Source organism: Zingiber officinale, chromosome 7B (genome assembly GCF_018446385.1).
Source record: "Zingiber officinale cultivar Zhangliang chromosome 7B, Zo_v1.1, whole genome shotgun sequence".
NCBI classification, from domain to species: domain Eukaryota; kingdom Viridiplantae; phylum Streptophyta; class Magnoliopsida; order Zingiberales; family Zingiberaceae; genus Zingiber; species Zingiber officinale.
Window position 1 is genome coordinate 105172099 of NC_055999.1, and position 69706 is coordinate 105241804.

A 69706-nucleotide genomic window follows, 5' to 3' on the forward strand; every position below is an offset into this window, starting at 1 on the left:
TTAACATATGTAAATAGTTCAATGAACTACCTGAGCAATCAGGCAAAAAATGTCTATGTAAATATCGGATCCCTTCTCTTGATTACCAGACCACGATGTAGACATAAAATGGAATGGAGGTGTTGGATAGCTTTGAGAAAAATCATTTTTCAACTTAGAAGATGGATGGTTCTGCCTTTCAAAGTTCATGCACCTTCTTTTGTTGAGACAACTCTTCTAACGGCCGCAACGAGATCGGTAACATGGGGGTCCTCACATCCTACACAAATTGAATAGATAAATATTGTTTATGACCCAGAAAACAAAAAACAAAGACATATGATGGAACACACCAATTTGTTTTAGTGACTCCTCAAGATGGAAAAGATAGTCCGTGTTGGGTCCCGAAGGGCCTTCGGCCACAGCAATTTGTCTGAACATTTACACATTTAACAAGTTAGTCGAGCACATTATAGACACGACTGGCACAGAAATTCAAATGGAATGAAAACGCACACCTGGCCATTTCATCAAGTGATGCTGGTCCCAAATAATTTGGATTGGTTTTCTTGTCTTCTGAACCTATGTAACTGATTGCAAATGCTGCAGATTATGTTTAATCACAGAAGCTAAATTATAAAAGTTGCCTTCCACTTACACCATAACACCATTGATGGCAGGAATAGAAGAGGCTTCATCCTGAATAAATATATTAAGGTGAGTTTTCTTAGACAACAGTATTCAAAATCAAGCAAAGCAAGGAACATGCACTACTTACTGTGTAGAAATCAAGGTAAACTTTCAAGTCGTACTGTTTTTCCCTTATTTCTAAAGACTGCAAAATATGTAGATGATAAAAATGAGGAGAAAAAAAAACAGTTGACATCTACCAAAATAGATGTAGTAATAACCAATTCATATTAAAATTTCAAGTAACTTCTATTTTTTCTGAAAAAATAAAAAACAGAAACTATTTAGTTCGCTGAATCAAGACATTCAGAAATCATTCTCATGTTTCCGTTCATGTATGTAATTTAAACTCTAAAAAGTGATACTGGCTTTGATAAAGTTGCCGGCTATCAAATATTCATGTAATGTAGTAGATGGACTATTATAATTATAGCCTCAAATATTCTTCTGATGTAGTAGGTGGGTTAACTGTAATTTTTTATAAATTGTAAAGAGATCTTGTACATCATCTATGCAAATCGTCTAAGCAGATAATGGTTAACATATGAAAAAACTTTTGAGCTTTGTTTCACGGCATATTTTTTACAAGTTTTGAGTACTGTTTCCAGTCCATTGTATCCCCCCATTTAAAAGGAAAAGGAACAACTCTTGTCTAGCTATTCAAATATTCAATTCCAAATTTATGGTTTTCAGTGACAATGGAAAATATGAAGCTTCCAGTACTAGAAATTGTAAAAAAAATAAAAAGATTAAATTCTGAGTAAAGAAATAGAAATGGGAATAATTCATCCTAATAATTTATACTTTACAGGTACAGGTTCCAATAGTCAGTAACACGAGTAACAATGATATTGTGATGAAAAAAGTGGAGGTTGTAGGCTTGTAGCTATGCAATTAAGGCAGAAACAAACTTTTGTATATAAAAACACAGTTTGTTCTATTATAAAGTCAGTTTTTCTTTTGGGTTCTCGTTGATGTTAAATTTTGTTGCTTTTCTAACAAGCAAGGTGCTAATAGAAGATAATGAGAGAAACTTGACACATTAAAGAGGTAGAATCAGTTAAAGGTTAATTAAATAGCTTCAACTTGTAAGTCAGCATCATACAAGAGTAGATTTGTCTATGTTAAGGGGGTAGCTAAATTCAAGCATCAAAATGGAATCTCTATATGGATACCCACAAGAAGAAGAATAACTAAATATAAAAGTAACTGTTAAGAAACCCTTAATTCATCAAACTATACAATGAAACATTGTTCTTAAGAAGTGCGAAAATTATATTTGAAGAAGCTTGGACAATATTGCAAAGAAGTTAACTGTAACTACTTTCAGATTTCACTAACTATGAAATTAGTTCAATGTTTAAGAATGTTACTTGAGTCAGTCAATTGATAAATAGAAAAGAAAGGTTTTCGGGGGCAAATGCATATGAGACGTTCATTTAAAAGGAAAATAATATGAAAGTAATGCCAATGAATAAATAGAAGATTTTTTAAAACTCTTTGAAGCATACGTGTTTTAACATCTATGTTATTTTGCAATATTGATTAAGAAGAAAGTTTGTTTCATAGAGTTTGAAAGCAGCACAAGATCATACAGATGACTCCAAATACCTAGGACACACAACTTCAAGCTTTGTTTCAAATGCAAATTAATAAAGTTAGAGGAATGATGACTGTTACATATGGCACTACTTAATGGCTTAAGTTGTTGATACACCTTTTTAAAAGCAGGATTTCATGGGGGGTTCAGAGGAAGTGATGGATCATGCAATTAGTGGCTGATGTTAAATGCTGGTGGGTATTCAGGCAGCAATTGTTGGTCCGTTATATGTTAATTAGTGGGGGTGTTCAGAACAAGTGATGGATCATGCAATTAGTGGGTGATGTTAAATGCTGGTATGTATTCAGGCAGTAAAATAGTTGGTCCATTATATGTTAATTATTTCCTGTAGGTGTCCAACTAAAGCTAAGTTTAAAACAGAAAGTGATATTGGTTTTATTCTTAAATTTATTCTAGTTGAAGCTTGTGGCTCGTGTTGTCAGCTCAGAAACCTTGTTCTATAATCTCTCTTGGGTTCCACTTAAGTGAGACATGGAACTGGAGGTGAAGAAACATGTTTGTTCTGGAGGTAGTAGTGCAGGGGATCTTCTTGAGGAGCTCATTAGAACATTCCGCCTACAGGTTGATGTTCTGGAGAAGAAAGGAGATAGTGATGAGCAAAGTAGAGTACATTTAGTGTCTATTATATGGAAGGTATCCATTTTGTCTATTTACATGAGTCAATGATGAAAAGATTCCCTTTACAGTTCAACTTGTTGGACGTTTATAGAAATTAATGGTTGTATGCTTCAGGATGGACTATGAGACATACATGAACTCCAGTAGCCTGTGAAATAATGGCATCCAACACCATCCATGATAACTACTAACTTGTTGGAAGTACATAATAGTTCATGGTAAGACAACCAAAATTGGTGCTGACTTCTCTAAAGAGTATCCTACCAAGAACGGAACCTAATATATTAAAAAAAAAACGTGTATAAGAAGATTAAATTGAAATAGTCCCACCTCTAGTGCAATCTTCTTTTCTTCTTCTGGTATCCTGTATGCAACTCCCCACTGCAACCATACAAAATTTAAGTTCAATCCAGCAAGGATCTCATAATTCAAATATGACAGAAAACACAATGTTTGATGTGACTGGAATATAAAAATTAATAATTCTTTATGGATCATGTTTCTCATCATCCAATAGGTCTCTACTATGATTGTAACATGACATCCCCCAAAATGCAACTAACCAGTGTTTAAATATTCACAAGGTGTCATGATAAATTTCATCACCAAGTTGCATGGTTTGATTTTGGAAGAAAAAAAAGGAAAAAGCAAAGTCACAAACTTCAAACTGATGAAAACAAGTAAATTGTTAAAAAAAAAAAAGTCATTTTGTGTTGTAACCATAAATGTCTGGTTCCCCAATAAGATAAAATGTTGCAGGTAAACACAATTAGATTTAGGACTGCAATTGTGTTAGATTCGTGAGAATTTTCAGTTTTCATAAAGAAAAAAAAATTAGAAACTGAAAAAAAAAAATCATTGAATTTTCCATGGATTTTTGACCTCTTCTATATTATTACTTTTCACAAAGAAAATGATATAAGGAAAAATATTTTTTTAAAAAAAATTACTGTAAAAATATTAGACAATGAAGATATAAAATTTTTTATGGAGGATGATATAGGTGAGAATAATTTTGTAATAAACACTAGATGATATTAAGTAGCACTAAGAAAAACAGAAAATGTGATTCATCTTCTATGTTTATTTCTTCATTTTACTTGATGGTCTGATGAAATTGCAAAATTTATTTGCCAAGTGTGGTTACGTAGTTCCTATAGGATTTTTGTATACAAACTTTGCTACTACTACAATATTCACTTGCATGTTTCGGGAATCAAGCATAATGGGCATATGATTTGGGACATATTCACTCCCATTATTCAAGAATGATGCATCCTGAACTAGTAGTAGTATTTGCTGGCAATGAAAGGATAGTGTCACCATGGCCTAGTAATCTCTTAGGACATAATCAGTCCAGCATGCATCATACCTGAATATCAATGAATTATATTCTGCATTAGAAATTTACTATCCATCTCTCAGACTGTTTGATACCTTTGGTGAGCCAATGGAACCCTAGAGGTTTTCTTTCCATAAGATTCTAAGGACAGTGGGATAATGAAACTTGTTATGTGAACTCTGATTAGGTTCTACCCTCATGCAGCCACTAGTTGGTTCCCTCCACTAACATGTGCATATGTTCCAGGGATGCCTGATGGTGTATTATTGTACCAAAAACTGAGGGCATGTTCCATGTGATGTGAGCTTTATCCACAAAACAAAGGGTGCAGTGCACATTGGAGTCAAGCAATCCCTAGATTCATTAGCTAGGTCTACTGACTTTTGCCTCATTCTGAAGGTGCAGGCAATGAGGTGTTGTTGCTCTTTTGAGCATAATGTTATGGTTCTCATTATAATTGAGGATGTTGCTTGAAATTGGCTTAGATATATCTTGATTGAATAGATTCAACTACGGTAAGGACCACTAAAACTAATAATGATAAGTCAAAACGTAGATCTATGCGGCCATTTCCAATTTCCTTGCTCCCTCTCTATTTATACCTAAGACCTTTACTTTGATCACATTTTGCTATCCAACACAGTACTAGTGTGGTGAGAGTGGTTCTTAAGGTTACAATTGTATCTAGGACCATGATTCTACTTTATTTTTAGCGATCCAACACAATACTATTGGCACATCATTACTTGATAACTTGGGTACACCATGCTTCCTACCTAGTGGGCAATTCAATGCCTAGTTCTTTGGTTTTATTGAATCTTTGAGAAATGTATCTTTATAGATCAAGAATCAAGTTAAAGTGCATGCAAACTGTGACCAGACCTAGACTGATGTTGTCCTTTGAGCCACTTGCCCATTGAAGGGCGTGATTATCCTCCTATTAGCATCACAAAATGAATGGGCCAAATAGATGGTGGGGTGGAATGAATCCTTCCAAGGGATATATCTTGGAAAGCTAGATTGAGTAGATAGCGCCAAGCGAGGAGATTTATCCTCATAGATATTTTTGCTCACAGTAAAGGAAGAGATTGCCGTGCACGCGTGTAGTAGCATGAGAAAAGGTGCAAGAAAAGGCCCTTTTTGTGAGTGTCTTCATCTTCCCTCGTGCAGGCATGTGGGTTTGAATATTTAATTATTTATAGGGCGCTAAAGAATGTCACTCGAACAAATGAAATAGAAATAAGTTTCCAAGCTATCTATCTTCTAGTAAATATAAGACGGGAATGACATCTAATGCATTCCCGGATCAGACAGGATTAGGAAATCTGTATCGGAGCCATTTGGCTGGCACGCAGCAGGGTGGAGCTGACCTATAGATAGTTAATGCATTCCCGAATTGGTAGTTAATGGTCGAGGTTTCTGCAGCTCTACCATGACACAAAATTTTCTTTGAGAAAAAGAATTCAGGCAACAAACAAAATTTCCACCATTCTTATACTATGAAAGTAATCAGATCTCGAATCCAGGCACGAGAAGATGAAAATGTAAATCTTTTTTTCAGGTTTCAACAATTAAAAATCGCACATTTCCCTGTCTACACTGATTCACGTAGTAATAGCGTCCCATAATACTAGAAAGCAGCATCAAGCAACAAGGAAGTTGAAAGCGAGAAAAAAAAATGTACGCAGGTTGCTTCGGTGAGGGGTTCCAAAGTGACTGTTCTTCCGGGAAAGTCAGGCGTCCCTCTGTGATCCGTGCTGCCTGTTCGATCTTACCCAATCAATTAGTGGAAGAAAGAAAAAACCTGGCTTATTGATCGGTAAAAAGAAGAAGAATAAGAAAAAAAAAAAAAGGATGAATCGATTGCCTTGGTAGAAGACTCTGCGAAATCCTCGGACGAAACCGACCCGCCTCTCATCGTAGTGGAAACCCGCCTTCCATATGAGAGAGCCATACCCAAACACCCAAGTCGCCGCCATCTCCAGTTGCCCGCGCCCTGTGTCTCCCTCTCCCTCTCTCTCTTGGCCTCTCCCTCTCCCTCTCCCTCTCCCTCCAGATAATCGACAAGGAGAAATGCCGAATTTGGAGGTCGCCTTTAAATATACCTTTTTTTTAAGTAATAAAAAAAACAATGGAGTTTGTATAAGGTCCATCGTTTAATAAAACCCAAAAACACTATAAAAAAATATTTTATGAAGAATAATTATTTTTTAAAAAATTAGTTTTTATTGATGATTGCGATATTTGAAAAATATTAATTAGTTTCCTCGTAAAGTACATCAAGGGAACCTTTGAATTGTCATATACAAAAATTATTAACAATTTACCACATTTGTTACATAAAAAATTAAATAAAATTACAACTTATAATAAAGGTTTTAAAATTTTAATGTAGTGGTGATGCATAATTGCATATCACTAATATAATAAATGTTGGACAAAGATCAAGAAGTGTCCATCATTTATATTTTGGGCACCCAATTTAATTTGGTAAGTCCAAAATATTCTTATATTATTTATCATTATAAGGGTAACTGCAATGCTACGTTTACAAAACTTAAGAAGATAGATTTAGTGAACCCAAAAGCATTACAAAGTTAGTGGATTTTTAAAATCCAACAACCCAACATCCAAATTTGGATTATTGGTTCAGTATAGTTTTTTTTTTAAAAAAAAAAATATTTAGTAATAAAAAAAATGTAAATTTGTATCAAAATCAAATGTGTCAAACATTTTTTTAAAAAATGATTTTTTTTTAAAATGTGCAAAACAGCTAAAAATAGCTATTATTTATTAAAAATTATTAAATAAAACTAATATATATTATTAATAAATTAATTAATATGTATATTATAAATATATATTTATGATAGTATATAAATAAATATTATAAATAAAGATAGTAAATGAAAAATATAGATAATGATGTGTGAATTAGTAGGACCCAATATACAGTTACTTTTTTAGATTATGATTATGGGGAGAGTTTTTTTATTTTTCATGTAGCAGTGATATGGTACAATAAGTCCCATAATAAAGTTGGATTTATAAGTTCAAGATTATAGTTACCCTAAGTGTAGAAGTTGGTTGCAAATTTCTACATGGTGTAGAAGCTGTTGGTACAATATCCCTTGAATCAAGGTTGATCTGGTTGACTAAGCTTGAGAAGGCTCAAGCTTGAGTCTTGATGTTTGAGTTTCGATGTTTGACAATACATGGATACTGACAATACATGGAGATTGCAGGTGCAATCGTTCATTTGAGAATATTGTTAGTACAATTCTCCTCTGATCAAGGTTGACCAATTAGATGTGAAAAAGAGTCAGGTAGGTCAAATTTGACCGGATACTTGACTGGGAAGTCCTGGTGAGTGAAGCCAGGCAGTTGGAAAATCCTGGTGATTGAAGTCAGGTGAAAGACATAGTGAGTGAAGATAGGCAGAAGGAAAATCCTTGTGAGTGAAGTCAGGTGAAAGATCTAATGAGTGAAGCTAGGCAGAGGAGAAGTCTTGGTGAATGAAGCCAGACAGTTGGGAAATCCTAGTGAGTGGAACCAGGTGAAAGACCTAGTGAGTGAAGCTAGGCAGTATGAAAATCCTAGTGAGTGAAGCTAGATGAAAGACCTGGTGAGTGAAGTCAGGCACGTGAAAATCCAGGTGGGTTAAGGTTGACCGGACACCTGGTATTGAGAAGTCCAAGTAGGTCAAAGGGTTGACCGGATACTTGGCACGAGGAGAAAAGTCTAAGTGGGTCAAAGGGATTGATCAGACACTTGGTAAGGAAGTCCTAGCAGGTCGAGGGTGACCGGATGCTAGGTATGATGTCCCAACAGGTCATGGTTGACCGGATGTTAGTTTTGTTGGTGTAATATTCCCTAGGTCAACCTGGTTGACTGAGCTTGAATTGAGTCAAGCTCGAGTCTTGATGTTTGGATTTCGATGTTTGACAATACATATAGACAACACATGAAGATTGCAGGTGCAATTGTTCATGTGGGAAGATTGTGAAGGAAAGTCAAGTAGGTCAAGGTTGACTGGATACTTGACTGAAAAATCCTGGTGAGTGAAGCCAGGTGAAAGACCTAGTGAGTGAAGCTAGGCAGATGAAAATCTTGGTGAGTAAAGCCAGGAGAAAGTCCTAGTGAATGAAGCTAGGCAGAAGAAAATCCTGGTGAGTGAAGCCAGGTAAAAGACCTGGTGAGTGAAGCTAGGCAGTTGGAAGTCCTGGTGAGTGAAGCCAGGCAATTGGGAAAGTCCTGGTGAGTGAAGCCAGGCACGAGAAAATCCAGATGGATCAAGGCTGATCGGACATCTGGTGTTGGAAAGTCTAAGTAGATCAAAGGGATTGACCGGATACTTGGCACGAGTTGGAAAGACCAGGTAGGTCAAAGGGATTGACTGGATACTTGGCATGAGGAGGAAAAGTTCAAGTGGGTCAAAGAGATTGACCGGACACTTGGTGAGCGAGTACTAGCAGGTCAAGGGTGATCGGATGCTAGGCATGATGGACCAACAGGTCATGGTTGACCAGATGTTGTTTTAGGGGACTTTGGACTTGTTTTGGGGCAAAAACAAGGAGCTGGATCGATCAGCCGATCGATTGGCACATGCCCAATTGATCGACCGATCGATTGGGTGAGTCCCCACGACAAGCCTTCTCCCAATCGATCAGTGGATCGATTGGGGAGAAGCATCGCGCGAACAGAACAGCTCTGGATCGATCAACCGATCGATCCAGAGCCCCCAATCGATCAGGCGATCGATTGGGAGCTGCGACTTCGCACGATAAGCCCTGGATCGATCGGCCGATCGATCCAGGCATTTCCCGAGAGCACAAAGGCGCTATGGATCGATCAACCGATAGATCCAAAGCCTCCCCAATCGATTGGGAGCAATCCGATCGATTGGAATTCGACTGTTGGCGTCGATTAAAGTCGTTGTCGAGCTCTTTCTCTACCAACGCTCGCACTGTTCAGCTCCGATCTTCACAGCAGCTTCCCCACAACGTTTTCCACTCTCACCACCAGATCTTGAAGGATCTTGGAGAGACATCCAAGTCAAGAGGCGTGACTACAACAAGAGGAAGAAGCTAGGGTTAGGGTTTTCACTGCATATCTTGTAAGATATTTCTTGTATTTGTCTTCCCTTGCTTTCTTGTTGTATTGAGAGTATTGTAGGGCTTCTCCGCCTTCGGTAGTTACCGTAAAGGAGTGTCTTATTAATGGAGGGTGCGTGAGTGTGTGGATCCTTGGATTAGTTACCTCTTCTTGAGGTGGATACTAAGTAAATCTACGAGTTAGCGTTGTGTGGTTGTTTCTTTGTATTTTCCGCTGCATTTCATCCCAAGAAGCAATCAACGACGAGCACGGGATCGCGCCGAGCTATTCATCCCCCCTCTAGCTACATATTTGGTCCCAACAAGTTTTAGGGACTTTGGACTTGATTTGGCAAGTCACAAGTGAGTCAAATCGATCAACCGATCGATTGACTCATGCCCAATCGATCGGTTGATCGATTGGGGGAGTCCCACGACAACACTTCCTCCCAATCAATCAGTGGATCGATTGGGAGGGAGTGACGTCGTTGCACAGAAGCCCTCCCAATCGATCAGGTGATCGATTGGGAGGCTGGAAAATCGTGAGAAGCCTTGAATTAATCGGGCAATCGATTCAGGCGATTTCCAGAGAGCACAGAGACGCTCTAGATAGATCAACCGATCGATCCAAAGCCTCCCCGATCGATTGAGAGTCATTCAATCGATTGGGATCCAACTGTTAGCGCTGGATAAAGCCGTTGCGAGCGTCTTCTTTAGCACTTCTTCGCCCGATACTTCTCTGATATTCACAGCGAGTTCTCTAAGTTCTCATCGCCAGTTCTTGAAGGTTCTTGGAGGCAAGTGCTAGTGCACGTCCAAGTCAAGTGGCGATCTACAACAACAAGAAGAAGTTATGGTTAGGGTTTTCAGTGTAAATCTTGTAAAATTTCAATTGTATTTGCTTCCCTTTCTTTCTTCTTGTACTGAGAGTGTTGTAGGGTTTCTCTGCATTCGGTAGTTACCGTAAAAGAGTGTTTTCATAGTGGAGAGTGCTCGTGTGTGTGGATCCTTGGATTAGTCACCTCTTCTTGAGGTGGATACCAAGTAAATCCTTGTGTTAGCGTTGTATTTTTGTTTCTTGTACATTCCATTGCATATCATCATCAAGAAGCAAGCTACGACGAGCGCGACTAGCTATTCACCCCCTCAAGTGTAAAGAAATGTCAAGTTAGGATTTTGGCATTTTATTGAAAAATTAAAGGCAAATCTATGCCTTAATTTAATTGTTTACTCTTTGGAAGAGTAAAACGTACCAAAATTTGAGGAAATATGCTTAATTTTAATTGACACAAATTTAAATTAAGAGTTAAAGAAATGCCAAGTTGGGTTTTGACAACTTCTTGGGAAATCATGGGCAATCTAGGATTTAAAATTTTAAGTTAGCTAAGGTTTAAAGATACTTAGATAGGTAATCTAGGTATATTTTATTTATGTTAACTTGCCATGACTATTTGCCCTTCATATGCCATGACATCATATGTTGTATTCATGTTTTATTATAAAAAATACAAAAATATCATGTCATGTCGTTCATACATTATATAATTCTAGCGAATTTTATTTTGAAAATTATTTATTTTGATATATGTCATAGCATATCATGCATTATTTTTAATTCCTTGCAATTAAGGATAATGACATTTACTAACAAGTAGCATCCTAGGTGAATGTTTATAATCTCAAAATGCCTAGATAGATATGCATGATCTCTAGTTTAGGGCAAAACCAAACTTTACATCTCACAAAGAAATATAAGGTGACTTGTATGTGTTTTAATACACATTAAATACAAGTGAGATGTTAGGATGATGAATAAAACTCAAGATGTTGATTTAGTGCATCTAGTCGAGTTTTAGTTGTAGGATCGTTAGATTCGATAGAGGGGGGGTGAATATCGATTCGAAAATATCGAGTATAAGCGCAGCGGAAAAGTAAAGTAGACACAGGGTTTTTTACTTCGTTCGGAGCCTGTGACGACTTCTACTCGAAGGCCCGTACTCCTTGAGTACTTTCGTTGGGCAATTCACTAGCAATTCGGATAATTACAATTTAAGTACAAAAAGATGCTAATGACAAGAAAAACAAAGCTGTACCGACAGACAAGGAATTTAAAAGAGCGGGAACGTGTCGTCGGAGCTTTGTGAGCGTCGTTGGAGCGCAGAGTAGCAGAGCGAGTAATCTCAGAGTTCTCAGATGTGAAAAGTTGATCTTGAAGCTCCTGCCTGGGGCTTCTTTTATATGTTGCTCCGGGCGCCTGGATTCCTTCCGGGCGCCTGGAATGTGACGTAGCTGCTCAAATCGAGATGCTCCACGTGGCGACGACTTGGCCTGGATATAATTTGCTTTCCGGGCGCCCGGATCCCCTCCTGGCGCCCGGACCACCTTGTTCCAGAAAACTCTCTTTTCCTGCAAAACAAAGTTAGTCCGAGGCAATATATATCCTGCAAAATAGATTGTTAGCATATTTTATAATAGTATGAATTAGCACAAATAGTATGACTTAGATTCCGTCTTTCCGAGACCGGAATCTAGTCACGATCTCGACTTAGACATCCGAAATGGATCTAAGCCGGATCGACGCCTAATGTTCCCTTCGCGGGAACGCGTCCTCGCAGTTACTCCCCTCTAGTGACTTACCTCACTTACCTGCCAGACGTCCGGTCAGCCCTTCGACCCGTCTGGACTTCTTGCCAGCTATCCGGTCAGCCCGTCGACCTAGCTGGACTTCTCGCCAAGCGTCCGGTCAGCTCGTCGACCCGCTTGGACTTCTCGCCAGCTATCCGGTCAGCCCGTCGACCTAGCTGGACTTCTCGCCAAGCGTCTGGTCAGCCCGTCAACCCGCTTGGACTTCTCGCCAGCTATCCGGTCAGCCCGTCGACCAAGCTGGGCTTCGTGCCAGGCATCCGGTCAGCCCGTCGACCTGTCTGGACTTCTCCTGCACACTCGATCAAAGTGTCAGACAACAACAAACTAACTTAACCTGATTTGTCATTAATCAAAACCTGGGTTAAATCGTTAGTGCTAACCGCACCAACAATCTCCCCCTTTTTAATGGAATGACAACCTGGTTAAGTTAGTGAAAACATATGCAAAAAAACAAGCATTTAAAGGGTTTTTAAGTTAGTTTGTATTTTCAATTCTGGTTTAGCTAACTTAACCACCTAACCCTCCCTCTTTGGCATTCATCAAAAATAAGCATGGATTAAGTAAGCATAGACTTCAGTAAAAAAAATGTCAAGATAATCTGGGGGAGTTTAAACTTTTGAAAACTTGTTTAAAGCATTAGCTTTTAGATTTTAGAAAAATAGCTAAGTTTAGATAAACAAAATCTAAAACACAAGTGTATAAGTTCTAAATTTCAAGATCAAATTTTAAATTTTCAACACAAGTTTCAAAACTGATTGAAATTTATTTTTCAACACTAAGTTTGTAAATGATTCTATTTTCAAAATTAAGGAAAATGATTTTGAGAAGCTTAGTTTGTAAACTTAAGTTTTGAAAAATCTAATTTCCACAATTTTCAATAACAAAGCAATTTTTAAAACTAAGTTTTGTAAAATTTAACGTTCAAGTCAAATTGTCAAAATTAAGTAAAATCAAATTTTAAGAACTAGATTTTTAAATTTAATTTTCAAAACTAAGTTAAATCTAATCTTCAAAATCAATTTTCAATCAAAAGTAAAACCTAATTCTTAAAAACAACTTAGTTTTATAAGATTTAGTTTTCAAAAATAGGTTTAAGAAATTTTTAAGAAAACATTTTTCAAACACAAATTTTAAAATATTCTAAATAAAGGAAAAAATTTTAATTAATTCCTCCCCCTGAACCTAACATAAAATTTTGAAAATATTTGCTAAAAATATTCAAAGTAGATTTTTTTTTTTTTTTAAATAAGGTAGAATTTTCTAGAGAGATTTTTAAAGAGAAGATTAAAAAAATAACGCTTAAGGAGATAAAAAAATAAACCTCCCCCTGAATTTTATACTCCTTTAATGTATTAATCCTCCTTATTTACTACTCCCCCTTAATATAAAATTTTACTACGGTAACATATTTTCGTACCTAAGTGTTTTAGACGATTGTATAATTATCTTTATAAAATTGTTCATTTAAATTTGACTTAAAACGTAATTTAAGTCAACGTTTTATACCAACGTTAGATTCAGTTGAAATAAGTGTAATGTTAAGTAAGATAAGTTGTTATTAATTCAATAATTGATCAATATTAACAATTTATTGATTGAATTTTGCTTGATTCAATAATTTAATATAATCAAAATTTTGTATTAATTGATGAAGGTGTTAGTTATAATTTAACTTTTCATTTACTTCCTTTTAAGTTGGATTAACTTAGTTTAAAGTTGAAGTTAAACTCGTTATTAAACAAGGTTAAGTAAGGTTCAATTTAAGTCAAACTTTAATTATGTTTTAATAAAAATAATTAATATTTTAAAGGTTGATTAAAAAAAATGACTTAGAGTAATTTTAATATTTTTACTAAGGTTAAACCTAGGTTCTAATCAAATCAAGCTTAGTTCTCAAATAAAGTTAAACTTAAATAGTTAAGTTCTACTTATTAATTATATAATTAAGTTTAAAGTTAAAGTTAAAGGAATTTAAGTTTTTAAGTTAGGTGTCTAAGTTTGAAATGAATTTAAAAGAATTATAATAATTATTATTTTTAAGGAATTTCTAACCGGATTTTAAAATCATTTTTATAATTATTTAATGACAATTAATATACGTTTAATTCAGTTTTGATTTTAGATTAAAATTAATATCAGTGATTAATTTAGGTTTAAGTTTTAAGTTTAAGTTAAATTTTTAAGTTTTAATTTTTAGTTAGGTTAAATTAAGTTGAAAAGTAGTGTTTAAATTAAGTTTTAATGAGTTTTAATTTAAGATCAAATTTTCAGTTAAGTTAAATTAAAAAATAATTTTAAGGTTAAATTGATGTTTAAGATTAAAAATGAGTTTAAAGTCAAAATAATAATTTTTAAAGTGAAAATAGTCTATAGAAATAATTTATTATTATTACTATTTTTTTTAAGTTAAAAGAATTTTAATATAGTGAAAAAATAAGAAGAATTTTTCAAAATGATACATAATTTTTAAAATAGTTTTTAAATGATTTTTAAAATAGTTTTTAAATGATTTTTAATAACTTTTTTTAAAGTTTTTAAAATAATTTTTAAAATATTTTTTTAAAGTTTTTAAAATGATTTTTAAAAGAGTTTTTAAAATAATTTTTAAAATGTTTTAAAATAATTTTTAAAAGAATTTTTTTAAGTTTTTAAAATGATTTTTAAAATAGTTTTTAAAATAATTTTTAAAATGTTTTAAAATAATTTCTAAAAGAATTTTTTAAGGTTTTTATAATGATTTTTAAAATAGCTTTTAAAATAATTTTTAAAATGTTTTAAAATAATTTCTAAAAGAATTTTTTAAAGTTTTTAAAATGATTTTTAAAATACTTTTTTTAAAATAATTTTTAAAATGTTTTAAAATAATTTTTAAAAGAATTTTTTAAAGTTTTTAAAATGATTTTTAAAATAGTTTTTAAAATAATTTTTAAAATGTTTTAAAAGAATTTTTAAAAGAATTTTTTAAAGTTTTAAAAATGTTTTTTAAAATAGTTTTTAAAATGTTTTAAAATAATTATTAAAAGAATTTTTTAAAGTTTTTAAAATTATTTTTAAAATAGTTTTTAAAATAATTTTTAAAAGAATTTTTTAAGGTTTTTTAATGATTTTTTAAATAGTTTTTAAAATAAATTTTAAAATGATTTTTAAAATAAATTTTAAAATGATTTTTAAAATAGTTTTTTAAAATAATTTTTTAAAGTTTTTAAAATGATTTTTAAAAGAGTTTTTAAAATAATTTTTAAAATGATTTTTTAAAGTTTTTAAAAATATTTTTAAAAGAGTTTTTAAAATAATTTTTAAAAAATTTGAAAATAATTTTAAAATAATTTTTAAGTTTAGAATAAAATTTTTAAGTTAAATATAAAATTTTTAAAGTTAAATTTAAAAATATTTTTTAAAGTTAATTTAATTTTTAAAATAATTTTTAAAGTTAATTTAGTATTAAATTTTTTTAAAAAAATTAATTTAGTTTTAATTCGAAATTTAATTTTAATTTGAAATTCAATTTGAAATTCGAAATTTAATTTTAATTTGAAATTAAATTTAAAATTGGAAATTTAATTTTAATTAATTTTAATTTAATTTGAAATTCAAAATTTAATTTTAATTTGAAATTCAATTTAAAATTCGAAATTTAATTTTAATTAATTTTAATTTAATTTGAAAATTAATTTGATCCTTATTCATCTCACCCGATCTAGATTATCAATCAGGGAATCCTATAATTTTGTGCGATAAATTAGATTTAATTACAGAGTTTGATTTAACTTGTGTTAGATTCAGGTTTAGCTTTGGTCTCAACAAATAGACATTTTTCGGATAAACTTCTAAGCTTGGTGAGTCACTTGGACGTCATTAGAAGTAGTCAACCTTTCGAGGTTTTCCGAATAGTCCTATCCACGGAGCTTAGTACTAAACCTTGGTCTAACTAGTTAGGATCCATTTAAAGGTAGCTTCGGTCGGTTCCACTTGGCCAAATGCACCAGATTGAAGTCATATCTTTCTAGACATGCGATGCCCAAGCTTCCCCAACGTACTATCATCAAAAAACTTCACCAGTACCATGATTGAAGTTAAACTTAAACCATCTTTAACTAGTCCTAATTACCCTGTCGGGTAGGTTGGTTGGGGTTACCCTTTTCGGGTAGGTTGGTTAGGGTTACCCTGTCGGGTAGGTTAGTTTTGGAGGTGTCAGCTATTCTGGAGCCTCCCCCTGAATTATTGGCCATTAATTTAGTTTTTAGTTCTGGGTTTATTATAGTTAAGTTTTGGTTAAAATTTAATGTTTAATTTGTAATTTAGATTCAAGTTTTTAATTTTGAATTAATTAAATTGTTTGAATTATATTTCCTTAAAGGTTTATCTTTTAACCTTTTATTAATTATTAATTTTGAATTTTTCAGATTATCTTTATTTAATATGTTATTTTTAATATTTAATTTTAATTTTGTTAAATTTAGTTTTGATTTTATCAAAGTGTTTGATTTTATTCTTATATTTTCTTTATTTTTTAAGTTGATATAATTAGTGGAATTTATTAGATTATTCTTATCATTAAAATTTAATTTTTTATTAATTAAATTATCTTGGGTTTGGATAGGATTTTCTAGATTAATATTGTCTAGATTATTAAATAATTTATTAATTTTATCTAGATCAATATTGACCTTGTCATCTCTATCATTTGAGTTTTCAGATTTGTTTAGGTTCAAGTTTGAATTTTTTAAATTAATTGGATTTGTTTTATCAGATAATATTCTAGGGGTATTTTTGTAATTATTGTCAACTACACTATTTTCACATATATTTTCTGAAATAATCAGATCAATGCTCATATTTTCTAAACTACTATTAGCAGGGGTATTTTGGTAAATATCACTAACCTTGAGCGCAACCCCTAATTTAGTAGGCTTTTCGATTGGATCTAACCCGAGTTCAGATTCAATTTTTACTTGATCCTCGAGCTCCATCGGCTCCTCGTGAAGTTTGATCAATTGGGTCCAAAGCTCATGTGCATCTTTGTACTTTTTTACTCTGCATAAAACATTGTTAGGTAAAACATTACAAATGATTTTACTTACATTTGTGTTTAGTTCTGAGTTCTGAGAAGGTTTTCTCAATATCAGCCAATAATCAAAGTTTACGCTTCCTAGGAAGCATTCCATTAATCGCTTCCAATAGTTGAAATCTTGATCGTATGGTGGTGGTTCGTGGGGGTTCCGTCCTTCTTGAAGAGTCATTATTCTTGCACACAGAGAAATAGAAAAAAAAATCCCAAGACTTGGTCTTGGATTAGCAGTGCTGAAAAAAATAATATTTCATTATTTTCATAAAAAATAATAAAATATTATTAAAATATTAATAAAAAAAAATATTATTTCAAATTTTTGACAATGTAATATCTTGTCAATACTAAGCAATGGTGAAGAGATGGCGATGTATTTTTCAAAAATAGTTTTGGAGGGAAAAAACGAAAGGCGTAAGGTTTTATTTAAAAGACAAACAATATCTATTTTTTTTTTTTTAAAAAAACGACCCCCCTTTGCTTGATTGGTGGTTGCACCAAATCAGAGCGGTACCTGCTCTGATACCACTTGTAGGACCGTTATATTCGATAGAGGGGGGGTGAATATCGATTCGAAAATATCGAGTATAAGCGCAGCGGAAAAGTAAAGTAGGCACAGGGTTTTTTACTTCGTTCGGAGCCTGTGACGACTCCTACTCGAAGACCCGTACTCCTTGAGTACTTTCGTTGGGCAATTCACTAGCAATTCGGATAATTACAATTTAAGTACAAAAAGATGCTAATGACAAGAAAAACAAAGCTGTACCGACAGACAAGGAATTTAAAAGTGCGGGAGCGTGTCGTCGGAGCTTTGTGAGCGTCGTTGGAGCGCAGAGCAGCAGAGCGAGTAATCTTAGAGTTCTCAGATGTGAAAAGTTGATCTTGAAGCTCCTGCCTGGGGCTTCTTTTATATGTTGCTCCGGGCGCCTGGATTCCTTCCGGGCGCCTGGATTCCTTCCAGGCGCCTGGCATGTGACGTAGCTGCTCAAACTGAGATGCTCCACGTGGCGACGACTTGGCCTGGATATAATTTTCTTTCCGGGCGCTCGGATCCCTTCCGGGCGCCCGGACCTCCGGGCGCCCGGACCACCTTGTTCCAGAAAACTCCCTTTTCCTGCAAAACAAAGTTAGTCCGAGGCAATATATATCCTGCAAAATAGATTGTTAGCATATTTTATAATAGTATGAATTAGCACAAATAGTATGACTTAGATTCCGTCTTTCCGAGACCGGAATCTAGTCACGATCTTGACTTAGACATCCGAAATGGATCTAAGCCGGATCGACGCCTAATGTTCCCTTCCCGGGAACGCGTCCTCGCAGTTACTCCCCTCTAGTGACTTACCTCACTTACCTGCCAGACGTCCGGTCAGCCCTTCGACCCGTCTGGACACCTCGCCAAGCGTCCGGTCAGCCCGTCGACCTAGCTGGACTTCTCGCCAAGCGTCCGGTCAGCTCGTCGACCCGCTTGGACTTCTCGCCAGCTATCCGGTCAGCCCGTCGACCTAGCTGGACTTCTCGCCAAGCGTCTGGTCAGCCCGTCGACCCGCTTGGACTTCTCGCCAGCTATCCGGTCAGCCCGTCGACCTAGCTGGGCTTCGTGCCAGACATCCGGTCAGCCCGTCGACCTGTCTGGACTTCTCCTGCACACTCGATCAAAGTGTCAGATAACAACAAACAAACTTAACCTGATTTGTCATTCATCAAAACCTGGGTTAAATCGTTAGTGTTAACCGCACCAACATTAGTTGTTAGGACCAAAAGTAGCTAGAGGGGGGGTGAATAGCTCGTCGCGTTCGCTCGGTGCGCTTCGTTGCTTGGCGTTGCTTGTTTCTTCTTGGATGTGCAGCGGAAAATACAGAAACAAACACAAAACGCTAACACTAGGATTTTACTTGGTATCCACCTCACAAGAGGTGACTAATCCAAGGATCCACACCAACGCACACACCCTCCACTATGAATAACACTCCTTTATGGTAACTACCAAAGGCGGAGAAGCCCTACAACACTCTCAATACAAGAAGAAGAAAGGGAAATACAAGTTAAGCAAAAGCTTACAAGATGTGCAGTAAAAACCCTAACCCTAACTTCTTCCTCTTGCAATAGATCCGCCTCTTGACTTGGAAAGCCTCCAAGAACCTTCAAGAACTGGCGATCACGTGCTTGTAGAGAGCTGTGGAGGAGCTGGAATGAATCTGAGAAAAGCTTGTAAAAGGATACCGAAGACCACGCTCGCCTGCGGCTTTAAACCCGACGCAACGGTCGGATCCCGATCGATTCGAATGTTCCGAATCGATCGGGGAGGCTTTGGATCGATCCACGGATCGATCCAGAGCGCCTATCGCGCGACTCACCGGATCGATCCACGGATCGATCCAGCCCATCGCACGCAGCAGATCGTCCCGATCGATCGGCCGATCGATCGACCTCCGATCGATCCACGGATCGATCCAAGCTGTTCCATGAAGAATGGATCGATCCACCGATCGATCCATACCTGATCGATCCACGGATCGATCCAAGACTTGGTTTTGCCCAAAACCAAGTCCCAAACCTCCTAACCAACATCCGGTCAACCTTGACCTGGTAGTACATCCTCACCGTCACTCCCTTGACCTGCCAGACTCCCCACCAAGTGTCCGGTCAATCCCTTTGACCCACTTGACTTTTACTCGTCGTGCCAAGCATCCGGTCACCCATTGACCTACTTGGACTTCCACCGATGTCCGGTCAACCTGACCCATCTGGACTTCCTCTTGCCAAGTATCCATCAATCCTTTGACCTACTTGACTTCCCAACACCGGATGTCCGATCATCCTCGATCCATCCGGATTTCCTTCCTGCGACTTCACTCACGGGACTTTCACCTAGCTTCACTCACTAGGGTTTTCCATCCGCCTAGCTTCACTCACTAGGACTTTCACCGGCTTCACTCACCAGGATTTCCATCCGCCTAGCTTCACCACTAGGACTTTCACCGGCTTCACTCACCGTGATTTCCTTCGCCTAGCTTCACTCACTAGGACTTTCACCGCCTCACTCACCAGGATTTCCTTCCGCCTAGCTTCACCACTAGGACTTTCCTCTGACTTCCATCACGATCCACTCAAGTATCCAATCATCCTTGACCTACTTGACTCTTCTTCAATCAATATCTTATTGTCAAACATCTAAACCCTAACCAAGACTCAGCTTGGTTAACCAGGTCACCCTTGACCTGAGGGATATTGCACCAACAATCTCCCCCTTTTTGATGTTTGACAATACCACAATAACACTTACAATCCCACATGTAAGTTAGGCTAATCCTATAGCCTCCTTCTTCATGCCACTAGGTAATGAACCCATAAATTAAGCTTTTCATTCTCCCCCTAAGAGGACAAACTCCCTCTAGGTAATGAAAACCTAACTTACTTCCTTTCATTCTCCCCCTATTGGCACACATCAACCCCCTACAAAAAAAAACACATCAACCCGTTTTTGGACACACATCAACCTATGCTCCAATTTTGGGCACACTTCAACAACTCCATTTGTTGAAGACTCTCCCCCTGAAGAGTTGCTCATCGTGATCACAATTTCACTCATTGTGATCAACTCAATATTGAAGGTCCCATACCCTTCATTATCCTTAACTTCTCCCTCAATGTTGACAAAGACCCAACCTTGAGCATTTTCAACCACTTGAGTTGCCACTTGAAATGATGAGGATATCCACTCCCCATTTATCCCCATTTCAAGTTTAAATGCTCAACCTTGAGCAAGTTCACAACAGAAGGTTAACCACCTTCCAAGGTTCATGAAAAATAATTTTCATGTCTTTAAAGAGTCCCTCCCCCTAAAGACATGGTGGTAACTTCTGTCATTGCACCAACAATGACTTGGAATCCCTAAACCTTTAGGAAACCCAGATTTAGAAGTTTTGAGGTTCAAATGTTCAAAATTTGAAACAAACCTCAACCTAAACTTCAACTTAGCCTTCCTTAACCAATCCATCCTTGTTTTCACATGAAAACACCCTTTTTATGTATACAAATGTATTTTATGGGTTTGGAATGGTTATCTAGACTAAAATCGGTTCAAAGATGCTGAAATCAGGCCTTCCCAGCCAAAATCAGCAACTTGGATCGATTGGAGTTGGGTTCCAATCGATTGAACCTCTCTGAATCGATCCACTGATCGATTCAGACACCCTGGATCGATCGACTGATCGATCCAGCGAGCTTCTGCTCTCGAATGCTTTCAATCGATCCATGGATCGATTCAGCACCCAATCGATCCATGGATCGATCGGAGCTCGATAGTTGCTGAAATTCCATTTCAGTCACAGAAACCCTAGAAAATTCTACAAAAATCCAAAAATTATGAAATTTCGTGTAGACATTGTTTAGGGCATATATTATCAAGGAAAAATAGTTTTCTATGAAAATACATCATATTTTCAAAGATTGACACAAACTTGAAAACTTGCAAAAACTTTAGTGTTTTCTTCAAGTTTGTGTCTAACTATTCAATGGTGATTACTATCAAAAGATAGCCTTCACCAATGTTTTCCAAAATCATTTTGAAAACATTTTCAAAACCAATATCCCACCATGTTCCTTGGGCTTAATGCACATGACTTGTACATTAGCTTTCCCAATGATGGGAAAACACATAACTATGTGTTTTGATGAACCTAAAACTCAAAAGAATGCACTAAATCAACATCTTGAGTTTTGTTCATCATCCTAACATCTCACTTGTATCTAATGTGCACTAAAACACATACAAGTCATCTTATAGGTCTTTGTGAGATGTAGAGATTGGTTTTGCCCTAATCTAGGGATCATGCATATCTATTTAGACATTTTAGATATATACTAGACATCCACCAAGGATGTCACTTGTTAATAATTGTTGTTAAATGCCTTTTGTCCTTAATTACAAGGAATTAAACTAATGCATGATAATGTTATGGCATACATCAAAATCAAATAACTTTCAAAAGAAATATTCCTATAACTACATGATGTATGAATGTCATGACATGGTACTTTTGTATTTTTCATAATAAGTCATGAATGCAAAAGTAGACATGATGTCATGGCATATGATGGGCAAACAATCATGGCAAGATTTAGCATAAATAAAATATACCTAGATTAACTATCTAAGTATCCTTAAAACCTTAGCTAAACTTACAACTTAAACCTAGATTGCCCTTAAGTGCGTCAAGAAAACGCCAAAACCTAAATTGGCATTTCTAATTCCCTTGATTAATTTATGTCAATTGAAATTAAGCATATTCCTCAAATGTTGGCATATTTCATTTTTCCACAAGAGTAGCACTTTAAAGTTAAGGCCCGGATTGCCTTAAATTTCCTAAGAACATACCAAAATCCCAACTTGGTAGCTCTTATGAATTTTCCAATATGTGCCTTTTAAGATTAAAATCAAATTTTCACCACTAGGCACATTTTACTCTTTCAAGGAGTAAATAATAGTTCCATTTCATTTTCAAAGGTTAACAAAAACCTTGAAAATACTCCTTGAGTGTCAATTTCCTCAAAGTTGGGTTAACTACCCTTCTAATTTGGAGTTGACACTCTCTAACCCATTTATGGGGTAGAGAAGATGCTCCTAGGAACCCAACACCTATTGGTGCTCCTTGGATGCTCTAGGTACTCACTAGGGATAACTTCCCTAGATACCTTCCTAGTGACCTTGTTGGGCTTCTTAGAAGCCTTGGTCACATTTTCTAGGTCAACCCTAGGGATAGCCTCCCTTGTGACCTTGTTAGTGACTTTCTTAGACTTCTTAGAAGTCTTAGTCACTTTGGTTGCAAAAATACTCTTAGGGATGACTTCCCTAGTATTCTTGACTTGACCACTAAACCTAGGGTTTGTTCCATAACTATATGGAACCCTATGATAACTAGGCACATCCTTCTTAGCCTTTGGTTTGTATCCCAAACCTCTATGGCTATTTGATGGCTTTGACTTTCCTAGCCCTAGGTTTTGCTCATTTTGCCCTTTTAGGATATTTTCCATCCTTTTTAGGGTCTTTTCCATTTTATCAAGTCTTGATCTCAAGACTTGATTTTCTATCATTAAATCCTTAGAATTTTGGTTTTTCATTAAGTCCATGAGCCTTTTGGTTTCTAGGCTTGTATCTAAAATCCTTAGAGTTATTGCCTAGACTATTACCTACATTCCTAACCCTAGGAGTGATAGTCTTAGCATGTAGGGCCACATGCTTTTCCTTAAAGCCCTCATGCTTTCTATTCTTATAGTAAATTGCATTAAAATGATAAAAATTTGAACTATCATGCTTTTTACCATAATGTAAAGGGATAGGCTCAATGAATGTTACCTTCTTCTTTACCTTAGAGGCTCCCCCTTGACTAGAGCTTCCTCCATGAGCCTTGAACACCTTCTTCCCCTTAGGGCATTGACTTCGGTAATGCCCCTTTTGATTGCAAGAGAAGCACACAATGTGCTCCTTGCTCTTCTTTGTCCCGGGGGTGGTCTCTTTGCCCTTTTGTGCCACTTGGCCCTTCTTCTTGGCCAATTTAGGGCATTTGCTCTTGTAGTGCCCACTTTCCCTACACTCAAAACATATTATATGATTTTTATTTTTAATTGAAACATTTATACCTTCTTGTATAGGGATGGCACTTGCTCCTCCATTTGATATTTCTTGAATTGTGGAGGTAGAAGCTTCTTCCTCCTCTTCTTCTCTTGACCCGGATGTAGAAGCTTCTCCTTCTTCTTGATCCGGTGTCACCAAGGATTGCTCCCCCTCAATCCTAGAGGTGGAGGCTTCATCATCTTGAATATGAAACAAGGAGTATGCTCCCTCCTTGTTCCCTTCGTTGCATTCCCTTGAGGATGAAGCTTCTTGGATTTCCTCTTCTTCGGAGGTTGAGCATTTTTCAACCTCGGAATCCTCCTCTTGGTCTTGCTCCAAAGAGTCACCCTCTCTGGATTCTTCTTGATCTTGTACAGTGGAGGGGATCTCTTCATGAAGCTTGGCCAATTTACTCCAAAGCTCCTTGGCATCTTCGAATTCTCCAACTTGAGCCAAGATGTGGCTAGGCAATAAGTTGACCAAAAGCTTGGTCACTTTGTCATTTGCCTCGCCCCTTTGAATTTGCTCCGAGCTCCATCTGCTTTTATTTAGAAGCTTGCCCTTGGAGTTCGTTGGAGCTTTGAAGCCTTCCATTAGAGCAAACCATTGCTCTATCTCCATCATAAGAAAATTTTCGATTCTTGATCTCCAAGAATCGAAGCTTGCCGATGTGTATGGTGGAGCCACCCTTGTGTCAAATCCAAGTCCATCTTAGAATTGCATCTTGAAGTTGAGCTTGATAAAGTCTTGAACTTGAAGAATTTGCTCCAACTTCTTCACCCTCTAGCTTTTCTTGATATGCTTGACCCTTCCGGCGATGATTCCGGTGAAGAGCGGCCTCGCTCTGATACCACTTGTTAGGACCAAAAGAGGGGGGGGTGAATAGCTCGTCGCGTTCGCTCGGTGCGCTTCGTTGCTTGGCGTTGCTTGTTTCTTCTTGGATGTGCAGCGGAAAATACAGAAACAAACACAAAACGCTAACACTAGGATTTTACTTGGTATCCACCTCACAAGAGGTGACTAATCCAAGGATCCACACCAACGCACACACCCTCCACTATGAATAACACTCCTTTATGGTAACTACCAAAGGCGGAGAAGCCCTACAACACTCTCAATACAAGAAGAAGAAAGGAAATACAAGTTAAGCAAAAGCTTACAAGATGTGCAGTGAAAACCCTAACCCTAACTTCTTCCTCTTGCAATAGATCCGCCTCTTGACTTGGAAAGCCTCCAAGAACCTTCAAGAACTGGCGATCACGTGCTTGTAGAGAGCCGTGGAGGAGCTGGAATGAATCTGAGAAGAGCTCGTAAAAGATACCAAGACCACGCTCTGCGGCTTTAAACCCGACGTAATCGGATCCCGATCGATTCGAATGTTCGATCGATCGGGAGGCTTGGATCGATCCACGGATCGATCCAGCGCCTATCGCTAGGCGCTCGGATCGATCCACGGATCGATCCGGCGCTTATCGCGCAGCATCGTCCCGATCGATCGGCCGATCGATCGGGACCTCGGATCGATCCACGGATCGATCCGTGCTTCGTCATTGAAGAATCGGATCGATCCACCGATCGATCCATACCGGATCGATCCACGGATCGATCCAAGACTTGGTTTTTGCCCAAAACCAAGTCCCAAACCTCCTAACCAACATCCGCCAACCTCGACTGGTACATCATGCCCCGACGTGTCACCCTCGACCGCCAGACTCCCCACCAAGTGTCCGGTCAATCCTTTGACCCACTTGGACTTTTACTCGTCGTGCCAAGTATCCGGTCACTCCATTGACCTACTTGGACTTCCACCAGATGTCTGGTCAACCTTGACCCATCTGGACTTCCTTCCTTGCCAAGTATCCAGTCAATCCTTTGACCTACTTGGACTTCCCAACACCAGATGTCCGATCATCCTTGATCCATCTGGATTTCCTTCCTTGCCTGGCTTCACTCACCAGGACTTTCACCTAGCTTCACTCACTAGGGTTTTCCATCTGCCTAGCTTCACTCACTAGGACTTTCACCTGGCTTCACTCACCAGGATTTCCATCTGCCTAGCTTCACTCACTAGGACTTTCACCTGGCTTCACTCACCAGGATTTCCTTCTGCCTAGCTTCACTCACTAGGACTTTCACCTGGCTTCACTCACCAGGATTTCCTTCTGCCTAGCTTCACTCACTAGGACTTTCCTTCTGCCTGACATTCCAGTTAGGACTTCCCAGTCAAGTATCCAGTCAACCTTGACCTACTTGACTCTTCTTCAATCAATATCTTATTGTCATACATCTAAACCCTAACCAAGACTCAGCTTGGTTAACCAGGTCACCCTTGACCTGAGGGATATTGCACCAACATTAGTTTCATCAAAACATATAGTTATGTGTTTTTCCAATCATTGGGAAAGTTAATGTACAAGTCATGTACATTGAGCCCAAAGAACATGATTGGATATTAGTTTTGAAAATAATTTTAAATACATTTTGGAAAACCTTGGTGAAGACTATCTTTTGATAGTAATTATCTTTGAAAAGTTAGACACAAACTAGAAGAAAATACTAAATTTTTTAAAAGTTTTTAAATTTTGTCTCAATATTTGAAAATAGGAAGTATTTTCTTAGAAAATTATTTTTCCTTGATATTATGTACCCTAAATAATGCCTACACCAATTTTCATGATTTTTATAATTTTGTAGAATTTTTGGGGAGTTTCTGAAATTCATTGAAATAAAATTTCAGAAATATCAATGCTTTAATCGATCGGGTGATCGATTGAGAAGGTTGTTATCACGAGCAGAAGCTCGCTAGATCAATCTACCGATCGATTCACACTGCTTGAATCGATCCATTGATCGATTGAAGTGTTGATTTCGGCTGGGAAAGCTTAATTTCAGCATTTTAGACCATTTTTAATCTAGGTAACCATTCCTAACCCCTCAACATACATTTGTATACATTTAAGGGGAGTTTTCATGGTGAAAACAAGATTGGATTGGTTAAGGGAGGCTAAGTAGAGGCTTAGGTTGATGCTTGGTTTCAATTTTAGATTTTTTTGAACCTCAAAACTTCTAAATTTGGGTTTCCTAAAGATTTGGGGATTCCAAGTCATTATTGGTGCAATGACAGAAGTTTGAAGCATGTTTTTAGGGGGAGTTAATCTTTAATGACATGGAACTTATTTTCTAAAATCATTGAAGGTGGTTAAACCTTCGTTTAGAAAAATAATGCTCAATGTTGAGCGTTGAAAAATAATGGAGAGTAGATATCTTCATTGTGGGGTTATGGATGCTCTAGGATGAGGATCATAACGTGGAATAATGCTCCAGGGTGAGCATTTAATACAGTGAAGGGTATGAGACCTTCATTGTTGGATTGGTTAATGCTCAAGGGTGAGCGTTGAATATAGTGAAGGGTATGGGACCTTTGTTGTAGTGTTGTGTCCAACGAGTGAAGTTATGACCAACGATGAGTAACTCTTCAAGGGGAGAGTTCTTTTTTATGTGTGCCAATAGGGGGAGAATGTAGAGTTTAAGTTATGCCTTCATTACCTAAAGAGGGAGTTTGCCCTCTAGGAAAGGGGGAGAATGAAGGAAACCCTCATTCATGCCTTGGCATGAAACAAAGTTGAGGCTATAAGATTATCCTAACTTAAAGCTATTGTCAAACATCAAAAAGGGGGAGATTGTTGGTGCAATACCCCTTGGGTCAAGGTTGACCTGGTTGACTAAGCTTGAGAAGACTCAAGCTTGAGTCTTGATGTTTGTGTTTCGATGTTTGACAATACATAGAGACTGACAATACATGGAGATTGCAGGTGCAGTCGTTCATTTGGGGAGATTGTTGGTACAATTCTCCTCTGATCAAGGTTGACCAGTTAGATGTGAAAAAGAGTCAGGTAGGTCAAAATTGACCGGATACTTGACTGGGAAGTCCTGGTGAGTGAAGCCAGGCAGTTGGGAAATCCTGGTGATTGAAGCCAAGTGAAAGACCTAGTGAGTGAAGCTAGGCAGAGGAGAAGTCCTAGTGAGTGAAGCTAGGCAGTTGGAAATCTTAGGGAGTGCTTGGTTGGAGGGAATGGAAATGAGGAATGGGAAAGGGATTGAAAGTTAGTGTTTGGAATGTTAATATTTGGAATGGGAATGGTGGGGCCCACGGATTCAAACCCCCAAATATGGGATTTGGCCATTACCAAGTAAAATGGAGGGAATGGGAATGGTGGGGTCCACGGATTCAAAACTCCTCATTCCCATTCTTACTTCAATGAATCTCATTCCTAATCCCATTCCCTTCCACAAACCAAGCACCCCCTTAGTGAGTGAAACCAGTTGAAAGACCTAGTGAGTGAATTTAGGCAGTATAAAAATCCTAGTGAGTGAAGCTAGGTGAACGTCCTGGTGAGTGAAGCCAGACACGTGGAAATCCAGGTGGGTTAAGGTTGACCGGACACCTGGTATTGAGAAGTCCAAGTAGGTCAAAGGGTTGACCGGATACTTGGCATGATGAGAAAAGTCTAAGTGGGTCAAAAGGATTGACCGGACACTTGGTGAGGAAGTCCTAACAGGTCGAGGGTGACTGGATGCTAGGTATGATATCCTAACAGGTCATGATTGACCGGATGTTGGTTTTAGGGACTTTGGACTTCATTTGGCAAGTCACAAGTGAGTCGAATCGATCAACCGATCGATTGACTCATGCCCAATCGATCGGTTGATTGATTGGGTGAGTCCCGCGACAACACTTCCTCCCAATCGATCAGTGGATCGATTGGGAGGGAGTGACGCCGTTGCACGGAAGCCCTCCCAATCGATCACCCGATCGATTGGGAGCCTCCAATTGATTAGGCGATCGATTGGGAGGCTGAAAAATCGCGAGAAGTCTTGAATCAATCGGGCAATCGATTCAGGCGATTTCCAGAGAGCACAGAGGCGCTCTAGATCGATCAACCGATCAATCCAAAGTCTTCCCAATCTATTGAGAGTCATTCAATCGATTGGGATCCGACCGTTGGCGCTGGATAAAGCCGTTGCGAGCGTCTTCTTCAGCACTTCTTCGCCCGATACTTCTCTGATCTTCACAGCGACTTCTCTGAGCTCTCACTGCCAGTTCTTGAAGGTTCTTGGAGGCAAGTGCTGGTGCACGTCTAAATCAAGAGGCGATCTACAACAAGAAGAAGTTAGGGTCAGGGTGTCCAGTGTAAATCTTGTAAGATTTCAATTGTATTTGCTTCCCTTTCTTTTTTCTTGTACTGAGAGTATTGTAGGGCTTCTCCACCTTCGGTAATTACCGTAAAGGAGTGTTTTCATAGTGGAGAGTGCTTGTGTGTGTGGATCCTTGGATTAGTCATATTTTCTTGAGGTGGATACCAAGTAAATCCTTGTGTTAGCATTGTATTTTTGTTTCTTGTACATTCCGCTGCATATCATCATCAAGAAGTAAGCTACGACGAGTGCGATGAGCTATTAACCCCCCCCCCCCCCCTAGCACATTTCGACCCTAACAGAAGTTAGCATGTGTAGAATCTAGTTTCTAACTTTTACAATGTGTATAAGCTAGTTGTTAGTTTCTATAGCAATGACTTTATATCATTTTAATTTTGCATCTCTAATTGACAACATGATTAAAATAAAATTTCAATGAACAAAACAATCGATGAAGACTCTATGACATTTATTAAAGTTTAAATGAATATAATCTGATCATAATTAACTGTATAAAAACTAGCATGTAACTTCTATATATTGTAGAAGCTAACATGCAACTTCTATACTGTGTAAAAGTTAATTGCTAGCTTATAATGTGTAGAAGCTAGTTGCTAGCTTCTACAATAGTGACTTTATATATTTTAAATTTTGCTTCTCCAAGTGATAACATGATTAAAACAACATTTCATCCATGATTTATCTCTTCTGTGTTGGCTTGCGGACAAGCTAGCGAAGGCATTGAGGATGAGCAAATCACTTTTTGCCCCCATGATTAAAACAACATTTCGACGAGCAAAACAATTGTTGGGAACTCTATGATACTTTTCAAATAAAAATTATCTGATCACAATTGACTGTGTAGAATAGCTAGTATGTAACTTCTACACGAACGAGTGATCAGATAATATAAAGATATTTTGGACATTTTAAGTTAAATGGGGCATCAATATTTGACTTTAATTGAAAATTGAGCGTACATCTGATGATTTTATAAACGATGGACGCTCTTTTGATTTTTACATATAAATGTCCAGTTAGACGATGTGAAATTATGACAAACACAGGTATCAAATGAGGACAATAAAGAAAAAAAAGACTTGGTTAGCAATAATAAATAAAATAACTCTTAATATTATGGGATTATACCGGTGGAGATAGAGGATATCTCTTGTTTTATATAATAATCACCCCTCCATGTTTGAATTTCTTGATCTGTCACGGTATAAGATCACTATTATAAGAAAATTAAATAAAAGTGTAGCAAAAAGGTATGTAGATGAATAAATATATCATTAGTTTAGATGTTTATTATTTGAACGTTGAAAATTTAAAATGATTCTAAGACAATAGTCACTAGGATGTTGTTAGCTTGAGGGCTCAAGTTTGAATTAATAAAAATAGAAGTGCTCAAGATGTGGATAGTGGAAGCCACGAAGATGCGCTTATCCAATAAATATTTAATGGCGAAGGTAAGCAAAGCCCGTGAAGGCCTACTTAAAGGTTTGGTTTTTTTTAGAGAGACAAAAGCCTGATAGCTTTTAATTAACTTGAGAATTAGGTGAATTTAAATAAGAGTAGAAAATAAAAGGGGTCTCTGTGTTAAGGAATAGTTAAAAGGGAGTTTCATGTTGATTTATTATTAAAAAAATACCCCTCTTAAAATAATACATCTGTCTTTTATTGAAAGTATTAATTTACTTTTATTACTATTTTTTTTTTCTAAATCGACCCATTGTAGGCTGCTATAAAATTATAGAACAGATGAAAGTATTAATTTGCTTTTATTACTATCTTCTTTTTTTTTTTTTTTTTTTTTTTTTTTTTGGTCTAAATCGACGCATTGTAGGCTGCTATAAAATTATAGAAGCTACGGTATAGCAGCTACTATAACTAAGCTGCACACAGTAGTAACTATGGAACCAAAGTTATTACAACTGAGTAGTTAGTTAATAATACAGAAACGATATAGTAAACTTCCAAAGATTATAACTTTTGACTCAAGTATTAGAACGAGATACTTTCTTTTTTAATTAAATCTCATTTAGAGATCTATATTTGTTACTAAGTGAAACCCATAATCGATCAAGTTTTGGATCCAAAAAATATCGTTAAAGGTCTTTTCAGAGACTTTAAACATCTTTTCTACTATTTTTTTTGGATAATTTTTTATTTGTTTATCATAAATATACTCAAACATGCACACATTGAATTAGTTTCTCAATCCAAACTCATTAGTTTATCATAAACGAACTTTAAAATATACACATCGGATTAGTTTCTTGACCTAGGCTCAGATATTAGAAACGAACTCAAATATATACACATCAAATTAGTTTATCAGAAACGAACTAAAAAATACACACATTAGATTAGTTTCTCAACTTGGAATCAGATTAATTTATCAAAAACATACTCAAATAGACACACATTAGATTAGTTTCTTGACTCAGAATCATATTAATTTCTCATAAACGAATTCAAAGATTCACACATCGGATTAGCTTCTCGATCCAGACTTAGATTAGTTTATTAGAAACAAACTCAAAGATGCATACATCAGGTTAGTTCCTCGATCTGTAACAATCGTAGATTCAAAAAAAGTCATTTTCAAGAGTTACAAAAGAACTTAGTACTCTTTATTAAAGTTTCTTTTCATATGGTAGCAGCTACAATTTCATAGTGTTGGTAGTTTTGAGAGCATGAAAAACTAAAACGAAGCAATTAAAATAATGCGGTAACAACTCACATTGATCTCCCGAAGAACCGCAACCGAAGACGTCGAGCGATGAAGAGATTGCTGCTGTCAGAAGCACAATCACGGAACTGCCGGAAGCGCTTCAAGGTTCACGAGCCAAATCCCAACTTACGGATGTTCTCCCTTTGCTCTCACACGATCACCTCCACTGCTCCTCTGATCACCTCGATCGCTTGCTCGCTGTTCACCTTCCCGATGAGGATTGCTCTTGGACGCCATCTAATATAGCTAGCAAAACATCGGTTACCAACCGATGTTTGATGGCTAGCTTTCAATGGAGGAAGATGAAGGATCGCACCCCTTCATCTTCCCGACGTTGCAACTGATGCAACGTCTAACACATAGTTACTACAACTATAATTGTAGTTGTAGCAACTACGAAACCGTAGATGTTACAATTGTATAGCAACTATAATGACGTAACAGCTACAACACTACCCTGAATCAAGATTTATGCGGGAATATAAGCAGGACTGCGTGTGTTAGATGCATGCATGTGTCAGAAGTGATTACTATACCAGAGGGTAGAAGGGTAAATGTACAAGGGGGTGGGATGCCCTTTTGATAATAAATCAAAGTAGGACACTCTGACGATTCGTTAAAAGAGGGGCGCCCTTTTAATTTTTTCCCCTTTAAACAATGTGTTGATGCAATCATGTCCAAGATTTATAATTTTGATATTTAACCACACTCAAGCTAGAGTAAAAGGAAAAAATATCTCACTTGTGTATTAGGTGTACAGGAAGTTCTTACATGTTAGAAGATTAGATGCAAGACAAATGAAATCCAAGAAGGTCAAAAACTGGATTCTTGGCAAAAGAAGTCCTTACAGGTTAGAAGGTTAGATGTAAAGCAAGTGAAGTTTAAGAAGGTTGAGAGCCTGATTCTTAGCAAGATAGATCCTTGTAGGTTAAAAGCCTGGATGTAAGGCCAGTGAAGTTTAAGAAGATCGAGAACTAGATTCTTAGTAAGAGAAGAAAAACCTGAGCAGATAACAGAATTGGATGCGTGGATGGATGAAGACTCGAAGGTAAGAATGAGATAAAAGTCCAAGGAACAAAAGGTTCATTTAACATGAGGTAATGGAGACATGAGGATAGAAGATTCTTAGGCTAACTTGATCATTAGAATGATCGCAAACCAATCGATTAATTATGAAACTCATTTGATTAATATTGGCATCAGTCAAATGGAAATGAATATCAAGCGACCGAATGCTAAAAAACCTTTGTTCAAGTTTATTTCTTTATATCAATCGATTGATTGTGATATCAATCGAATTGATCTGCATAGTAATCGACTGATTCTGATATCAGTCGAATTGATTTAGTCTCAAAACTGAATAAAAGAAAATTGATTATTGGACTGTTGGAAGATATCAGTCGACTGATATCGTCTTGAAAGCAACTAAGTCGACTGGTGTTGTTTCTAAAGCAAACAAAAGAGAAATGGTTCGACTGGTCACTCGATCAGCCTAATCAGTCGATTGATTAACAAATCAATTCGATTAATATTTAAAAATTGACATAATCAAATAGATTTTCGAAGGTTTAAAAAATTGTTATTTGGTTGGCGACCAAATCAGTCAAACTAATATCAGACAAAGTTGAGTAGATATAAAAGAAAAACCCTAATTGTTGTAGGGTTCGTGCTCAAAGCTCCAAGTGTTCTTGCTCAAGTGCTAAAGAAGCTCTTTGGTCCTCTTCCACTCATCTTGGAGCAATCTTTTGAAGAAGAGGAATCAAATCTCTCAAGATCATGGTAAAAGTCCTCTTCTTCTTTACTTTTCTGCTTTACTCTGGTAATATTGTTGTAAATTCTGTTATAAGAAGGTTTTTTTGCCTTCGGATTTATCCAAGAATAAGAAGATTTAGTATAAGTGGATAGTTAGGAGTGAACTCTTGGATTAATTATCTCAAGAACATAAATATCAAATAAAATCATCTGAGTTAGTGTTGTACTTGTGTCACTTCAAGATTTCCACTGCCCAATCTCAACGAACTCGTAAGGTCCTAACAGAATGGTCATAAACGTGTGTTTAAATATTATTCTCTTAACGACATCATAAACAAATGTCATCAAGAATATTTGATGAATGAGATGAAAGACTAAGGACCCATCCAAAAGTTTAAAACTTAGATAAAGTTTTAAGTCAAGGTCGTCAAGACGTGTTTAAAGGTTTACTACTTTGATATGGGTGTATTGACTTGAAGAATACACTACTCTAAAGTCAAGGTAATTAAGTTGAAAGAAGAGTAATTTTAAAATTTGTCCAAATCCTTGGAATCTTTCGATCCCAATGTTAATCTAGAAAATCTAAGAGAAAACATTTTAAATACGTTGCTCTAGTTGATTGTCTTGATCTAATAGATTAGAATACCCTATTATAGTCAACATTAATGGCTAGATAATCTTTGTTACTTCACTTACATCACCATGAACTGTTCATAACGTTTGAGACTTGATTTGAACAATAAACTAAGACTTGTGTCTGGTCAATCACACATCATTACATTAATGTTAGCCCAAAGTGAAAAATCAAAGATTACTTTCACTCATGTAATATATCTCTCATGACTTTAATATCTCTAGGTTTTCAACTTTAAACTTTGAAAACCAAAGAATGTTTCAACTTTTTCCAAATGGTACACTGATTCTTCCATCTGCCGAATCTGATCAGGAAACACAAAAGTGGGCTCGTTTAAATTAACTTTCACACTTAAGCTTCTGATATAAAACTGAACAATCTCATGTGAACACTTTCAGGCTTTCTCATTGGGACACATCATTTATTTCTACTTAATTGTAATCTTCCTAAAAGTCTAACTGATTGTGATGGTCAAGTCAAGTTTGGCATTTAATCAGACTACAAAAATGTCAAAATCTACCTGCATTTTATTGTAATCTACCTAGCTCTAACAAAGACTAGACAGCAAGTACGAAGAGTATATATATATATATACACACACGGTCTGATCTTACATTTCAACTACCAAGTAAATTCAGAAAGTAAAATGACTCTTGGTATATATACATTAGAATAGACATATATATATATATATATACAGATTTGATACTGCGCGCGACGGCACAGTGCGCGACTGTGCGCGTCGCGCGCAGTATCAAATTTTTTTTGTTTTTTTTAATTTTTTTTTAATTTTTAAATTAAAAAATAATTAAAAAATTTCTTTACGATTTTATTTATAGGGTTCAGGCTTTGGGTATAGTGTTAAAACTATTTTTTTTTTAGATTTTAACTATAGGGTTTAGGCTTTCTAATTAGGTTATAGTGTTTGGTTTAAAAAAAAAATTAAAATAAAATTAATTTAAGTATTTATTGAATATTGTAATGTGTTTAGGGGATATATCTATATATTAAATTTTAAATAAGGAAATGTTGAATTTTTAAAATTCAAAAAACAAAAAAAAAATTAAAAAAAAAAACAAAAAAAGCGCTGTTACTGTGCGCGACGCGCACAGTCGCGCACTGTGCGGTCGCGCACAGTAACAAAACTCTATATATATATATATATATATATATATATATATATATATATATATATATATATATATATATATATATATATATATATATATACATTAGAATAGACGGTCTGATCTTACATTCCAACTACCAAATAAATTCAGAAAGTGAAATGACTCTTGGTGTGGCATCTTAACAACACTAGTTGTTCAAACGCGCATGTATGTATTGTGTGGATTTTGAACCCTAAATGTTTGGGAAAAGTATGATGTCATCACACTGCACTCCAAACCTTTCAATTGTGTTTTTTTAATAATTCAGGTATCAGTTCTTCAAACCGACTAACTCCTTACCCCACAAAAAACTTCCATCGGTTCCCAGATTTTTCATCATACTAGAAGAAAATATTTTGTAGTGTGTCATAATTGAGAATGTCAAACGCCTTGTCACTACACCTTTACAATCATGTTTTCTATTTTCTTTTCATTTTTTAGTTGACACCATATATCTAGCTTACACCGATTAATTCTAAAGGTAACTGACTCGATTCCATGAAAATTTTCTATCTACAACCAAGGTAAATTGAAAAGGGCCTATAACTGACAATCCATCAAGCTCACATTCTTATGTTAACCGTCCATTAAAAAAAATTCATTTATTAATTCGTCGGAACTCAGATCTTTAGAGGTTTAAGAAATTGAGAAGAGGTTTAAGAAATTGAGAAGGTGTCCTATTATTATACTATTATCTCGGGATTAATTTCAATCATATTTTTTTAATTGACATCATATATTCAATTTATATTTATTAATTCTAACAGTAATCGATCCGATTCTATCAAACATTTTTCTATCAATCAATAAATGGTAGCAATCTTCCGTTAAAAAATTTATCAGTCGAGTGTTCTGAGGATCGAGTTCACGCTTTTTCAATCATGTTTTCAAAGATAGGTTGCCATAATGTCGTTAATGTGTCAGCATCAAATGGTAGGAACTTCAATGCTTTCGAGTAGCCTAATGGTCCACGTATGGGCTACGTCAAGATAAAGCTTCTTATCTATTTATTTCTTTTGAGTGAAGCAATTTTTTTCTTCTATATCTATCTCGATTTACGTAACTACTTCCTGCAAATTGTTGACCAAATTGATTTTCATGGGTTAGATAGATCATCCTAAATTCAACGTTATTTCATCTAGTTAATTTTTTTTTTCTTTTGACCAAATTGATTTTCGTGGGGTTAGATAAATCATCCTAAATTCAACGTTATTTGACTTAGTTATTTTTTTTTTCTTTTGACCAAATTGATCTTTTTCGTAATCTGATCAAATAAATTTATTAAGAAACAAGCAAGCTTCTCGTTGCTCTGAACAACACTAGCAATGTCGATGGAAAACAAAGTACACTTGAGATCTTATTGGCTTACATCATGTGTTTTGACAAATTAAACACCTCGAGTTCATTATTCTCATAGCCACACCCCTAAAATTTTGTATCTCACGGAGGTCTCTTCCGATCAGCCTCAATGCTCTTTTGCAAAACACAGAGTCTACCTCTAGGATCGTTAGGTTGGATGCTACTAGCTAAAGGAGGTGAATAATAATTCATCAACTTTGTTTGACAAATACTTTTAATAAAAATAAAAGAATGCAAACCGATATTATAACATGATTCATGGTTCTCCTAAGAACTATTATATTTATGATTTATTCATCTGTCTAGAGGGAGGTAAATTATAAAGAATTTTTTTTAGCAATAGCTTTCCATGTGATAAAGATGATTCATTCGTCTTTAGTGTCTCTGTCAACCTATCTTTATAATAACATGAAGAAGATAAATCATGAATAACTACTAACCATTAATCATCATTAGTGTAGATGGTAAAGATATTCCTTTCTGAATATATATTTTATGTTGATAAAAAAATCTCTTGCGAAAGAAGTAGCACAATACAATAAACAGATATACAACTTTAGATATTGCCATATAATGAATTAATTTTTTAAAAATATCTTCGTTTTTAACAAACAAAGTTAGCCAGGATAATGCGTGGCAAATTAAATATTAAATAAAAATTATAAATTAAATTAAATTAAAAATCATAAGTTCATTATTTTATTAATTAAAAATTACAAATAAATTAAATTAAAGATGAGAATCAATTAAAATATTAAGTAAAAATTATATAGAGATATTAAATGGAAAATTAACAAATAAAGATAGGTGAGATTTTTTTTATTAAAGAGAGAATAATAGATTTTCTTACTTTTTTTTAATGTAGTATTGATGTGATATATTAAATTTTTTTTTAAAAAAAAAGACTTATGAATATCTTCATTGTAAAGTCTTCAATGTGGAGCAAACGAACAAATTAGACCCACAGTAAGCTGCGGCCTCAGCTGCGCCGAAATATCCCCAAACCACTGTCTTGACTTTGCCTTCTCCCATTGGATCAGCGTCCGGAATGGGCACCACAGGCATTTTCTAACGGTCCATTTATTCTCATTCTTTATCATTCTCGTAAGTGGAAAATTTTATGATGAGTGATACTCGATTTACCCTAATTCTATTTATGTATTTTTTTTATTTTATTTAAAAAAACATAAAATATTATCGACGTGTGTGGAGTAACTCCCGTCCATGTCAGATCATGCACATCATTGCTAATTAAAGTTAGTGGAAGATGTTAACAAATATTATATTAATGGAGATTAATTTGGTTCCGTAATTTGTTTTAGCAAATCCACGCCGCCAAAGCCGTTGCGTGATTGGCCTACTTACATTCAACGCCGTCGGTCAACAGAAATGTTCATATTAGCATTTTGTTTCCCCTCCTTACAAAAATAATGAGCTAACACCGTTCCTATCCGTCTCTAAACATAAAATTGATCTTAAATTTGATATTTGATATAAAAAATTTTACATCATCTATCCATCCATTTTCTAACTTTAAGTTTACTTCTCTAAATTTAAAAAATATAATTTATTCATTAAAAATTAAAATATTATTTAATTTAGGAGAGCGAAAAAAATTTAAAAAATGTATTTGATTAATAAAAAACATATATATCAAAAAGGAAAATAATTTAGGATAGTAATATAGTGTGTAAAAAATAATTATTTAAATTTTAAAAATATTAAAGAAAATCTGATACGGATATTCTAACAATAATTATGTTTAATTTAACACCACTTTTCTATTTTGATCATTAATTAGAGAATGATAAATTTATTATAAAGATCTAAATCAAATGTCTATATATTAATTATAAATTGATTTCATAATTTATTTTTTATATATATATAATGGGGAAGAATTACGAGCGACACTCGTAATAAAAATATAATACTACAATTGTTAAATGTAGTCAAAGATGAAAAAGTAAACGGCTAATTCATATTCATTTAATATATCAATCCAGAAGTCTTCTTTGACGAACACTATTGTTTGTGTACACACACGAGTACCGTCTTAATCTTCTTGATCGTACGAAACGGCACACACAAGTCACCTTCAATTTGCTCCGAAGATATCGACGGAGATCTAGCTAGCTAGCTATCGCAGTAGAAGGGGCCAGGAATGGCCGGAGCTGTGGAGCGAGCTGTTGGGTGGCTGGGGATGGGCTTCGACGTCACCTGCGACTTCCGGCCGGAGTACTGCCGGGGCAAGGAGAGGCTCGTAGCGTTAAACGAGGAAGAGAAGCGAGAGCTGGTGGTGCCGGGCTTCGGCTCGTGCAAGGACGTGCCGGCTGACATAAACTGCGATAAGGGCGACCGCATCCGATTCCAGTCGGACGTCCTCGAGTTTACTCAGGTAATTTCGTTACATTCACTTATCAGATCCTTAATTCTTACAGAAGTGATCAATCAGCAAGAACAAGGATTATGAACGGTTGAATCGTTGGTATATAATTGGGGATGGGAAGCGAACTAATTGAACTCGATAAAGGTGCAGATGTCGGAGCTGTTCAACCACAGGAGCTCGATAGCAGGGAAAATCCCCTGCGGCCTCTTCAATTACGCGTTCGGCTTCGAAGGGAGCACATGGGCGCAGGATGCGTCGAGCACCAAGTTCCTGGCCATTGACGGCTCCTTCATCACCCTCTTCGACCTCCGGATCGAACGCCAACCTCTCACTCTCACCAAACGGGTCGTCCGAGCCGTCCCTTCGACTTGGGACCCCACTGCAATCGCAAGGTATTGATTCTATCATCTTCTCGTGATTTTGTCAACACACATATTCTCAAATTTCCTCGATTGCGAGCTGAATTAAGCGTCGATCGGCGACTACAATCGTTGACCATGTGCAGGTTCATTGCAGAGTTTGGCACGCACATAATAACAGGGTTAAGTGTGGGAGGGCAGGATGTGGTCTACGTGAAGCAGGATCAGTCCTCCACTCTCTCTCCGTCCGAGCTTAAGCTACACCTTGATAATCTCGGGGACCAGCTGTTCACCGGCGCATGCACGCTCCCCCCGTTCCATTGGAAATCGAAACAGCATCGGATTAAGGTCTGCTTCTTCTCTCTGTCTGTAATTCTTCCCCCGAACATATGCATAAACAAACAATGTTTAGTAATTAACAGGTACCGGAGGCTTTCAACGTGTTTGATCAGCCGGCCAAATTTCTCAAGGGCGTTCCTGGCGTTTTCAGCAAAGATGTGAGTTCGTTAGATTATTGCGAGTGCGAGTTGTATGATTAAATGTCGACGCTGTCCTGTTGCAATGATTAATTGCTTCGATCTGCAGGGCGTGACAGTAATGTGCTGTAAGAGAGGAGGAGATGCTTCGGCAAGCAGCCACGGCGAGTGGCTCCCCACCGTCCCTGCGACGCCCGACGTCATCAATTTCACCTTCGTCCCAATCACCTCCCTGCTCAAGGGGCTCCCTGGCTGTGGTTTCCTATCTCATGCCATCAACCTCTACCTCCGATGTAAGCCGAATCTTTATGTACATATCTATAGAGAGAGATCTAGCTAATCTCTGCAACTGTTTCAGATAAACCTCCTCTGCCAGATTTGCGTTACTTTTTGGATTTCCAGTGCCATAAGCTTTGGGCTCCCATGCACAATGATCTACCCCTTGGCACCATCTCCAACATGTCTATTCCTAACCCTTCTCTTACGTTCAACCGTATGGGCCCTAGGCTCTATGTCAACACCAGTAAGGTATGCATCCACACTATCTTTCGAACCATATAAATGAATGTATGAAGCTATATGTAAATGCGGTAAAACAAACAGGTTATAGTGGGAAAGTTACCGGTGACGGGAATGAGACTGCACCTTGAAGGCAAGAAAAACGATAGGTTGGTGAATTCCTGAAACAATTTGATCTGTGTGAGAAAACAGAGCATGATCTTATTTCAATTGGAATATGTTCAGGTTGGCCATCCACCTGGAGCACCTCTCTCAAAGTCCTACGTTCATCGGAGTTCAGTCCGGTTCGGCCATCTTCTGGCGGTCGTCCGATATGATTGTGGCCGCGGACGCCGAAAGGTACTTGGAGCCGGTGCAATCAAAGAAGTTCACGCGCGTCTGCACAATCCCGGTGAAGTACGATCCTCTGTGGACGACCAGCGGCGGCGGAGGGACCTCGTTCATCGTCACCGGAGCTCAACTCCACGTGAAAGCCGAGGAGTCCTCTAACGCGCTTCACCTCAGGCTGATGTACGCCGAGGTGAGCGGTTGCGTCGTGTGTCGGTCGCAATGGCGGCGAGGCCCGTCGGGGCTTTCTCAAAAATCAAACTTTTTCTCGGCGATGAGTGCCTCGCTTAATTCCGGCGGCATCGAGAAGGAGAAGGGGCCGCATCGGGAATTAGGAGAAGTGGTGGTGGACTCCGCCATTTTCCCGAGTGGTCCGCCGGTGCCGGTGGCGGCCCAAAAGTTGCTCAAGTTCGTGGACACTACGCAACTATGCCAGGGGCCTCAGCATAGTCCCGGGCATTGGCTAGTGACCGGTGCAAAGTTGAACGCGGAGAAGGGGAAGATTAAGCTACACGTTAAGTTCTCGCTTCTCGCTTCGCTCAGGTGAAGGGCCAAGCTGCCCTTCTTCTTTGATTTCTTCCTAAATTTTCCACGAATGGTGTAAGATGTGAAATTGTATAGAAGAAGGAAAGGAAAACAATGCCCTTTATTTTTTGTGTATTTTTTTCCTTCATCTACCTTAGGGATCATAATTTCCTCTTGATCCGATATCTCATCTAAATGTAATAAATGTAAGAAAGTATAAAAGAATTTTTAGATTCAATTAAATAATCAGATAATCATGTATAGATATTCAGATAATCGAATATAGAGACAAATATAATAGAATGATATTTATATTCAAATACTCGATTAAATTATATATATCATGTTATAGATTAACAAACACTAACATCCATTTTAACATTTATTATTTGTGAATCTTATTGTCTACTTATTCATCTGTATTCTTTATATCTAAAATTTATTTCTTATCTTTTAGATTTTTTTATAAAATTCATTCATTAACCGTGTTTAAAAAATTAAATGTTGTTAATATATGAGTGTTATAACACTCATTCACATTGATTGTAACATCATTTGGGTGTTATAACACTCACATATTAACATCAATGTGGATGCCTAATATGCTTTTGTTGAATTATAATAGTTGGAAGGAATGAAAAAAAATTATTAATATAAAGGATATTTGATACTATAATTGGTATGAGTTTGGGGATGAATATTCGATCCTTCGATGGACATGGGGATGAGGATGAAAGTTGAAACTTGATGAAGATGGGGATGGGGACAATGACAGAGCCATAACTTAGTCAACCTCCATGTCTCCTCTCGCACATATGTTCTGTTGAAACAATTTAAAATTTAGATATCATGTTTCTACACCCCTATGTGCAGCAGAAAATTAAAATTTATATTTTATGATTTAATAATTAAATCAAAGGAGTGCTTGTCTGAATTTACAAAATAAACATAAGCATGATATTTAATTTAAGCATGCATTATAAGTTAACCATTCAAGATCCTAAAAATATAACAAAGATAAACTATCATGTGATTGGAACATCTTATGTCATTTTAATCATTTTTATTTAAACATGCTTAACTATCTAAAATAAATATTCTAGATCATTTAAGCATAACCTAAATGAAACTATTAACACATGCATCATTATACATATGAATCAAAATATATAGGAAGAATCAAACCTCCCAAACAACTTTGTTTGGGGATGAATCCTACTATTTCGAAATTAGCAAACTAGCTCTTTGTTGTTTGTCTCGAACTTGTGCTTTCTCCATCTAATCTGGTTCATGATCGGAGTCCCTTTTCAAACACTTGATCACATTAGAGATTAAGTGTCATTTTTCATCGAGACAGTAGAAAAATCAAAGATGAAGGAGATACTGTCCAAGTACCCCTTCCCAAGGGACTGCCCAAAGAACCCACAAGAAGGGGCGACAACTATAGAAAAATCTACAAAGTGATGGGCGATAACAATGCTTCTCGAAGAGAAGAAGTAACAACGAGGATATGTGTCTCTTTCGATGGAAGAAAAGAAAGAAGATCTTTATCTTCTTCCTTTGAGGGTTTGTCGAAATTCTCCAAGGAGATTAATTAGGTTATTGTCAAAACTCCAAGGAGAAGATGAAGAGATGACTACGAAAACTCCAAGGAGAAGATAAAGAGATGACTGCCAAAACTCCAAGGGAATCAAGTGGTGGCTGCCAAAATTCTCCAAGGAAGATAAAATGGTGTGTCCCCCAAACTCTCCAAGGAGGAAGAGAAAAATACTATCCGAATTTTCCAAAAGAAGTGGGGAAAGTGGATGTATGAATTCTCTCCAAAAAGGAGTGGGGAAAGTGGCGGATAAGGAGGCAATTTTTTTCCTCGATACATTGAACCTAATGTGATTGTAATGGGCTTAGGCTTTCATGACCCATTGTCTCTCTTCCATCTTGGCCTATTGGATTTTTAAAACTTTTCTATAACTCAATAATGTGAGTTCACTGTAATTATATCAACGATCCAATATCGTTGGTGTGGTAAACACACCTGCTCGCTATTATGATAACACAAATCTGATTTGTAAACTTTGTGTGCAGGGCTTATACTCTCCTTATTCCATTAGCTGGAAATTACTCATAAACTCTTTTATGAATCATAACATTTGATTATATTAAACTTTATTTGTTAATACATTGTTTACTCACATCAAACTTTATTCGCCAAATTCAACTACTTAAATTTAATTTTCTCAACGAGAAATAGGGAAATCAATATTTCTGTGACCCTCAATGGTTTAGGGATACAGGTAGCCATGTACCCACAACTCTTTGTGATTGTCCTTTATTCAGGCATACCCTTAATAGTCTCATCATATGATTGTAGGTCCCTTTGGAGGCCGGCAAGAGGGGAGGGGTGAATTGCCCTACAAATTAAAACACGAACCTTTCTCGGATTTCAACTATATAATGAACACTTGTAATAAATAAATAAAAGAGACTAAGTAAAGAAAAACAGACACCAGAGTTTTACTTGGTTTGCAATCAGGGGATTGCTAATCCAAGGAATGTAAGCGCACTATCTGATTCTCCTCTGGGCGGAGTAGCCTCTTACAGCGTTGAACGTACAAGAAGAAAAGTAAAGCACACAGAAGTTGATTACAAGTTCGTCGTTCTGATTAATTGATTTGCTTCTGGACCAAGGCTATATTTATAGCCTTGGTCGGGGCGCCTGGAAGGGTTCCGGGCGCCCTGGGGGGATAAAACTTTATCCCCCAACGTTCAGATCGAGTTTGACTCGATCTGGTCAAAAACATCATTCCGGGCGCCCCGGAGGGGTCCGGGCGCCCCGGATGGTTCCGGGCGCCCCGGACCCCAAAAGTCAACTCTGGTTGACTTTTTCCGTCTGGTCGCTCCGCTTCGGTTCAGCTCGTCTCGGTCCGGGTCTTCTGTTCCGGCTCCACTAGCTTGGGTGATCTCGGCCATCCGGAATAGGGCTCACCCGAACCCATGTTCCGGCCTTCTCCTCGAGCAGCCTTCCTTCCCGGTTTCTCGTCCCTCGAACGCCGCGCACATTCTTCTCGTCCACCGGTGTACTCTTCCGCGGACACCTCGTCCCTCGGACGCACCGAGCCCGTCGGCTCTCTCCCGTGCCGTCCTTCTCGCTAGCCGCGTCTTCCGCTCGACTTCCTGTGTTCCTAAGTTCCTGCACACTTAGACACAAGGGTTAAACAACGCAGGACCTAACTTAACTTGTTTGATCACATCAAAACACCTCGGGGTTCCAACAATGATCACCTCCTTGATCATAAGACGTCAGAACTAATTCTGATTAACATCATGGTAAGAGCGTCTAGCAGTACCATCCCATGACTTCCTATATATCACTAAATAGAGCCTATAAGAACAAGTCAATTATGGTTAACATATAGTCTGATCTCTTTATCTCATATATTCCAGTCGAATCTACAACCATTGATACATCAAGGGTTGTATATTAACTTGACAACCATGTACGTATCTTATAGTAACAACTCATGTGCAACTATGAAACTTCTATCCTAAAGCACATCTTACATATATAAACATCCATTTGTATGCTTGAACATCTTTATGTTCTTACCAATGAAACGTGGTAACACTACTAACACAGGGGAAGAAACTCCAGGTGTGGCGTTTGAATTAGAGGTGTTGGGCTCAAGTTGGACCGGTTAAAAGGGGGTTGAATAGCCCTGCATAATATAAAAGCAAATACCCTTCTCGGACTTCTTAAAAGAACACTTGTATAAATTGAAATAAAGAAATAAGCTAAAAGAAGAGGCTCACAGCTTTTACTTGGTTACAACCGGAGAGCTTGTTAATCCAAGGAAGTAAATACACTAAGTATCTCCTTCAGACGGAGAAGCCTTTTACAGCAGTGAAAGCACAAAATGAGAAGCTAAACTAACAATGAAGAGCACACAAGTGTTGTATTACAATTACTTGTTGGTTGAAAAACTTCTGGATCAAGGCTGTATTTATATCCTTGGTCGGGGCGCCTGGAAGGGTTCCAGGCACCTGGAGGGGGATAAAGTTTTATCCCCTTTGCAACGGATCGCAGTCAAACGTGATCCGGTCAAAGTCACATTTTGGGAGTCCGGAAGGGTTTCGGGCGTCCGGACCTCAAAGTCAACCCCGTTGACCTTTTCAGTCCGGGCCTTCTGCTCCAGTTCTGCTCGCCTCAGTCCGGGTCTTCCGTTCCGGCTCTGCTCGCTTGGGTGATTTCGGCCAACCGAAATAAGGCTCACCTAAACCCAATTTCGGCCTTCTCGAGCAACCTTCTGCCCCCGCTTCTCGTCCCTCGGAAGCGTTGTGCGCTTCCTTCTCGTCCGCCCGCATACTCTTCCGCAACACCTCGTCCTTCGGACGCACCGAGCCCGTCAGTTCTCTCTCATGCCGTCCTTCTCGCTAGCTACGTCTTTTGCTCAATTTCTTGTGTTCCTAAGCTCCTGCACACTTAGACACAAGGTTAAAACACCACAGGACCTTACTTAACTTGATTGATCACATCAAAACAACCTTGGGGTTCCAACAATCTCCCCCTTTTTGATGTGAGCAACCTAAGTTAAGGTAGGGTAAAAAGATATAAAGTTAAAATAATAAATTCTGCAATAAAGTGCAAAAAAAAAAAAAAAAAAAAAAATCTACCTCCTCTTAGACTTAATTTTTTCCTTCTCCCCCTTTGATCACATAAAAATGGGGTATAATCCGGCAGTAAAGTCGGGGGACCCCCTCTGGAGGGGAGTTAACGCCACGTGGAGGTCAAAAGTCAAAAGGGTCAGCATGAGTTCGGCCGATCGGAGAAGGGGTGGGTCGATCGGCCGAACGGGACTGAGCGGAATCAAAGACAGCCTGACGGGGAGTCGGGTTTCTGACGCTCATGGTGAACAAGGTCACCTGGCCGAGTGGGTAGCCCGCTCGGCCTAGACGTAAAGCAGCAATGCTGTGAAGGAACGGTCTCAGCCGAGTACGCGAGGCAGTGGAATCTTCCCGGTCGGACCGATACCTATGCCCGGTCGGACCAATGCTTACCGAGCAGATGGACGCTCGGCTCGGGGAAAAAGGAGACAAGGACAAGGGGGCATTGAGGAACATCTTCTGACAACAGACATGTTAAGTTATATGCATAATCTTACGACAGAAGGTTCTGCTGTCCCATCAAAGACGTGCCTGGACTGTAGCAGCATGGTGTCAGGCATGCTCCCCTGGTAAGCCCATACTGAGGTATGGTAAAGAACACGTGTACACTTCGACATGTGTGCACAAGCCTCCCTAGAGCTCTATATAAGAGCCCACAAACTTCATCGGAGGTATGCAATCTATTATTCTCGGAGCCACTTCGTTGTTTTCCTCTTGCCTGACTTGAGCGTCGAAGGGTCGTCGCCTGGAAACTCCTCCCGGCCCGACTTCCTTGCAGGTTCGCCGGAGATTTGTGCGGCTGGTTGGAGATAGAGGAGAGCGCCACGTCCCCAGCGTCCGTCGACTCAGCGTTCGGACAGGATCAGGGTACAAAAAAAATCTAAGGGTCGAAATTTTTTTGAAATAACTTTATCAAATTTTGAAAATTTTGATAATATTGAAAATTTTGTAAAAATTTTCTAAGTAAAATATTTTTGACTAACTATTTAAATCAAAAAAATATTTTTTAAAAAAAAACATTAACTAATCCTAATTTAATGCTTTATCAGTTAGTCAATTAAACATTTTATTTCAATATTTTGACTTCCAAGCTGTGGCGATGCACTAGACATTCTTGGTTATTAGATTATCAACCACTTCTAAACAAAGGCTCATACAGAAATTAAACGTTTAATTTTCTTACTGAAAGTGCTAAACCCTAAACCCTAAGCTTCTCGAACAACCTTCCGCCTCGGCTTCTCGTCCCTCGAAAATGTTGTGCGCTTCCTTCTCATCCACCTGCGTACTTCCGCAGCACCTCGTCCATCGGATGCACCAATCTTGTCAGCTCTCTCTCGTGTCGTCCTTCTCGCTAGTTGCATCTTTTGCTCAACTTCTTGTGTTCCTAAGCTCCTGCACACTTAGACATAAGGTTAAAACACCACAGGACCGAACTTAACTTGGTTGATCACATCAAAATAACCTTGGGGGTTCCAACAAGAGGTTTGCAAAAAAAGATATAGGAAGATAATTCGTAGAAAAAGAGGAGTCGCCTCTAGGTTTAAACAAAAATAATTTATTTATTCAAATCAAAACCAAACTCAACATCAACATATTTTTACAAGAGCTTTAACTCTTGTTTAAATAACCTAAGAAATAAGAAAAAGTCGCAACATAAAAGTCACAACAGAAAAAGAAAAAGTCGCAAAATAAAAGTCACAATAGAACAAGAAAAAGAACTAATTAAAAAAAAAAAGATAAAATCTAAACTAACTTTAAGAAAATAAAATTAATAAAAAAAAAAGTGATAAAATCTAAATAAATTTTTATAAAAGAAAACAAATTCTAAAAAAATTGAAACAAATAAAAGAAAGGTCGAAGGATCAAATTTAAAGTTTTGGAGATCCGGTTCACGTAAACCATGACGCAATAACACGATCGTTCCCTTGGGGCACGGGTTGGCCATGTTGACCACTGGAAAGTCAATTCTGCCTCATCTGGACTCCAAATAGGGCACTACCATATCAGGAGATCATGGGCAAGTCATCTTCCTTGTCAGTAGTCTTGATCGTCCTTCTTCAAAGCCCAAAAGGGAGTCTAGTAGCCTCGTCTTCTTCTTGCCACAACTCGGAAGAGAACATGACCACGTTGGATGATATGAGATGATTGTGTCCCTAGATGCTCCTGCATCAGATGCCCCAGGTTGAAAAGAACTCGACCTTGAGTTCAAAATAGCTTTTTCAGCATTCATAGTCTCCCTTTTCTTCACACTATCTTTCTATACTGCATGAACTACATCTTCAAATAAGACCAAAATCTCACAATCATCACCATAAAGTACTTCATCATATATTGACTCGCTAGTTGACTCAGTCTCATCTTCATCAGAAATTGGATCATCGATTATTTTGATCTTGTCATATATATATTTCTCAAGAAAAATTTATCCAAATTAAAATAAAAAAACTTACAACCTTTAAGATCTCGGGTACTAAGATCACAGTGCGAGACTTTCTCAGCCGGAAATTGTTTATCATGACTGATACGGGAAATAGTGGGTGACCCTAGGGAAATATGAGGATGATAGTCAAGGGGGCGTGACGGTCAAAAGTAAAAAAGAAGTGGTATTCGAGGTCGGGAAGTCTTTGGCTTGGTCTAAAAAGGAAAGCAACAATCAAGGTTGGGAAGTTATTCTGGGACACCCCTCCCACCTTATAAGCATGACTCTCAATATAACGCCCAGCCGGTCACAGAGTTTGTCGGGCCCTCAGGGCTTAGTCCCCTCATCTCTCCTAGGCACCGCCTCAGTCTACTCTCGGTCATATTCTTAATTGGTCAGGCCCCTAGGGCTCAATCCCCTCATTTCTCCTAAGCATCGACCTAGCCTACTTCCAGTCGACTTCTTAGCTGGTCGAGCTCCCAGGGTTCAATCTTCACTTTCCATGAGCATAGCTCCTAGTATACTCTCAAATGACTTAAATGTTGGTCGGGCTATGGGTAGAAGACTGTTGGTTGGTCCTAGGAAGATCGTACCGGTTCCACTGTACAAAAATTTTGTGCAAGTGTCAAACATTTCCTAAACAACCTATTGTGTTCTTTAGAAGTTAAATTAGGAATCACAAACGGAACTTAACATTATTGATTCCAAATTTAACTTATCTGTTTTTAATGGTTTTGACTTGGATCGCAAGCGGAACTTAACACTATTGATCCAAATCCACCTATGTTATAAATTCCATTAAATATTAATTTCCAAAATTGGCTTCCAGTACTGCATGGTGAGGTACATGACCTTCTTGGGTATAGGAGCATCTATCACCGCCTAGACAAAGCCTTTTAAGGAAAGCTAATATTTAATTTCCTTATATAACTCTAGGTTTAACCAAAAGAAACGATCGAATCACAAATTCGAAAAATAAAACAAAGAAAACACAACTTCGAAATAAATTCGAAAAACTAGAATCTAATGTCTCTTGTGTTTGGAATTCTTACAAAGAAAAATAACTAGCATGATGCGGAAAATAATTACTAGTTATACCTTTCCTTTGTATGTTAATAACCTCGAGATCTTCTGTCGTATTCCTCACCTCGCCTTGGACGTCGTGTGGGCGACGATCCTCCAATATGAACACCACCCAAAAAGCTCCTCCTCCTTCTACTACTCGGCCACCAACACCACCAAGGAACCAAAGAGAGCAAGGAGAAAGGGAATGGAAGAGATCCGACCACAAGAGAGAGCACAATCAATAGAATAAGAATAGATGCATACCCTACTTCTCCTCTTCTTCTCCTTCTCTTTGTATCCGGTCATACAAAACAACCACATAGAGGTGGCTGGCCCTAGCATGTAGAGAAGCAAGGGTTGGCCCTTGGAGAAGACTTGGGAGAAGAGAGAAAGAGAATTGAATTCTTACTTGGGAGAAGAGAGAAGACTTGGTTTTGGGCTCTAATGTTCCTGTGTGATCTGGCTACGTGTGTGTAGGCTCGGGTTGTCATCAATGACCTTCACTTCCCCCACCCCCGCTCTGCTTAAAGGTTCAAAGTCTGTGACACGTTCTCCAACCCTAGGTCAAAGTCTTCTCCTTGTCAAAGTGCGCACCCTCGTCACCAGCTCACCCATCAGATTCAGCTTCTGGATAGCCCTCCCATATTATAAGCATGGCTCTCGATATAATTCCTAGTCGGTCACAGAGCAATCGGCCCCCCAAGGCTCAATCACCTCATCTCTCCTGGGCACCATCCAGTCTACTTTTGATTGGATTCTTAGTTGGTCGGGCCCCAAGGGCTCAGTCCTTTCATCTCTCCTAGGCACTGCCCCAATCTACTCCCAGTCGGCTTTTTAGCTGGTCGGGCTTCCAGGGCTCAATCCTCTCATTTCTCTTGGGCACTGGCCCAGCCTACTATCGGTATGCTTCTTAAATGGTTGGGCCCTAAGGCTTAATCCTCACTTCTCGTGAGCATGACTCCTAGTATACTCCTGGACAGTTCAACCGTCAGTCGGGCTATGGGCAGGAGATAACCCTATCAGGGTATCGCAACTGCTTGTTAGAAAATAAAGACTATGTATCAGGAAATATTCCGATACTCTACCACATGCATAATGCGGAACCTCCCACCACCCAATGGGAGTCTGCTGTTCTTCATCCATCACTCAATATACTCTGACACCAGACATTCTTTGATATTTTATGATTGCAAAGGTTATGAGAAGCAGTATTAAAAGTGAGGCTCTCTCCGATAGTCAAGTACGCGTACCTACACACATCTACTATTGTACTACTGTTCACTTTCTTTCGTACTTTTCGCTTGGTGTTGCTCCTGACTTGAGTGTTGAAGGGTCTGCGTCAGGAACCTCTTCTCTGGTTATGAGCTCTAATGTTCCTATGTGATATGGTTGTGTGTGTGTAGGCTCGAGTTGTCCTCAGCGACCTTTACCCCCCCCCCCCCCTCTCTTTTTAGTTAAGGGTTCGAAGGCCGTAACCCATCCTCCAACCCCAGGTCAAATTAAAGTCTTCGCCCCTTCAAAGTGTGCACCCTCATCACCGACTTCTCTATCCAATTCAACTTCCGAATGGGATCAACGACCTTGACCATGTATCTCACGATCTTCTAGATCTTGTGTCGCTAGATACTGGAATAACTTTGTGACGTGTCTCTGTAGATCTTAAAGTATCTCATCTTTGCTACTATGATCACGGTGTGAGGCTTCCTCAGCTGAAACTTACCTATGACAACTTCGATCACGACCACAACGACCATCCATGGGATCTAATGCTCTGATATCAACTAACACAAGGGAAGAAACTCTAGGTCCGAAGTTCAAATTAAATGTTTGCGGAGAAAGACATAAGAAAATAATTTGTAAACAAAGAGAAACCACCTCAAAGTTTAAATGAAACTAATTTATTTATTTAAATCAAAATCAAATTCAACATCAACATCAATATATTTTTACAATAGCTCTAACTTTGTTTAAAAATAAGAAAAAGTTACAATTGAAAAAGAAAAAATTAAAAAGAACTAATTAAAAAAATAATAAAATATATACTAACTTTAAGAAAAGAAAATTATTCCCAAAGAAAAGAGATAAAATATAAATAATTTTTAGAAAAAAAAATTAATTCTAAAAATTTGAAACAAATTTTTTAAAAAAAGTTAAAAGACCAAATCTAGAGTTTTGGAAAGCCGATTCACGTGAACTATGATGTCGCAACATGGTCGTTCCCTTGGGGCATGACTTGGTCATGTCGGTCACTGGAAAGCTGATTTCATCTCGTCTAGACTCCAAATAGAGCATAACCACGTCAGAAGGTCACAGACAAATCAACTTCTTTGTCGGTAGTCTCGGGCATCCTTCTCCAGGGCCCAAAAGGGAGCCTAGTAGCCTCGTTTTCTTCTCGTCATAACTCGGAAGGGAACATGACCTTGTTGGATGATATGAGATGATTGTGTCCTTGTATATTCTTGCATCAACTAAATCATAAATGCTAGTCTCTAAAATGAGCGACCTTTTATCCTTGTTCATTATGTGACTCAATTGACTATGAATATATTTAGAATATATAGTAAATATTGATGTATTTCATGATAACTATCATATATACCATCATATTTTACTATAGTATATTTAAGGACTTTATCTATGTATCTAGCATGAGTATAAAGATAAAGTAAATATCAAACTGAATTGGATTATATTAAGATAAAGGTTGTTTATTTACCAGGCTAATCAATAGTTGACTTTACAGACACCTACTCTAACATGTTCTTCCTTTCTCCTACCGTCAAGCCCACCAAGCTAGAGTCCGGGTAGGTTTACACTTGGCTCCACCCGTGGACGGGGAAGGATAAAGATATAATAAATGGGAGGATCTATCGTCATCCCTAATTGACCCATTATCAACCCTATTCACCTTAAACTAATAATAATAATAATAATAATATCGTAATTCTTTTGGCTTCTTGACATGACTTGCATGCCCAATAAGTAGAATTACCTTCTTGACATAACTTGCACGCCCAATAAGTTAAATCAAGGAGCAGCATTCAAATCCTTATGCCTAGTAGTGTTCAAATCTTTATGCTCAATTGACTCTCACAACTATCAGTTGACTACCATCTAGTCTATGTGATTGGTTTGGATCAAGTCGATTGAGTCTATATAGAAAGATAAGAAATGATTTGTCATCAAAAGATTTTTTTTCAAAATTTTGAATTCGTAATTGAAAGGTTTATCAATTTTTTTGGACTTAATTGATTGTGTTTTTTATAAATTAAGATTAATTACATGTGTCTAAATTCAAATTATCATATTTGATGCATGACAAAGCCAAGAATGATTTCAGTTACTAAAGCTTGGGTCTCAATGATAAAACCCTAGCTTGAGGGAAGTAAAATTTTAAATTCATGATTTTTGTATCCCCTAACTTAAAAGAGGCCTGTCAAATGAAAAAATAAGTAGATTGTTGATGCAATTATACTCAAAATGGTCATGTTTGATTAAAAAAATTTCGATTTATTTGGCTTAGAGTTTTAATTTTAATTTTTATCTGTGTTACTAATATGTGTGAATTTGTAGGGGTTTGATAACACCCACATGAAGCTTGTAAATCTTATAACTCGATGAGATTGAGTTAGTTGTGATGTTGACTTGGTGGTACCAAATTGGTTTATTTCAAAAGGTCCACATAAATTTAGAAAATGTTGGTTTAATTAAGGGGCCATAGGATTAAGAGACTAGAGATGGTTTAACATCTTTTGAAGGGATGCATAAGAGGAGGATTCCATAAATGATAGTGAAGGATAACTCTTCGAAGAAGACGTATAGCTACCACCATCGGATAATGAGTTGTAAGAGATTATATGACTTGTAATCTTTGGGAGAGGCTTTGAAGGGAAATATGAGTTCTTGGTCGTTATCCAAGTACGAGCTTAATCTTGAAAGATTACGAGGGCTTATGAAGTGTTAGTGGAGCAAAATTAAAAATTGAGTTGGCTAAATTTAATTCAATTAGTTAGGATGCTTAGCAAATGTCCTGATTGACTAACAGGGTGTTTGGCTAAATTTATTAAAAACAGCTTATAAGTTCGTACATCTTATAAGTTGTTTTAGGAGCTTATAAGTTGTTAGGTCTTATTTTAAAAATAAGCTGTTAAAGTGTTTAGGTAAACTTATTACAATCAACTTAAAGGTATTGATGTGTTTGGTATTATAAGATTTTTTTATTAATAAAATTATCAAAAAGGTATAATACTATTAATAGAGGATTTTGGGCTGATAGAGGGTTTTGAACGACTTTTTTTATCGAGGGAGAGAAAATTGAAAAGAGACGTTTGCGGAGAAGATGACACAGCTCTGGAAGAGAAGTCGGCGGAGATAAAAATATATTAAACTTATAAAAAAATTATGAAGGATAAGATGAGGATTTATGAAATTATATAAGAATATTTTAGAGAAAAAAATTATTAAAATAAGATTTTTTTTTAAAAAGTAGGGTCTTTCATACTTTTTTAAAAACAGCTTATAAACTCCAAAACAGCTTATTTTGACAACTTATAAGCTGTTTGAAAAAAAAATTTACCAAACAAATTTCAAGAGCTTATAAGCTCCAAAACAGCTTATAAGCTCTTTTAGAGAGCTTATAAGTTCAGTCAAACACCCTCTAAAATCTTGTGCTCAAGTAAGGATTTAGTCTCTATATAATTTGAGTCGATTGGAATGACAGTTAAGATGAATTATGTGATTGTTGAACCAGATAAAGTTCATGTACTGATTATACCTTATAATTTTTTTTCTTTAAGATAATCTGGGAATAAATTGTGAGGGACATTTGAGTCGATTGTTATAGGTGCCATTCGATTAAATCCTTATAGGGTTGATTATGTTGGACACAAATAATTTGTTGTTGGAGATTTTAGGGACTTAGCTGAATTTAAAATTACACAGAATTTAAATTCAACTTACAATTAAGTTGACCTGAGTAGATGATCTCAGACGAGGCAGACAGGCCGAGCAGTGAAGACATGCCAGGCTGTCAGAGAGATTAGTTGACCGAACCGGGCTAGCTGACAGGCCGAGCGAAGATCCCGAGCGAGCAGAGAAGTCTGACGGTCGGATGAAGAGACCGACTAGACGAGTTAACCGAGACCTGCAAGTCGTAATTTCCTTGAAACAGATTCGCCCACCTCCGGCTGTGCTTCAAGGCTTACAAGGGTCGTCTGTTTCCCAGGATACAACAGTTGACCGTGAACTCCATCAAGCACTGGTGGTCACGACGAACTGAGTGACACCCGATTGCTACACATCCGTTTCATAGCAGCAAATTGGGCAAATTTTGCCCAATTCTCGCACAAAAGTCAACTTGGCTCAGTACAATCCGAGCCCTGGATTTGTACCTCCCTTGCGCACCCACACGTGAGAGAGAACCTCTCCCCATACATTTGTTCACATCCTCAATGTATGTGAATCAATATAAACTAACAAAAATACCTTGAAACTTCCAATGTGAAATTAAAATCTCATTCACAATGGAGCCTCTTTCCTCTTCCATTTATTCTTCCTTCACTTATTCGATTAAAAAAAAATCATTGAAAGTTAAACTTATGATTTATTAATTCAATCAACTAAATATTATTAATTGATCAGATGTACGTAAACTTAGCCTGTCAATTGAATTTAGTTGTTGGTTAGTAAATGTGATGCTGCAATATAAGACTGTGCCCATTGAAGTGGCATACTGAGCTCCCCGTCAATTTTAGTTGACTTAATGGCCCCGAATTTAGTGCTTGGATTTCGTAAAAACTCCTAAAGACACAATGCATCTTCGGCTCTAAATGAATTAAATTTTAGTCCACAGATTGAGTGTTGGAATGCACATATAATAACATCAATTAAATGAATACAATTTTAAATACATTTGTGTTACTCAATTTTCTTATAAAATAAATCTAAATATCACAAAATTTAATTCGAGTGGCCCGTTAATTTACCGCTTTAATTGCATCCCTAACGTATTTCTGGTAGCAAATAACAAATATCACTAATATCACACTCAATGCAAACTGAATATTAATATTAAGATATATATTTAATCACACGACTTTGGGGGGACAAAAGTATGGCCACCAAACCTCGTTATAATAAAGTATTAAATTTTAATTAATTAGCGATAAAAGTTGTTGGCACCAAAATCCCATTTTCTTCGTATGACATTTTAATATATATGACAATATTGAGAAGCTTAATCGTACACATTAGGACCATCTGTGGCAGCGAAGAGGGGGGTCTTACGCCTTCCTAGCTAATAATTGTTGAATTTTTTTCTTCTAAAATTCACACAGGTTAAAGATCAATTATTCGAAATAAGATCATTAGAAGTTATTTTTGAATTTTATTTTGTTAAAATTAAGAAAAGTATTTTTGAGAGACTGTTTTTTTGAATCAAATAAACCAGATCTTAAGCTTTACTTTGAAAAAGGAGAATCAACTACTCTACTCTTGTTTTGAGATGCGACATGGGTTTGTGTTAATGGATCATTTTTACCTAATTAAGAGTGAGATACTCACGTAATAATTGAGTAAAAATTAAGAAGCGCTTGTTTATACTCTTCTAATCTAATTTAGGCCGGTGTATTCTCACTCGCTCAATCATTCAAATAAAATTGTATTGATTTTTATTCGGTTTATGTCTCATTCGATCTATTAAAAGATGTGTCAAGATTAAATTAAAAGAATTTATATATATCCATAATAATATGATATTGTTTATTTTGATCTAAGTCCTCGTAGATTTATTTTTTATGTTATATCCAAAAGATTTGACATGAATGGAGATATCTTTTATCTTATAAACTTATGATCTTTTTCATGTATTTTCATTATGAGACTTTCATTCAAACGAAAGACCATTATTATTCTCATGATCTTGATCTTCCCTCAAGGATTTGGTCACTTTTGACCTATTCCGGGTCATCCCTCAAGCATCCAGTCAATCGAAGTCACTCCTCTCTTCTAAGACTTTTTACCATGTAGGGTTCACTCCCTCATGAATGAACTTAGAATTTTCTCCAAGCATTCGGTCACCCCTGACCATTACTTTCATGGTCCGATCCTTCCCTCAAATATCTGGTCACCCATAACATGATTTGAGTCTCCCCTTAAGTATCCAATCAACCGAAGTGATCATTTCTTTCCTCTAAGAATTTTTCATCACCCTGGTCATCCTTGATCTGCTTGTACTTTTCATTATTTAGAATTCACTTCCTTAAGATTTCCGTCAAATATCTGGTCACTTTTGACTTGCTTGAACTTTTCACCACCTAGAATTCACTTCCTTAGGATTTCCATTAAATATTCGGTCACCCCTGATCTATTTAAATTTTGTTGCTTAGAGTTCACTTCTTTGGAAGCCCACTAGTCCACTTAATAATATCAGTTGTTATGACTAAAGAATTCACATGTTTACTTAATGATATGAGATTATCTACTTTGGATCTAAATTCTTGTGTATTTATTTTTGAGTTCTATTCAAAAGGTTTCAAACTAATAAAGTTATTTTTTTTTATATCTTTTAAATTGATGATTTTTTTTCATATATTTCTAATATGAGCCTTTTATTCCACCTAATATTACTGTAACTCTCTAATTTTATGGAGCCATGGACCATTTTATCTCCCTTTAAATGTCATTTCACTTAATCTCTTGGTTAATTAGACTAGTGTAGTTGATGGAACATTAATTAATTGATTGATGCTATGACGATCAATTCAAACCCTAAACCCTAAACAAACTAGAGCTAGAGATTAAAATTTTTTTTAATAAGATTTAAGAGTCAATCGACTAATAGTCACTATAATAATAAATGGTAGGATCAGGACTGAAAGCTACAAAAGAGACGGAAGGTGCTACACAGAAAATAACAACCAAGGGCAAATCACTCCCAAACTCGATCTGTCTTCTCAAAGCTTTTATTATTTTAATTTTATTCTTATTTAATGTTTGTATTTTGTTGAATCAGTAAGAAGGGAAAAAGTGGTATTCATCCTCTTCTACCACAGAGACACTGATCCTAATAGAATTTGGAGTAGTGATCAGGTCTAACATAAACATATAGTTAAATATAAAAATGAGAAAGATTATTAATACAATCCGAACCCTAAATAGGTAGTGTTGTGGAGATTGCTAATATAGACATGCCCAGTTTAGTCCTAATCAAGATTTAGACCATACGGTTAATTAGATAATATTATGTTGATACAATAATATTGAAGGCAATATGACTAAGGTATGATTAATTAAGTTAAGCTAATATGATTAAGTTAAGCTTTAATTGCATCCCTAACGTATTTCTGGTAGCAAATAACAAATATGATTAATATCACACTCAATGCAAAGTGAATATTAATATTAAGATATATATTTAATCACACGACTTTGGAGTGGGGCCTCGTTATAATAAAGTATTAAATTTTAATTAATTAGCGATAAAAGTTGTTGTCACCAAAACCCCATTTTTTTCATATGGCATTTTAATATATATATGATAATATTACTATTGAGGAGCTTAATTGTACACATTAGGACCATCTGTGGCAGCGAAGAGGGGTCTTACGCCTTCCTAGATAATAATTGTTGATTTTTTTTTCTTCTAAAATTCAGACAGGTTAAAGATCAATTATTCGAAATAAGATCATTAGAAGTTATTTTTACTTATCCTTATAATTTTTTGAATTTTATTTTGTTAAAAATAAGAAAAATATTTTTGAGAGACTGTTTTTTTTAATCAAATAAACAAGATCTTAAGCTTTAATTACTTTGAAAAAGGAGAATCAACTACTCTACTCTTGTTTTGAGATGTGATATGGGTTTGTGTTAATGGATCATTTTGACCTAATTAAGAGTGACATACTCACATAATAATTGAGTAAACATTAAGAAACGTTTGTTTATACTCTTCTTAGGCCGGTGTACTCTATTAAAAGATATGTCAAGATTAAAAGAATTCATATATATCCATAATAGTATGATATTGTTTACTTTGGATCTAAACCCTCGTAGATTTATTTTTTATGTTATATCCAAAAGGTTTGAAATGAATGGAGATATCTTTTATCTTATAAACTTATGATCTTTTTCATGTATTTTGATGATGAGATTTTGATTCAAAAGAAAGACCATTATTATTCTTATGGTCTTCATCTCCCCTCAAGGATTTGGTTACCTTTTTCACTCCCACATGAATGAACTTAGGATTTTCTCCAAGCATTCAATTACTCCTAACCATTATTCTCATGGTCCGATCCTCCACTCAAATTTCCGGTCACCCATAACATGATTTGGGTCTCCCCTTAAACATCCAATCAACCGAAGTGATTTCTTTCCTCTAAAACTTTTCCGCCCCTTGGTCACCCTTATTTGCTTGGACTTTTCACCACTTAGAGTTCACTTCCTTAAGATTTTCGTCAAATATTTTGTCACTCTTGACTCGCTTAAACTTTTCACCACCTATAATTCACTTCCTTAGGATTTCCATTAAATATTCGGTCACTCATGACCTGTTTGAATTTTTCACTTAGAGTTCACTTCTTTGGAAGCCCACTAGTCCACTTACATGATTCGATTTGGACCATGACTCTAATATCAGTTGTTATGACTAAAGAATTCACATATTTACTTAATGATATGAGATTATCTACTTTGGACCTAAATTCTTATATATTATTTTTGAGTTCTATCCAAAATGCTTCAAACCAATAAAGATATATTTTTATCTTATAAATTGATGATTTTTTTTTTATTTTTAATATAAGACTTTTATTCCACCTAATATTACTGTAACTCTCTAATTTTATGGAGCCATGGACCATTTTATCTCCCTTTAAATGTCATTTCACTTAATCTCTTGGTTAGACTAGTGTATAGTTGATCGAACATTAATTAATTGATTGATGCAATGATGATCAATTCAAACCCTAAACCCTAAAAAAACTAGAGCTATAGATTAATTTTTTTTTAATAAGATTTATGAATCAATCGACTAATAGTCACTATAATAATAAATGGTAGGATCAGGACTGAAAGCTACAAAAGAGACGGAAGGTGCTACACAGAAAATAACAACCAAGGGCAAATCACTCCCAAACTCGATCTGTCTTCTCAAAGCTTTTATTATTTTAATTTTATTCTTATTTTAATGTTTGTATTTTGTTGAATCAGTAAGAAGGGAAAAAGTGCTATTCATCCTCTTCTACCACAGAAACACTGATCCTAATAGAATTTGGAGAAGTGATCAGGTCTAACATAAACATATAGTTAAATATAAAAATGAGTAAGATTATTAATACAATCCGAACCCTAAATAGGTAGTGTTGTGGAGATTGCTAATATAGACATGCCCAGTTTAGTCCTAATCAAGATTTAGATCATACGGTTAATTAGATAATATTATGTTGATACAATAATATTGAAGGCAATATGACTAAGGTATGATTAATTAAGTTAAGCTAATATAATAAGTAGGCTAATTAAGGTTGAGTAAATATATACTTAATATTGAATGAGATTCAAATGGATCGAGGAGGTTGATAAGACATTTGGTAAATGAAAAGTCCAACAAGTATTAACATTGATGATTAACAATTATCCAGAGGGTTGGATGCGTGATGAAATGATGATAGGTCAACCTTTATCTAAGGTTGGGTAAATGAAGTTATAGTTAACTTATTCTAACAAAAGTTGATGAAATTGTACATATCTAGCTATACCGAAAGTAGTCCTTGGCATAGTCTATAGCATTAAATTGTATTTGTTATGAAATAAATTAATGGATTGAGACATTTCAATTTGGATAGAGATATAACGGAGTAAGTTGAAAATAGGAAGATTTACTGAAACTTTTATTTAGTAATTTTGAGAAATATTTCTAATTTTACAAAATAGGTAAGAAAATGCATATTAAATATAAGCGAATACCCCCCTAGAATTTAGCTTACTCAATAAAAACCCTTTTGGAATATAATGTCTACACAGGGCCGGACCTTTCCCGAGGCGAGAGAGGCGACCGCCTCAGGCCCGGCCCAGGAAGGGGCCCAATTTTTTTTTTTATTATTATTATATAAAAACACAAGGTAAAAGGCTACGCTAAAGTCTAAACCCTTTTCTGCTTTCTCTCGGCTCCGACTCCTCCGAGGCACGTCGCACGCACCCGCTGCAGAGAGCCAGTGAGGCAGAGCCCTTCGACTCTTCGAGGCGTCTGCGCGGGGCAATCTGAGGTTCACTTCCCACCGAGAATATTCCGCTCGGTGTCTCCGGCGGCGGGCAGCCAAAGATCTTATCCGTCGGATGCTTTACAAGGGCAATAGGGCATCTCCAGAAGGTTCTTCGCCGGCGCCGAGCAAGTCCTGAGTTAGTATCATCCAAACTTCCATCCCTGATCCCTCTTCCAGTCTTCCTCTTGCTCTCTTCCTCTCCCTTCTTTGTCTTTTTTTGAGATCAGTATTACTATTTTGCCGGCTGCCGAGTGCCGAGATCGACTTTTCACGATTTTTTTGGTCAAGAACTCAAGATTTCTCGAGCTTTTGATTCTTTTAACCTAGCTGTAGCTGACTAAATTTTATCAAGAAAACCAGTGTTTTTCCCCAATTTCTCAAATACAATCCTGATATCCTGTCTAATAAAGATTCTTTTCACCAAGTTTTTTTTTAGAGAAAAAACCCCTGTAATTTCCCTCTCCCCTTTCTTACTTTTCTAATGATCTTCTAATTTCTAAAAACTTAAGGTAAAGACTTGGTTTTTATATCTCTAACGTTTGCTAATCCCTTCTGCAGGGCATCCCTAGACTCTAGAGAAGCGAGAAGGCATTTTAAGCCTATGCACATAGGCATAGCGTTGCATCGCACCAACGCTGCTAACATCACATGATTTTTCTCCAGTGTTCAGACATTCAGTGTTCTTTCCAATTGCTCTTCTCCAATTCTCCGACATTCTTGAATCTTGATTCGTCAGCACTCAGCAGTAGGATTTGGACATTGGACAATTTGGTTAGATTTTATTTTTGTACATCATTGTCTAATATTAAGTTTAAATATTTAATTTTAATCTTTCTTTAGACTTTCTCTTCTTTACTTTTGTATTGGATAATTGGATTATATTTCTAATTTTTTTTATTAGTTCACAAACAAAGGTTAGTTAGGTCAATGGATGGTATTTCTTTTCTCCAGTGTTCTTTTATCAGTTTTTGATCTCTGCTTTACTTTTTGTGCTATCATTTTCACATATTTTTTTTTCTTTTATCAATTCTAGTTTCAGTCTTGTTAATTCATAATTGAACCAGCAATTAGTTTACTTTGATGATTTTCTAGAAAAGGTTAAACTCCTTTTCATTTTTGATGATTTTCCATGCTACGTCTTTTACTTTGTTGTTTGTATAAATCACCTATTAGAAAATTAGTTAGGTGATCAAATCTTTTAAATCTGCAATTAGCTTATATAAATATATTATGTAAATTGTAAGATAATGTGTTTTCTTATTCATTGAAAATTTGAAATTAGTCCAATAGTATTCTTATATACATTGTCAGTTAATTGTAGCTGCCTCTTCTTATTAAATGTCGTTTGATTTAATCAATTTTTTATCAGAAAACTATCCAAAAAAATCTAACATAATATATTGTTACTCTTGAATGTAGACATGAATTATTGAGTTGATATTTAATTTTAATACCTTGCAGGTATAATAAAAGAATATTAAAAATGCCTCCTAAATATATGTTTGGAGCTCAAAAGAGAAAAATGAAACAAAGAGAGGAGGCATTAATTCAAAGTCAAGCCGGTGATATTAACAAATATTTTAGAAGAAGTAGCAGAATAGAAAGAGAGGAATTAGTGGATAATTTGGTGATTGAAGAACAAAGTCACAATGAAAATGAGGAATTGGTTGAGGCTGCCAATTTCATCGAGTCGAATGAAAACTTAGAAGAAGACTCTCAACATGAAAAATTAGATTCAACTCTGAATTTGCAGGATCCTGAAAATTGGAATAACATCAGTCAAAAATTGAGAGATTACTTAATAGAAATGGGTCCAAAAAGAGTGAATGATTTTTTGTTTCCTAAGGATAGTAACAATAGACATTTTGATTCATCGCATTATACACGGGTAATGACAAATGGACAAACAATAGATAGAAGATGGCTTGTATATTCTATTTCATTGGATAAAATATTTTGCTTCTGTTGCAAGTTGTTCAAGACTGAACAAATGATGAGTAGAATGGGGAATCTGGGTAATGATGGATACAAAGACTGGCGTAATATACATAGAAGTCTTAAACAACATGAAGCTAGTAGAGATCATATGGATTGCATGATTGCTTGGGTTGAATCAGAAAAGAGGCTGAAAAAAAATCAAACAATTGATTACAGTATGCAACTTCAAATCAACAAAGAAAGACAACATTGGAGGCAAGTGTTAACAAGAATAATCTCCATTGTGAAAACACTTGCTAAAAATACTTTGGCCTTTCGAGGGGATGATGAGAAACTTTATGTCGAGAATAATGGGCTATTTTTGCAAATGATAGAAATGGTTGCTGAGTTTGATCCAGTGATGGAAGAGCATGTTCGGCGTTGTGAAGCAAGGGAATCTCAATATACATATTTTAGTCCCAAAATTCAGAATGAATTGATAGAAACTTTGGCAAATGAAGTGAAAAGGTCAATCATTGCAAAAGTTAAACATGCAAAATATTTTTCAGTAATACTTGATTGTACTCCAGATGCGAGTCATCAAGAACAAATGTCTCTAGTGCTACGATGCTTGGATGATTCAACAGACACACCAAAAGTAGAAGAATATTGGGTTGAGTTTTTGAAGGTGGATGACACATCAGGTCTTGGGTTATTAAGTGAACTTATGAATGCGTTAACTAGAGTTGGGCTTGACATTGATGACATAAGAGGACAGGGGTATGACAACGGATCTAACATGAGTGGAAGACACAAAGGTGTACAAAAAAGATTGCTTGAAATAAATCCTAGAGCTTTTTATACACCGTGTGGTTGTCATAGTCTTAATTTGGCCTTAGTTGATATGGTGGAATGTTGTCCTAAAGCCAAGTCTTTCTTTGGAGTGGTGCAACGCATCTACACATTGTTTTCTTCCTCTACAAAGAGATGGAAAATTTTTAAAGATAAGGTGCCTGGTTTGACTGTTAAGCCATTGTCACATACCCGTTGGGAAAGTCATGTTGAAAGTGTGAAAGCCATAAAAGAGCAAATTGTACATATAAGAGATGCTTTACTTGATTTGGCAGAAGTTGCTGAAGATTCTAAAACAAAGAGTGATGCTGAGACCTTAGCCCTATATGATCTTGAGAGTTTTGAGTTCTTGCTTGGAATAGTAATCTGGTATAACTTGTTACGAGCAATAAATACCGTGAGTAAGTTTATTCAATCTGAAGATATGGATATTGATATTGCAATCAATCTGTTACAAGGACTTGTTCAATTTCTTGATGAGTTTAGAGATGAAGGGTTTGCTAGTTCCATGAATGAAGCTAAACAAATGGCAAGTGAAATGGGGATTGAACCTACATTTCGAGAAAAACGCATCATTCGAAGAAAGAAACAATTTGATGAAAGTGACAATGATAATGTAACACGATCAGGTGAAGAGTCTTTTAGAGTTGAATATTTTCTATTTATAATTGATCAAGCTCGATCTTCTCTTCAAGTTCGATTTGAACAATTTAAACAATATGAAGAGATTTTTGGGTTTTTATTGAATTTGGAGAAGTTAAAGAATGAGCCTTTAACTAGCTTGATGAAGTCTTGTATGGAGCTTCAACAATTTTTGAGTCACGATGGACGTTCAGACATTAATGGTGATGAGTTGTATTCAGAGTTGACGGTCGTGAGGTGCTATTTAACAAATGAAAAAAGAGCAATTGATATGCTACAATGTCTGGCAAAACTAAATGGTTTATTTCCAAATACTTATATTGCCTATAAGATTTTGTTAACCATACCAGTAACCGTTGCATCGGCAGAAAGAAGTTTCTCGAAGTTGAAGTTAATCAAGAATTATCTTCGATCAACAATGTCACAGGATAGACTAAATGGGCTAGCAATGTTATCGATTGAGAAAGAAATAGTCCGGCAATTAGATTATGCAGATTTGATAAATATTTTTGCCTCTAAAACAGCTAGACGAGTAGTGTTTATGTAATTATTTCAAATATTTGTTAACTTTTTATTGATGTAATATAGTATTTTTGGTTTATTTGTGTATTTTATGTATTTATTAGTTGCAAATTGAATATTACAATTATTTATCGATAAAAGATCACTTTTTATTTTCGCTTCGGGCCCCGTCAAATACAGGTACGGCACTGTTTCTACATCAATACGTGTAGGGTTAATAATTAGTTATACGAAGACTACATCTAACCGATCATTCATTAGAACAAAACGATCGTTTACATGTCGGCCCGTCCACGAGTCGATCTGGCTGCGCACATGTCCAGTGGCAGGATGGTCACGCCCGTTTTAGCATAGAAATCCAACATACGGATCTATCATAATCATACCGTTCCGTTATATATCTATATATGTATATAAAATTAATATGCGGCAAGTGTCCAGATCCGAACTACAGGGAGACAAACTTTAGTAGGTTTTAATATCGATCGGCGGGTGGTGGGCCCGGGCCGCAATTTGAAGTTCAACCTACTACCTGCCAACCTACTCGCATTCATGGCTATGGCTAGCTAGATCCTCTCACAATTAAACACAAATCTCTCTATATATATCAACCACCTCCTTAATTCCCTGCTCGCTAAGCGAGTACTAGTGTCAGTGAAGCTCGATCGATCGATCGATCGGAATCTATATATAGTATGCCGTCGTCGGAGGTCCGGCCGGAGTTCTTGAGCTCGGTGAAGCTTAAGTACGTGAAACTGGGGTACCAGTACCTGGCGAACCACTTGGTGACCTTGCTCCTGGTTCCGGTCATGGCGGGCTTCCTGCTCGAAGTCCTGAAGCAGGATCCGGCCGAGCTGGTGGCGCTCTGGCGAGCCCTCGGCATCACCGCCGTGCACACGCTGTCCACTTTCTTCGTCCTCGTCCTCGTCGGCACCGCCTACTTGATGTCGCGGCCGCGCCCGGTTTACCTGGTGGACTTCGCCTGCTTCCGTCCCACTAGCAACTGCCGGGTGCCCTTCTCCACCTTCCTGGAGCACGCCCGCCTCATGCCCTTCTTCAACGAGAAGAGCGTCCGGTTCCAGGTGCGCATTCTGGAGCGCTCCGGCCTCGGCGAGGAGACGTGCCTCCCGCCGGCCAACCATTACATACCCCCGCGCGCCTCTCTGGAGGCGGCCCGCGCCGAGGCCGAGCTCGTCATCTTCTCCGCCGTCGACGAGCTGATCGCCAAGACCGGGCTTAAGCCCAAGGACATCGACATACTCGTCGTCAACTGCAGTCTCTTCTCCCCCACGCCGTCGCTGTCGGCCATGGTGGTGAACAAGTACAAACTGCGCAGCAACATCCTCAGCTTCAACCTCTCCGGCATGGGCTGCAGCGCGGGGCTGATCTCCATCGACCTCGCGCGCGACCTCCTCCAGGCCCATCCCAATTCCTACGCCCTCGTCGTCTCCACCGAGATCATCACGCCCAACTACTACGCCGGAAACGAACGGTCGATGCTGCTCCCCAACTGCCTCTTCCGGATGGGAGCCGCCGCGCTCCTGCTCTCCAACTGCCGGAGGGATCGCGGGCGCGCCAAGTACCGGCTGCTCCACGTGGTGCGCTCCCATAAAGGAGCCGACGACCAGGCCTACCGCTGCGTCTACGAGGAGGAGGACCGCGACGGCAACTCCGGGATCAACCTCTCCAAGGACCTCATGGCCATCGCCGGCGAGGCCCTGCGGACCAACATCACGACGGTGGGTCCTCTCGTGCTGCCGGTGACGGAGCAGCTCCGCTTCCTGGCGAGCCTCGTCGCTCGCCGCTTGATGGGCGCGGCGCGCCCCGGGTGGAAGCCTTACATCCCCGACTTCAAGCGCGCCTTCGAGCACTTCTGCATCCACGCCGGCGGGAGAGCCGTCATCGACGAGCTCCAGCGCAGCCTGCGGCTGTCTCCCGACAACGTCGAGGCGTCGCGCATGGCGCTGCACCGCTTCGGCAACACCTCCAGCAGCTCGCTCTGGTACGAGCTGGGGTACATCGAAGCCAAGGGCCGCATGCGCCGCGGCGACCGCATCTGGATGATCGGCTTCGGCAGCGGCTTCAAGTGCAACAGCGCCGTATGGCGCTGCCTACGCTCCGTCTCGACGCCGGTCGACGGCCCGTGGACGGAGTGCATCCACCGCTACCCCGTGGACATCCCCGAGGTGGTCAAGCTGCTGTAATAACTCCCCTTACGCCCCCTCTCTCTCTCTCCCTCTCTTGTCATCTTTATTTATATATAGTTGGTTAGCAGTTTCTCGTCCATGGTCATCGTCCTCAAGCTAGCTCGTGTATTAACGGCAAGATTATCGATCAGGATTACGACGTGCATTGCATGCTTCTCATTGTTTGGCTTGATGTTCTTACTCTTCTTTCAGTGGGTTTCGACCGTATGCACTTCTTCTACTCTGCCGCGCATAATAATCATAATGATTCAGTAGTGAGTGAGATTTGCATTCAATGCGGAACCGACGGACAAGTATACGCTGGCAGAGTTTTAATTCGATGCGACAGCCTCGCGGCCGTCCGCGTTAAAACGAGTGACTCTATTTAATCGCCTCATCCTTAAATTGTATATTTACTAAATTACATATTTAATTTTCATCGTACTTTTCGTTCACTCTACATGTGAATTACAGTTATCCACAATCAATTGATCTTGTCAAGTCTACTATGAACTTTTTATAAATTTTCTATCCGACTGTTATAAATTTATCACCGTCAATCAATTGATCTTAAATTTTGAGTAAGTATAACAAATTTAATGAATTTGATTTGATCTATTTACGAGATGTTTAAAATTGTCAGATATAACCTTGAATAATTTTAAGAAGTTTTTGATGATGTTAGTAAGTGAGTATAACAAACATGATAATATATTTTAAAACTATTTCAATTTCTAACCTAAGTTGTTTAATATGCATGGTTTTTGGGACCTCGTATCGATAATTCGGTATTCATTTCTTTTACAGGAGTTTTTATATGCAATAAGGACAAAATTAAAGAAGGAAACTTGAAGAAAAAATAAAACAAATCGTAAGAGCTTCATGATAAAGACAAAAACTATATATATAAAGATAATAAAAATAAGATTGGAGTTGTCGGACTGCTCTAGAAAAGTCTTCTGAAAAGTTGTTTGTCTAGCTCTCCTTGTCGCATTATTTATTTTTAGTAATCAAATCCTTGACATTCGGAATAAAATAGTGAACACAAATTCTTTAATTATTTGGCCACTTCTGTTCCGTTTACTTAATTTTTTGTGGACTCAAATCTATTATTCGATTCAAAATCTATTAAACACAATTGGATAAGATCACAAGTACTCATTGCCTTGTGACCGAGGGCACGTCCGTCATGACATTGTCGCTTTAAAAGATATAAAAAATATATTTTTTAAAAAATTAATTATTAACAGTTAAAATATTTCGTTGAATATGTGATGCGAAGGATTGTTACGGATACGGTTTGGGCAGAGGGGCAGAAGAGGAGATTGAAGGAAGGAGAGGGGCAAAGGGGTCCTTTTACTGCTAGGGTATTAAGGAAAAGTGAGAAAGTGATTTTAGGGGGGTGGGCTTCGTGGATGGGTTTTTTCCGCCGCCAACTTCTCCTTCTACCTCCTTCTCATGCGCGCCTCGCCGGCGCTGGTTTCCGGCCACCACCTTTTCCTCTAGCTCTTTTTCCCTCTTCTCCTCGCGACGCCAGCCCTAGCCTCCTTCTTCCTCTCTTCTCCTTGCTTTCTGTTTGCCGCCAAGAAAAAAGGGAGGAGAAGACATCATCTTCGTCCTCGGACGCTACTCGCCGGCGCGACGCCAGCCTCCGGCTGTCCTCTTCTCTTCTTCTCCTTCCGGACGATGCCTCCTCTCCCTCTCTATTTCTTCTCTCGCGAACAGACCACGTCAAGCTGAGAGGGAGGTTGGCTCGTGTGTGCACGGCGCCGCCCATAGGAACTAAGCATCCTCCTTCCTCTCCCTCTCGCGCTCCTTGCCGGCGCTCACTCCGACGCCGGCCGCCACCTCAGTTCCTCTCCTGCTCCTCTCGCCGCATCCGCCGCAACCGGGAAGAGGAGCTTAGTGCTTCCTTACGGTGCCACCATCAGACGAACTCGGCATCGCCCTCCTACCCACCTGAGCCCATCAGCCGGCACCAGTGATGGAGCGAATCTGTCACATCCGCTAATCAAATTATATAAATGTATTTTTACTGAACCCCTTAATCAAACAATAATGTTGTAGTAACGAGCTCATGATCGATCCGAGGAACTAACGGTAGAATGTAATTTAGGATTGTCTTTTTATTCTTATTTTTGGGGTTTTCGATATAAAAATGGAGTTGGGGGAGTTGAATTGCTTTGAATATAAATCTATAAAGGAAAAACACAGCAATTAAGAAATTAATCTAAAGCAAGAGTGAAACATGCATAACTATGTGCCAATGAATAAATCATTACGCATTGTCACATTACGTTGTGATAAATCCATCAACACACATCAAACTAAGGATGAAATTACGAGACTCAAATAAATCTGATCTAAAGCAAGATGTAAACCTAATTTAGCACTTAAACACTAAACAATTAACCAAGCATAAATAAAACTTAAACTAAGCTTCAACAAGGAAAGAAATGCTAACTACTTGCATAAAAATATAACAAAACATAAAAGTAATCTGTTCAAAGTTACAAAACAATAATAAAAGTGAACTAAACCCTAACCAATCCAACTCGCAACCAATCTCACCAAACCTCACACTCTTGCCGTCACACAAGAGTGCCAAAATCGAAACCACCCAATTTCGGACCTCAATGAATACTCTCAGTAGCGTATCAGCTCGAGGAAGGTTCAGCTACACCGACGGACCACCCCCGGCGAGCTAAGAATAACCCGGAACCCACTCAAGTGCCGAAAAATGCTGGAAATTTGCAAATCTGAAACTCTGGATCGGAATGAGCACTGTGGATTGCGGATGGGCATCAGATGAAGCTCAGGAACGCCGGCGGACCACCTCCAAGCGTCTCTGATGGGAATCGGAGTCGCCGATTGGAAGACCACCAAATCGGCGCTGGAACAGAGAAGAACAGAAATGCAAAATTCGCCGGAAGAAACACCCACCGGAGGCTCCAGATGATCGGGATGAGCTGCCGTATAAATTATCACTGAGGTAGAAGCTTGAGAAGATCGATTGGAGAAAGAATCGGGGCCGAAATCCACTGGAAGACGTGCGCCGGGACTGAGCT

At 37.5% G+C, this 69706-nt stretch overlaps 4 protein-coding genes across 6 annotated transcripts in view; 3 read left to right on the forward strand and 1 right to left on the reverse strand.

Moving 5' to 3' along the window:
* LOC122006697 (gamma-glutamylcyclotransferase 2-3) overlaps positions 1-6315 on the reverse strand; it is a 6368-nt gene extending 53 nt beyond the window's left edge. Inside the window, exons 1-8 of one of the 2 annotated variants that reach the window (XM_042562289.1) lie at positions 6118-6315; positions 5935-6011; positions 3239-3289; positions 758-814; positions 638-678; positions 498-569; positions 333-412; positions 1-259 (exon numbers count right to left, since the gene is read on the reverse strand). The exon at positions 1-259 is cut by the window's left edge and continues 53 nt beyond it. In XM_042562289.1, the coding sequence (XP_042418223.1) occupies positions 186-259; positions 333-412; positions 498-569; positions 638-678; positions 758-814; positions 3239-3289; positions 5935-6011; positions 6118-6229 (564 nt within the window). In that variant the 5' untranslated portion in view covers positions 6230-6315 and the 3' untranslated portion in view covers positions 1-185. The remainder of the gene's footprint in view (positions 260-332; positions 413-497; positions 570-637; positions 679-757; positions 815-3238; positions 3290-5934; positions 6012-6117) is intronic. The other variant, XM_042562290.1, reaches the window with a different exon arrangement.
* A 32249-nt stretch (positions 6316-38564) lies between these two features.
* Positions 38565-41291, forward strand: LOC122004016 (MACPF domain-containing protein At1g14780-like). Of its 2 annotated transcripts, none has more exons than XM_042558966.1 (8): positions 38565-38918; positions 39060-39301; positions 39415-39616; positions 39691-39765; positions 39854-40037; positions 40103-40272; positions 40348-40412; positions 40489-41291. In XM_042558966.1, exons 1-8 carry the CDS (start codon positions 38685-38687, stop codon positions 41135-41137), a joined length of 1821 nt encoding a protein of 606 aa, XP_042414900.1. In that variant the 5' UTR covers positions 38565-38684; the 3' UTR covers positions 41138-41291. The 2 variants fall into 2 exon arrangements, with proteins under 2 accessions (XP_042414900.1, XP_042414901.1); XM_042558967.1 differs by having other exon boundaries at positions 38777-38918; positions 39426-39616.
* A 20750-nt stretch (positions 41292-62041) lies between these two features.
* Positions 62042-64362, forward strand: LOC122004641 (zinc finger MYM-type protein 1-like). Its single transcript, XM_042559495.1, has 3 exons — positions 62042-62964; positions 63181-64167; positions 64281-64362. Exons 1-3 carry the CDS (start codon positions 62042-62044, stop codon positions 64360-64362), a joined length of 1992 nt encoding a protein of 663 aa, XP_042415429.1.
* Positions 64363-65071: 709 nt separating this feature from the next.
* LOC122006698 (3-ketoacyl-CoA synthase 6-like) lies at positions 65072-66818 on the forward strand. The gene has a single exon (XM_042562291.1). It carries the CDS (start codon positions 65148-65150, stop codon positions 66654-66656), a length of 1509 nt encoding a protein of 502 aa, XP_042418225.1. The 5' UTR covers positions 65072-65147; the 3' UTR covers positions 66657-66818.
* The last annotated feature ends 2888 nt before the right edge of the window (positions 66819-69706 follow it).

Coding starts and splice junctions, on each gene's coding strand:
- LOC122004016 (XM_042558966.1), top strand. CDS start 38,685: ATGGCCGGAGCTGTGGAGCGAGCTGTTGGGTGGCTGGGGATGGGCTTC. Junction 38,919..39,059: donor ACGTCCTCGAGTTTACTCAG/GTAATTTCGTTA, acceptor ATAAAGGTGCAG/ATGTCGGAGCTGTTCAACCA. Junction 40,038..40,102: donor CATCAACCTCTACCTCCGAT/GTAAGCCGAATC, acceptor CAACTGTTTCAG/ATAAACCTCCTCTGCCAGAT.
- LOC122004641 (XM_042559495.1), top strand. CDS start 62,042: ATGAAACAAAGAGAGGAGGCATTAATTCAAAGTCAAGCCGGTGATATT. Junction 62,965..63,180: donor TTGGCAAATGAAGTGAAAAG/GTCAATCATTGC, acceptor TGCGTTAACTAG/AGTTGGGCTTGACATTGATG. Junction 64,168..64,280: donor TCAGAGTTGACGGTCGTGAG/GTGCTATTTAAC, acceptor TAACCATACCAG/TAACCGTTGCATCGGCAGAA.
- LOC122006698 (XM_042562291.1), top strand. CDS start 65,148: ATGCCGTCGTCGGAGGTCCGGCCGGAGTTCTTGAGCTCGGTGAAGCTT.